The sequence below is a fragment of the Lygodium microphyllum genome, chromosome 23 (genome assembly GCF_053477565.2).
Source record: "Lygodium microphyllum isolate KBCC chromosome 23, Lygodium_microphyllum_v1.1.10, whole genome shotgun sequence".
NCBI lineage: Eukaryota > Viridiplantae > Streptophyta > Polypodiopsida > Schizaeales > Lygodiaceae > Lygodium > Lygodium microphyllum.
The window spans coordinates 83,153,773-83,225,861 of record NC_141157.1 but is presented as its reverse complement, the minus strand read 5'-3'; the positions used below and the strand labels follow the sequence as shown (position 1 = coordinate 83,225,861).

The window sequence follows — 72,089 nt, the reverse complement described above, 5'->3', positions numbered from 1 at the left end:
GAATTTGCTATCAGCTTTTGTACTTGGTAAGATTGGCTTGAGTGTGAATTTTGTCAATGACTAATGTATATTTCATGATCTCTCTTGTGGTGATATGATTATTTCATCTGGTTCATGATGTTATGGGTTATATAAGCTCAATAACTATGGGAAATGTGTGAAAGACATCGCGCCTACTATTGCAGATTCATATTCAACTTCATGTAAAACTTTGGCATGCGCATTTTGGTTATCTAAAATTTTATAGTTTATTGCATCTATACAAAACTAATATGGTGTCTTCATTGCCTACTCTTAAGGCACTTAGAAAACACATTAGTTCTGTGAGAGCTATTAGCAAACTATAACTTGTGCACAACAATTTTTATGGTCCAATATCTTTTGGAAACTACCTATATTTCATGGCATTAATTGATGACTACTCCAAGCATGCATGGGTATGTGGTTTAAAAGCTAAGTCTAAAGCATTTTTTGTTTCAAGCAAATTGTTAGCATGGTTAGAGCTTGTCTATGGAGAGCATATGTCTAAGGATTTTAATGCATATCTAGATAAACATGGGATAAAGCATCAATATACGATGCCATATAAACCACTACAAAATGGTATAGCTAAGAGGAAAAATAGATCACTCATAGAGATGACACAATGCATGATTGAGAGTCAAGCTTTGCTACATAGCTTCTAGCTTGAAGTTGTTTTGTATACAACCTATGTAATTAACATGTATCCCACCAAGGTTTTGTACTCTATCACTCCGTAGTATGAGGCTTGGCATGGTGAAAAACTATATTTAGTTCACTTGCATGTTTTTGGTTGCTGAGCTTACACTTTGGTTCCAATGCAACACACACAAGAAGTTGGGTGATAAGGTTGTAAAATATATTTTTGTTGAGTCTAGCAATGAAAGCAAAGGTTCTAAGTTATACCATCCACAAACTAAGCATATCTTGGTCAATCATGATACTGCCTTTGTAAAAGATGTTGCTCAACTTGTTAAAAGAGAGTGCTTTTTTGTAGAAGGGCGAAAAAGCAAAGTGTAAAATTTTAAAAAAGCTTCATATGGTCTAACACAAGCATCTCTAACTCGGTATGAGAAGATACATGCATACTTGATTGCTCGTGTTGTTCAAAATAGTCCCACTAAGAGCACATCATATGTTAGACATGAGAGATGCGTCTCTAATCATTGTGGTTTATGTTGATGATATCATGCTCGCTCGTTGGTCTTAATGATATGCATATTGCTAAATTTAAGGCCGATTTAAATTCAACTTTTGACATGCCAGATTTGGGCCTATTGCATCATTGTTTGAGCATTCACTTTAAGTAGTGTGATGGAGATATTGCTTTATGTCAAAGAAAATATGTTCAGATATTATTACAGAGATATGGTCTTGAAGATTGCAAGCCTATACCTACTCCTTTGAATACATGTTTAAAGTTGAGCCTCCATGATGTCAGAGATAGTTTTGATGACTTCCTCTATTAACAAGCTATTGGATGCCCAATTTATGTATACATTACGAGACCTAACATTTGTTTGTAGTCTCGTAGATGAGCATGTTAATGCATAGCCCAAGCATTAAGCATTAGCAAGCAATGAAGAAGATCTTTCACTACTTTAGTGGTACTCGATACCATGGGTTTTTTTATCCCAAGGGAGGATCATTACCATCAAATTTAGATGCTTTTTCAAATTTTGATCAAATTGATTGTTATGATACTCCTATATCCACAAGTGGTTTTTGCTTCATGCATGGTAGCTCATGCATGTTGTGGTTGAGCAAGAAGCGACCCACTATGGCTACTTCTTGTTGCAAAACTTAGATGCCTCTTGGTTGATTTGGGTGTTGGATAGTCATTTGCCACCACATCTTCACTGAAAGTTAGAGTGCATTGGTGGTTGCATGGAATCCAATGTCCCATGCATGTACTAAGCACATTGAGGTGCACTATCATTATGTCAAGGAGAGACTCTCTACAAGAGAGATCAACTTGGCCTATGTGCCAACATAGAACAACCTTGTAGATATTTTCACAAAGACTATTCCTCATGAGAAGTTCAAAGCTTTCCACAAAGCTTTGGGCTTACTCCCCTTTGTGGATTGATCTAGTCTATTAGGCATAACACTTCCCTATACATGAGTGCTAGCTCTCATTTACTAAATCACTCCCAAGGAAGATTTGTTTTTATATTTTGGTAGTGATGTATGTGAACACACTTAGGACCACCAAAGCACTTTTTCCCCTCTTTAGGATGTGTTTTCCCTTAGCCTTGTATATATGTATATTCACTTTTATGGCATGCTTAGTCTTGTAACTCTTGTCTATGGATACCTCTCAATACACTTTGAGATGTGCTCTCTCAAGCTTCTTCTTCTTCTTCTCCAAGCTATATACTTGCATTCCTATGACCCTAAATCCAATGGATCATATCCGAGTGCATTTATCAAATTTTCCTTAGTTAGAAATGAGCCAAGGCTATCCAAGAGTCTATGTGATAAATACATTACCAAGTGGATTGATATTTGGGACAAGAGAGTTAGAATTTACTCCATGTGAATGCAATTGTTAAAGCATTAAAGTTGAATGGTAGGGAAAAGAACTAATTGAATTGGGTAATTCAAAATAAAGTGATGGTTGGCCTTTTGCTTTGGACATAAGGCTGGATAGGGTAATGAAACTCGTAATCAACCATAAGGCCAAGTTGGTTATCGATGTGAAAATAAAGGTTTTTAGCAAGGATATACTACTTATTTTGTTAAACTCTGATAGGAGTAGAGAGATCTCTATTTATGCAAGTCATGGTGCACCTAGAAGGTTGGACTCAAGAATGTCTAGCAGGGTACACCTTCTACTTGATAGAATTTGCTTCTATGGAAGATGACAACCATGAAGCTTCCTACTAAGGACAAAATCTCAAAATTCAATAAAGTCTTACCATTTCTATTTGCTTTTGCCATTATCACAAAGATATGATCGTTGATCTCTTTTTGGCATTACAAAGTGGCAAAGTCTTTTTGGGTCAATGTAAAAAACTAGTTCAGAGATGCTAACTTCAATTGTTATTTAGGCATGTGCACTATCCCTTTTGGAGACAAAGGAGCTTTGGATGAACAGAGTTTGAAATGATGGAATACCACTAAAGGTATCTTACCAATGGATGGCTAGGAATACAGTTTTCATGCACAAAGCCAAACTAGATACCTTGGATTTTGCTTTTAGATGCTACACCCTTGAAGTCATTGAAAGGTGAGAAGGATCGAAGCTTGCTTGGAAGTGACCTATGGCGGAGAGCAAGAGCAAGAAGAGAGAGAGACACAAATGGGAGCTCCAACGGTCACAATGTGTGATCGGGCCTTCCTTTATTCAAATTGTCACTAAAAGAATAAAGAATAAAGTGAGGTGATGGGCGGCCGCCACCTGCAGTGTGCAGTGGCGGGTACTGTCAGTGTAGTAATACACGGGTGGCTAGGCAAAGGCACCTTTACCCCCAACAACCTCCCACTTAAAGGTGAATCTTCCCCAGTGAGGAGTGAAAAGAAAAAGAAAAGACAGTACAATGTACACATGTACAATAGGATGAGGAAAAACGTCATCTCATCCAACGCCCATCAATCTCCTGAGGAAGGCAAAGCGCTTAGTAGTGAGGCTTTTCGTGAGCAAATCTACAGGATTTTTGTCAGTGGAGATCTTGACAAGGTCAACAAACTTTTCCTCCATGACCCCACGTATGAAGTGATACCTCACCTCAATGTGTTTCGTCTTCGCATGGAAGACCGGATTCTTGGCTAGTTGAATAGTACTCATAGAATCCGAATGCATTATAGGTATAGTATCAATCCTAATGTCATGAACCAAATGGCCCAACCATATGGCCTCCTTGCAAGCCTCAGTGGCCGCAACATACTCGACCTCAGTGGTAGAGAGAGCCGTACACTTCTGAACCCTAGACATACAAGAAACAACACCTCCAACATAGGTAAAGACATAGCCCGAAGTGGACTTCCTAGTATCTGCATGTCTTGCATAGTTGGAGTCTGTGTAGCCCACAACTCCTATATCCTGGCTGCCATAGCAAATACACATAACTACTGTGCCCTTTAGGTATCTCATGATACCCTTTACGACGTCCCAATGCTTTTTGCCAGGTGTAGCCCTATAACGTGCCACAATACCAACCACAAAGGCAATATCTGGACGAATGGCTATCATGGTATACATCAAACTACCCACAACTGATATATAAGGGATCTTAACCATCTCGGCCCTCTACTCATCCATCTGCGGACAATCGGCCTGTGAAACCTTCACATAAGAAGGTAATGGTCAGCCAATAAGCTTTATGTCCTGCATGCAAAAATGCTCAAGGACTTTATGAATGTACTCCCTCTATGAGGTAGAGTAGTCCCTAATGCCTGTCGTGCTGTCGTGATGTTATGAGGACACAGTGTGAAAAAGTATGGAATGCATCATCATCCGACTTCTCTATTGATCTAGAGAGTCAATGTGATCTGAGCCATTAGTACTTGCGTGAGTTACATGGATTATCCAAAAATACTAGATTTTTGGATAATTTTACTCTATTTTTAATATTATTTATTGTAAAAATCCAAAAAAGTTAGAAAAATCTTCTAGATTAGGATGGCATGCAAAAAGCTAGTTGTTTTTTCAACCAATTAGGAGATTTATCATAAAAAACAGATTGACAAAATCACGCACGTCGCGATCATTGTAAACAGGCTAAAAACTACAGATTGAACTGAAGGAAGAAGAAGGAGTGATCTGGGAGATCCGTGATCAAGTGTCTTGGAATTTTACCCCCCTTTCGGAGCCAACGGAGCCATCAAATTCGGGTTCTGAACAGCAGAGAAAGAGCAGATTTTTCTGATCAACATTTCTGGGTCTACGAAGGAGCTCCAGGAGAACTAATGCCTGGAGATTGCTTCTGAGTAGTGCGAGGATTCTAGGTTCTTTCAATACATATTGATTCAATTCATTGTGATTTATTTTTGTTGTGTTTACCACTTGGGTATTCTCTATCTTCTCTTCCATCTCCTATCTCTACTTCCTTCTACTTCTGATCCCCGGTGGATTCGACCTTTCGACAAAAACCCCTCGGACATTGGTGAACCTGACGTGAAAGGTCGTCACATAGAAGAAGGAAAGACAAGATGGGAGAATCTTCGAATACAATCTCCAATGATGTTTTGCAATAGTTGGTGCAAAATATGAATATGCTTATGCAGGTATAACAACAACAACAGGTGTGCAAGCTTTAGTTCAAACAAAAAGTGTTGTGATGAATGCTTTGCAAGCAATTGAGTGTGAGGTGAAGTTATTCAATGGTAGGAATGTATCTGCATATGTACATACCTATGCTCAAAAGATGGAATTCTTTGGGGTGGCTCAATCTGCATGGAGTCGGTATTTTGTACGTGTTACTGTTCATGAACTGAAAGCACGGATTACTGAATTATACTTGCAGGATGCAGAGTGGGTAGCCTTCAAGAAGACACTCAGGGAAGAATTCTACATTGAGGACACCAGTTTGATTACATGCAAGACTTTTCAGGAGTGGATTATACAACCTAATAAGGGTCTTGTGGCTACGGAATTGTTAAGAGAATTTGAAAGTCGATTTGAGCAGTTGGATCTTGCAGAATAGCAAGCTCTTGCAAGTCAGAAAATTGAATTGTTTTTACAGGCAACTGATCCTGAGCTTTAAGAGAAGCTTGATGATTTGCTAGAGGACCAGACTACAGAGACAGGTTTGAAAACATAGTGGAGACATGTCAAAGCTATTACTGCACTTGTGAAGAACCATAGAAGAAGAGAAAGATTGCATGTCTCTAGCTTACCCACTGTTACGGGCAAGACAGTTGATGTATCTAGTAAGCTACCTACTTCTATGGCTAACCCTCTGGTTGTACCTACTATTGTTCCCTCTGCTAGAGAAGATGTCTTGGATGAATTGGTCAAAGGTATGCGGGATCTTCAATTGAAGGTTGCAAAATTGGATGAAAAAGGACAAGAGGAAAGGGGACGAGCAGTAGCCCCTAAACTTGGAAAAAGATGTATGTGGTGTGACAGTTTGCAGCATGAGAGAAAGGATTGTGCTACCTATCAAGAGGCCTTGACACGACAACTTATCTTTTGGAAAGATGGCAAGATCCATGCACAAGAAACGTAATTGCCTCTTGCTTTGAATTTTGGAAAGGGAGGTATGCAGAAGTTGTTGGAAGACTTGGCTGCCCGAAATGCTTATGCGGCAGTACATGCTTCTACTTTTGGTCTACAGTTGGATAGAATGCATGGCCCAAGTGATGGTTGGTCCAAAGGCTGAAATATGGACACATGCTTTGCATACAACTGAAAAGAGAAAGGTCACTGGTAGTGAAATGTCTCATGCAGGGCAAGACATTTGTGGCATAACTGGTTGGGAATCACCGATAGATGCATATTCAGTGTATGCATATTTAGCAAAGGTACAAAACACGGATGTACTTGTGGAAGAAAAATGAAAGAGAGATGAAGATATTACAGGGACATCTAAAAGAATGACAAGAAGAAGCGTGGATCAGCCTAAAGCTGCAAATCAGCCATCTCCCGAGCATGTTATGGAAGAGGTCAATCAGGAGCAAAAATAGGATAACAAACAAGAGGGCAAAAAGAAGGGCAAGCAGCCATGATATAAGTTGCAATCTGACATTAAGACAACCACGGATCTTAAGAAGGTTCTTGAAGAATGGATCTTAAATAGTCAGGTGGAATTTACATTGGGAGAGGTGCTTGGCATTGCCAAGTGAGAATTTCATGATGAGATCATTGACATAATTAAAAGGAAGCATCAGTTTCTTGGTGATACCACTAGTGCATTGCTGCAATTTGAAGAGGAAACTGGTTTGTTGGGTATTCGGGCTGAATATGAGCATGAAGTAAGTACAGGATTGCCTATGCAGGATGCTACTAATCAATGGACAGCATGTGGAAAAGAGAAGAAAGTGGCTGAAAATGCATTGTCTTGTAGCAATATGCATGGTGGAGTAAGGCAAATGCAACAATATGGAGAAGAGACTCTAGGATTTATTCCTCGAAGTCACTAAACAAGAAATCATTGTGCTAGAGCTACTATTGAAACGGTAGTGAAAATAGGGGAACGTGAAACTCCTTGTGTTGCTTTACTTGACCATGGGTCTAAGATAAATGTCATTGAGCGGGGATTGTATGAAAATGGTGCATGGCTTGTGGATATTGATCATGGTTGGCATATGAGGGCTGCAAATAATTCTTCAGGGGAGCTCTATGCTGCATGTCCTAATGTAAAAGTGACGATTGGTAATGTACAGGAAGAGCAACACTTCTTTGTGCAATATAATTCCTCATATGCAGTGATGGACAACCCTATATTACAGGTGTGCATATGGAAACAAAGGTGCTTGATGATGATTCTGCTTATGCAAGAGTCAGAAGCAAGGATGGGAGAAAAGCAGTCCAAATTCTTACTGTTTGTGTTAATCATCCTAGAAATCGTGATACGCTTTGAGAGTCTCCTTTGATTCCAAATGCAAGGGAATTCAAAGACCTAGATTTTCACTAAGCACTGTTGTAATGCGGGGCTACAATAGTGTTGTTCAGAGGGTGTACTCGCCTCTTGATGAAATGAAGCATGTATTTACTATTGGTAATTCTCAGTTTGTAGCAAACAGTTCATGTTGGTTTAAGCCTATGGAAGCTATGTGTAGGGCTAAACGCATATCTATGAAACGGGCTATTAAGAAACTAAGAGCATTGGGGCTGTTAGCTGAAAATGATGGCATTTCAGGCATCTTTTATGGGCTGAATATTAATGACACTTGGCTGAAATTTTAGCAACTATACATGCAGAAAATGAGGCTAAAAACATAGTGTTGTCAGTATGTTCTTTGGATATGTATGATGTTATAGCATTGTCTGCTCAGCAGGAAGGATTACAATGGGCTGAAGCACTTGTGGAGACAAAGTACAAAACAGTTGATAAAAAGGTGAAACCAATTGCTTTGCCACTTCCACCAGAGAGGGGTTGTATGAAAAAGTATTAAGACAGCCAAGCTTACGAGATCCTAAAGATATAGGTCATCAGTTTACATCTAAAACATTATAGGAATTGAAAGTTGGTGTAGAAGGGTTTCTTTTGCCTACTGAGAAAAACTATTTTATGCAGATGTTGGCTAGGCATGGAAAGGCATTTGCATTTTAGCCAAGTGAAATAGGTTGTGTGGATCCAAATGTTGTCTCTCCTATGGTCATATTTACTGTGCCACATGTACCATGGAACTTGAGGCCTATTCTAGTGCCTAAAGCTTACTTGCAGATTTGTTAAATGAAAAGATTTGCATGAAGATTTTGGAGCCTTCTTCAGCCCCGTACTCAAATCATTGGTTTACTGTGTCCAAAAAGAATGGGGCTTTGAGATTTATTCAAGACATGCAACCGATCAATAAAGTGACCATAAGAAACGTGGATGCAAGTCCTGTGATTGATGAATTTACAAAGGCTTTTGCAGGCAGAGCGATCTATTCTTTGGGTGACCTTTACTTGGGTTATGATCAGTTTCAGCTTGCAATTGAAAGCAGGGATATCACAACCATGAAGACTCCTTTGGGGTTAGTACGGATGTGTACTCTCCCACAGGGTGCAACAAACTCAGTGGCACACATGACAAATGCTATGAATAGGGTACTCGGGGATTTTATACCACAGTTGACTATGCCCTTCTTAGATGATGTTCCAATCAAAGGGTGTGCAGTGGATGAAAAGAATGAAGAGATGGATGCTCATGGATGCAGACAGTTTGTTGCAAACCATATTGTGGATTGTGAGAGAATTTTGACATGTCTAGAAGAGGTGCATTTAACTCTTTCTGGACAAAAGTCGCTGTCTTTGGAGTTGAAGAGGTTTTGATTGTTGGGCATATATGTGGGCCTTATGGGTGAAGGCCATCACCAGCAAAAATAGATGGGATTGATATAATGCAATATGTATGCACGAATGTATCAAAGGTGAGTAGATTCTTGGGTGCATGTGTGTTCTATTTGATATGGATTCCTCACTTTGCACATGTAGCCGATGTTCTTTGTCAGCTTCTAAGGAAAGGTCAAAAATTTCATTGGGAAAGGAAGCATCAGAAAGCAATGAAGAAATTGAAGCAACTCTTAAAATCTGCTCCTACGTTGAGAAAGGCTGACTATTCACATGGAAAGCCTATCATTATTACTGTTGATACAAGCCCAATCGGGATTGGATGGGCAATTGGGCAAGATGATGAGGAAGGACAAAGATATGCAATTTGCTTTGGTGCTAAAGTATTGACTGAACGACAAAGAAGATATTCACAGGTTAAAAGAGAATTGTAGGGAATTGTGACAGCCCTTAAATGTGATAAGGAGTATTTTATGGGTGCTCGTGTAGTCATTGAAACCAATTGTTTGTCGGTATTGGGTATGATTACTAGTTGTGCTACTCCGAATATTGCTATGCTCCGGTGGATTGCATACATAAAATCTTTGAACCCTGAATTTCAGCATATTGCAGGAAGAGATAACCCAATGGTTGGCAGACATGTTATCGTGAGCACGCTATAAGAATGAAGATGGGATGATGGATGGGAAGGAAGAAGATGACTTTCTTATGGCTGAAAATGATGTTGCAAGAGTGAATTTAGCAATGCAAGGTGTTGCTACGGCATTAACAGAAGCTTGGACAGCAAAGAGAATACACTTTAGGTGTTTTGCATCTTGTGTAGAAGTGTTTCTGGAAGACAAATATGTAGGAGAGTGGTTGAGAATTGGTCAATATCTCAGTACATTAACAAAGAGAGATGAATGGTCAGATGAGGATTTTAAGAAGATCAAGAGGAACGCCTATGGATTTTTCTTAAAAGATGGATACTTATGGAAACATGCTAAAAAGAAACAGGGTATGCCATTGCGAGTTTTGGGTGACAGAGCTTCACAAGTAAAAGTAATGCAAGAATTTCATGAAAGCTTGTGGGCTGGTCATAAAGGTGTTTGGGGTACTTTTACAAAGATCAAAGAAAGATATTGGTGGCAGGGTATGTATAAGGATGTTGCTCACTTTGTGGAAACATGTACAACATGTCAAATGTATTCAAATGGAGACATCGGGATGGATTGCAACCCACATATCCATTGTCTCTTCATTTTAAGTGGGTGGTGGATTTGGTCATAATGCCTACAGGTCTTTGGCAAATGAGGTATCTTGTGCTTGCTCCTGAAGACTTGACTAATCAAGTGGAAGTGAGAGCTCTACGTACTAAGGCGACAAATGTCATATGTACTTTTCTCTTAGAAGAGATCTTTTGTCGATATGGCTATGTGGGAAAAATTACAGTAGATAGGGGAGAGCTAGATGTAGATGAGGCTCATGATTTCTTTGCACGATTGGGGATAAAGCTTGCTTTAACATCAGCCTATAACCCTAAAGAAAATGGCAAAAGTGAAAGAGATTATCCACCTATTGTGAAGGCATTGGCAAAAGCATGTGGAAAGAAGGTAAAGGAGTGGCCATGATTGCTCTCTTATGCTTTGTGGGCTGACAGAACAACTCATAGTGCTGTCATAGGATATATACCTGCAGAATTGATGTATGGTCAAAAACGTATCATGTCGATAGAAGAGATGACTGTCACATGGAGTGTGTTACCTTGGGAGGAGGAGTTGAATCGAGAGGAGTTGTTGGCCTTACGCATTAGACAGTTAGAAAGAAAGTCAGAAGACATAGAGGTAGCAACTGCAAAGTTAAGGGCAACAAGGATATGGAATAAGAAACGGTTTGACAAAAGACATAGACTGAGACCAAGAACCATACAAGATGGGGATTGGGTATTGGTTTATGATAGTAGTTTAGATAACCAGTGCCATACGTAAAGTTTCCAAAAGATGGTTTGGACCCTATGTGGTAAAACATGTGTTTGATAATGCTACTTATGCATTAAATGAGCTGGATGGGATAGCCATCAAACTTCCGGTAGCAGGGAAAAAAATCAAATTATTCAAAAGGCGAGAATCTACTGCCTATGAGTTGCCAAAATTGGAAGAAAATAGTGGCCATGATACAAGGGCTAGCCAGGAAGATATGGAAGATGAAAAAGTAAAGGATATAGTTGCAGAGGATGAGGATGACTCAGAATTCGGTGACAACTAGGATTTTGGCACATACGGGAGGATGTGCAGGTTCAGAGGGGGTGGATGTCGTGATGTTATGAGGACACAGTGTGAAAAAGTATGGAATGCATCATCATTCAACTTCTCTATTGATCTAGAGAGTCAATGTGATCTGAGCCATTAGTACTAGTGTGAGTTGCATGGATTATCCGAAAATACTAGATTTTTGGATAATATTAGTCTATTATTTATATTATTTATTGTAAAAATTTGAAAAAGTTAGAAAAAGCTTCTAGATTAGGATGGCATGCAAAAAGCTAGTTGCTTTTTTAGCCAAATAGAAGATTTATCATAAAAAAGACAGATTGATGAAATCGCGCACGTCGCAATTGCTGTAAACAGGCTGAAAATTGCAGATTGAAGTGAAGGAAGAAGAAGGAGTAATCTGGGAGATCCGTGAGTAGATGACCTCGAGTTTTACCCCCCTTTCGGAGCCAACGGAGCCATTAGATTTGGGTTCCGGACAGCAGAGAAAGAGCATATTTTTCTGATCGACGTTTTTGGGTCTACGAAGGAGCTCTAGGAGAACTAATGCCTGGAGATTGCTTTTGATGAGTAGTGCGAAGATTCCAGGTTCTTTCAATACATATTGATTCAATTCATTGTGATTTGTTTTTGTCGTGTTTACCACTTGGGTATTCTCTATCTTCTCTTCCATCTCCTATCTCTACTTCCTTCTACTTCTGATCCTTGGAGGATTCGACCTTTTGACAAAAACCCCTCCAACATCACTTAATGCGCATACTAAGAATGTGAGAGGCCTGTCCCAAATCCTTCATCTCAAAGCTCTTCTTCAACTGAGATTTAAGAGCATCCAACTCATCATGAGCTTTCCTTGCTATCAATATATCATCCACATAAAGTACCAAAATAAGCAATGAGCCATCACGGGCTTTCTTTGTGCAAAGACACGGATCCATAGCACTTGTGTTGTAGCCATGTGAAAGCATAAAGGCATCAAACTTATGATACCACTCCCTAGGTGCTTGCTTCAAGCCAAATACTTTTCTTCAACTTGCACACTAGGTGCTCCTTGCTAGGTTCTGCAAAGCCCTTAGGCTGCTCCATGTATATCCCATCATGCAAATCCCCATGCAAGAATGCAGTCTTGACATCCATTTGGTACAAGTCCAAGTTAAGCTGCACGACTAAGGCCAAAACCAAGCGTAGGGTGGTCATCTTGACTACAAGAGAAAATACTTTATCAAAATCAACTCCATGCTCCTGTTTAAAACCCTTAGCAATAAGTCTTGCCTTATAAGCTGGCTTGGGGTTTCCAGGGGTACTTTTCAGCTTGTACACCCATTTGCATGGCAATGCCTTCTTGCCCTGAGGCAATGCAACCAAATCCCAAGTCATATTCTTGTGCAAGGAGTCTATCTCAGACTGCATAGGCCTCTCCCAAGAGTGATTGTCATCCCTGCACATAGCCTCATCATAGGTGAGAGGCTCTCCTGCATCTGTAACTGAGACATAATGCATTGAGGGCTCAAATCTATCAGGTGGATGTCTATCTCTAATAGACCATCTCACGGCAGGCTCTGCGGGGCCGGTCCAACACCCTGACCATGCATACCAACTGCTGCTGTAGGCTATCCAATTGGCTATGCAGGAGCACGTGGCTCATCTTGGAATATAACCCTGCGTATCTCTACTACCTTCTCAGGCTGCCTATGCATCTTGTCTTCATGGAAGACTACATCATGGCTGCGGATGACTTTCCATGCTTACGGATCCCAGAGGCGGTAAACCATCTCACTTGCATCTGCCATAGCTTACCTTGCAAAGTCAAGTTCTTGAGAATATCATGGAACTAGCTCAAATGAGCAGACATTGTCATATTCTCCTTCATACGCAGGTCCATAAGTTGCTTCAGCCAATACATCTAACTTGCTGGACTATTCTTATCATAGAGGTTCTTAATTTTATCCCAAAGCTATCAAACACTTGTGCTTCCTCTCAACCACATTGTAATGCACCTGTTTAGTGAGAGACAAGATGCGGATGGACTTGCATAACTCATCAAGCTTATCCCATTCATCATCAGTCATAGTTTCACGCTGCTCGCCATGCATCCTTAGTGGCTTTATTTGCGATTTATGCACCAATACCTACCAAACTTGGCTTTTCCAATAGGCATAATTCGTACCATCAAGCTCAGTGATGTTGAAGATAGCACTGTTAGTGGAAGAAGAACCCATAATGCAATCCAAAACAGTGCAGACAATTCAAAATTGCTTACTGTTTTCTGCCTGTAAATAGCCAAAAATGACCACGAACTAATAGCTAATGATGCTACCCACCAAGTACCATCAAAAGAATATAAAATCAGGATGATTCAGCATGAAAATTCCACATAAGTCCATACATAACTGCTTGTTGTAATTAATTACAGCCAGGTACAATGAGAGCAAACTATAGGTAAAATCAATGCACCAAGTCAACTACCACTGACTGTCAAAGCATAACCAGCATCAAGCGGGCATAAATCAACATATAACAGTTATACGTACATCGAGCAAACACCCAAGCATGTCAAACGAATCCGTCAGTAAGCCGACACATCCCCTGTGTAATAGGGCAAAGTGTACATAACATTGGCAAGACCTGACACAAAGAGGTGTGTGCTCAAGGAATGCAAATCCCAAATTAGCCCAAGTACATGTATGTGGACCACAACATATCAACCATGCAACATCCAAGTGAAGAAGATCCCAGTCTCAGAAGACTCAAAGCTCAATAGCATAAACCACTTGCTCAATGTCTGTCAAACATCGAATGATGCTCCCACTAGCACAAAAGCCGTATGGATCAAGCCAAGAAGCTCAAGAAGGGCATATGAGAGCACCAGTGATGAAAGATCCAAGACCAGACATCAATAAGACATCATGAGAATATAGGTTCTGTAGCCTCCAATTAGAGCATCCATAGACATCAAATGTTTCCCAAATACAACTTTGGCAAGCAAAAAAATATCCCAAGTAAGTTCTCGGAAGCCAGATGCAAGCCAAGGCAAGGCACTAGTAGCAATCGGCTCCAAACAATGTCGGAACCAAAGATAAGCTCAATGTCATACCCCGAAAGTCAATACTTCATTGCACATCCCAAAGACATAGCCCGAAACCAATAGGCATAACCAAACTGGAGGTACAATAACATGTTAACCAAGGTAGCATAAATCCCAACCAACAACGAAGTGTCCGCATCCAAATCAATGCTCAATAGCTCTCAAGTAGCATATCTGGGCATAAACCATGATGACCAAGCATCAATACATCCAATAGGACACCCGAATGTCAACAAAGAGCATTATGCATAAGCCGTCCCTGATAAAACCTTGCTACCCAAACAATGTACATCAGTAAATCCCTACATAAATCGAGCTATGGAAGCTCAAACCAAGTCCCAAAGCATCTCAAAACATTAGGCAAACATCCCCAAAGTATCTAGGCATTAAATACCAAGTCTCGAGAGCATCACATAAGCTAAGAGCATGACATTTTCTTACTGTAAATCAACTTAGATTTGCTGCAAAAAATGTTGTGATCAGAATTTGGTAGATCTGATATCACCATCGCGTCCGAAGAGTGCCAAAACCCCAAGTTAGACTCTTACCTTGCCTAAATCGGGTTCCAGATGCTCGAGATATGTGAAAAAATAGGATTTTTGAACCAGATTTTGAAACAGACGCAAAAAGAACGTGAGCTGATTGTGGGGCCTGCTAGTTATGCTGAGGATAAGGGGGGGAAAATGGGGGCATAAAAACATGCCCAATGAAGCCAAGGAACGCCTGCAAAGAGCCTATGAGGGTCGGGGAGAGGTGGGAGATGAAATCTTACCTTGGGGGGAAGAAGCCATGGTTGGCATTGAAGCTCCAAGCTTTAGGTCTTCAATCCGGGCTAAAGTAATGTCGGGCCAAGCTCCATGATCAAGCTCTAATCCAAAGCTCTGATACCAGTTGAAAGGTGAGAAGGATCGAATCTTGCTTGGAAATGAGCTATGGCAGAGAGCAAGAGCAAGAAGAGAGAGAGACACAAATGGGAACTCCAACGGTCACAATGTGTGACCGAGCCTTCCTTTATTCAAATTATCACTAAAAGAATAAAGAATCAAGTGACGGTGACAGGCGCCCACCACCTGCAGTGTGTAGTGGCGGGTAATGTCAATGTAGTAATACATAGGTGGCTAGGTAGAGGCGCCTTTACCCCCAACAGTCATTGCCTTGTTCAAAGCCCTTAGAAATTCTAGCCACAATTTTAGGATTGCCTTTGAACTTGTTACTAATGATTAAGAAGGGTTTTTGGTACACCTTGGACCATCTCAAGATGATGTAAATATCATACATAATATGTTTGTTTTTGGCATTAAAAAAGGATAAAACGTTGGAATACAAGTGGTGAGAGGGACAATTCTTGGTAGCTTTGAAGATAGTTGCTTAACATACTCTCATTTAGTTTTTGATAATGCATATGCTAAGAAATCACAAAGGTGATCGATGTTTCAATTGAAGAGGCTGTACTGTCTCACATGGATATCTTGGTCACACATCTATGCGAAAAATCAAAAAGATATTTAGTGTTTCAACTGAAGAGCTACTTTTTCATGGTACATTGTTCGAAACCACAATAAAGGAATTACAAAGCTAGACTGTAGAAGGTGATGATAAAAACCATATTCTTGACGGAGAAGATAGTCCCCATGCTAACTTGAGGAGCATTCATGCTAACTTGAGAAGATAGTCCCCATGCACATAGTGTTTGGAAATCGATGAAATTGCTTCATCCTATAGTCCTTGTGCTAACTTGAGGAGCATTCACGTGGTAGATAGGCCACACAATGTTTGGGAAATGATGGAACTGCTTCATCCTGTAGACAACAAAAGATTCTCAAAGCCTTCTTATGTGGTGTGAGAAGGAAAAATGCCTTCTAAAAAATACGAAGGTGTAGTTTTGTTGTGTTGTGGCAACATCATGAAATATATAAATTGATTTAGGCTTTCAAACTCATCCTTGATGTACGATGAGAAGGATTCATGCATGCTAGCTTGGTTTTGGAAAGTAAGACCAAGTTTGTGCTTATGTCCATAAAAAGGACCAAAAAGCCAACCCTCTGACAAGGGTGGAATATGTGTTCTTAAAATACATTTTTGAGAACCAATGTAAAAGCTTTCAACTTGAGTAATTGAAGTGTTTTTTTTTTTGGGTAGACTTATGAATGGCAATTTTACCCAAAAATACGACTACAATATACTCAATCTCATTTTTAAAATCAATAAGTGTAGGTCTTTTTCTTACAAAGTTGTGAATGACAGTTTCACCCCAAAACATGACTAAAATGGATCCAATCTAATTCTTAAAAATAAGAATCTCATTTTTGAAAACGGAGAGGTTTTTCCCAATTGTTGCAACTTAGTAATAGTTGAACTTGTGTTCATGATAAATCAAGGGTTTATGCCAACGGATTTGCAAAACATTTAACATGTCTCAAAATTTATAAACCTGAGTTTATTTCAATTAATTTGGAGAAGATTATGAAGTAAGTGAGTGAGCCATTGGAGAAGGGTCTAATAAGACCTAGCTCCTCACCTTTTTGCTCTCCACTTCTCTTAGTGTAGAAGAAAGATGGATCTTGGTGCACATATGTGGACTACTAGGCCTTTAATAAAATTACAAAAGAATTGATGATACCTTGGTGGATAGATTGGATGGATCCAAAGTATTCAGCCAGATTAATTTGAAGAGCAGCTACCATCATATAAGGATTGCTCCTCAAGATATTCATAAAACAACATTTAGGACAACTTTTGGTTTGTATGAGTTTCTTATGCTACCATTTGGTCTCACCAACGCTTCTACAAGCTTTAATAGAAATATGGATGTTGATATTGAGGACAAACCTTTGATTCCACACCAAGTTACTTTAAGATCAATTTGCTTAAAAAGAAAGAGCATACATTGGATGCTCTCATTAACGAAGACATACGTCATAACACTAAGCCACCTAAAATCTTATTCATTGTCAAATGGACGGTCTAGTGTGGCTAGGATATGCATCCGGTGCTTCAATCGGCTTGCAAAAATATATTTCGTAGACACTCGAGGAGACAATACTTAAGAGTTGCGTTGCACTTGGTGCTACGAAGGATAGCAGGGTTTGTGAAGGCTCCTGTTGATGTCATGGTTGCATGGTGCACTTGTTGTGCCTTCACTTAAGTAGGCAAAGAAGACAAAATAGGCTGTTGGCAAAATGCCACATGTATGCATTGAGATTTGTGGGGACAAATGGACCTACCATGTTGTTGCGGATGGATATGAACAAATGCTTAGTGTTAACGATGCAAGCTCTACACTAAAACCCTTCTTTTTGCAAGGGTTAACCCCATTCCCCCATCGGCGTAGGGTGCAACGTGTGTGGTAGTGGAGGCGGGGGTGGGGGAAAAATCTTAATATCATATCACCCGGTGTGACCGAGCTCTAAAGAAAGGGGGAGTGGGGATGATGGGAGGCGCATTTGATTTTGAAGGATTCCCACCGGACAGAAGGGCAGTTTCGTAGCAGCTTCCGACGGCCCAAATTTGGGGCAGCGCCAGAAGGCCCTGACTGGGAAGAAGGGCCGCTAAATTTAGGGTCTGATCTGATGTCTTGTCGGTTATTAACGACGGGGAAATTCCCATTTGCCTTTCCTCAGAAGGCAGGTCTCTAAAAAGAACTCACTCAACGAAGGAAGCGAAGAAAGACAGCAGGCGAAGAAAAGAATTCGCAGGTCCAAAACAAGCTCCCTCCCCCACGCACGACGACGAAGACGAAGAAGTACCTGTGAGAGAGAGAGGAGAGGGGCCCGACTGTTATCTTCCTTCCTCCAGGGAGAACGCCCCCCCCCCCCCCCGCGGCGGCTCCCAACAATCTCCATCATCGCTATAGCCTCCCTCAGTTCTTCCTCGCTCGTCGCACTCTCCCTCATCCAAAGGGTTTTGTCCCAAAAACCCTAGCCTTTCAGCCTTTCCGCTTTCCCCATCCTTCCTTCCCTTCCCTGTCCCTTCCAGCACACAAAGTGCCACCTCAGTCGCTTCTCCCCCCAGGCAACGCAGTTATTCCCTTCCCTCACTCATCCCTTCACCTGCGGCAAAGCTTTTTGTGGCATGGTCACCTCCTTCGAAGCCCTTCTGCATTTAATATCCATGTCGTTTGCGTTTCTCAGCTCCCTCTGACCTCGAGGCTTCCCCCCCTAGCCTGCCGTCCAAGAAGAAAGGAGACTTCTCACAGGTGGTTTACCGTTGCGTTTCTGCCATGTCTTCCAAGAACGGGGACTCCTCCCAAAAGGTGTTCCCTGCGTGGGCCAGATCTATCCATGAAAGTGAAGAGCATTTCAAAGTTCGCATCTCCAGGGGCCTCACCAGGGTGGAAGCTGAGACTCGGCGGAAGGAGTATGGATTCAATGAGCTCGAGAAGCATCCTAGCCATCCACTGTGGAAGCTTGTCCTCGAGCAGTTTGACGATATGCTTGTCAAAATCCTCCTCATCGCTGCTGTCATCTCATTTGCCCTTGCATATTTCGATGGCCACGAGAATGGAAATGCTGACATCACAGCATACGTAGAGCCCTTAGTGATCCTCACAATTCTGATTTTGAATGCCATTGTGGGTGTGTGGCAGGAGAGTAACGCTGAAAGAGCCCTGGAAGCTCTCAAAGAGATGCAATCTGAACATGCGAAGGTGTTGAGAGATGGGGTCTATGTCTCTGATTTGCCTGCTCGTGAGCTAGTGCCTGGCGATATTGTAGAGCTTAGGGTTGGGGACAAAGTTCCTGCAGATATGCGTGTGGCTACATTGAAAACATCAACTTTCAGAGTAGAACAAAGTTCCTTGACAGGTGAAAGTATGGCGGTGATCAAAACAAACCATCAGATAGAACATGAGGATGTGGAATTGCAGGCAAAGGAGTGCATGTGCTTTGCTGGAACTACAGTAGTGAATGGTTCTTGTATCTGTATAGTTACTGCCATTGGCATGGGCACTGAAATTGGAAAAATACAAGCCCAAATCCAAGAAGCCTCCTTGCAGGACGAGGACACTCCTCTCAAAAAGAAGCTAGACCAGTTTGGTGAATTGCTGACCATAGTTATCGGTATTATTTGTTTGGTTGTGTGGATCATAAACTACAAATACTTTCTTTCTTATGAAATCGTCAATCATTGGCCGCGCAACATAAAATTCTCTTTTGAGAAGTGCACATACTACTTCAAAATAGCAGTGGCTCTAGCTGTTGCAGCAATTCCTGAGGGATTACCAGCGGTAATCACCACCTGCTTGGCATTGGGAACTCGCAAAATGGCACAGAAAAATGCCATTGTGCGAAAACTTCCAAGTGTGGAGACACTAGGATGCACCACTGTTATATGTTCAGATAAGACCGGAACTCTAACAACAAACCAGATGGCTGTAATGGAAATGATTGCCATGGGCTCCAATGCAGGTCTGGTTCGTGAATACTTCGTTGAAGGCACCACATATGATCCTAGTGTTGGAAAGATATTAGGCTGGGAAAACCTTGATTCAAATCTTGAAGCTTTAGCAGAAATTGCATCGATATGTAATGAAGCAGGGATTGCTGCGGTAAGCAATGAAGCAGGTGTTGCCTTTGCCAACCATCAGTTCCGTGCCATTGGAATTCCCACAGAAGCAGCTCTGAAGGTAATTTTTGCTACCATAATTTGTCTTTAGTAGCTTGAACAGCATAAATAATAGTGTAGTTCTTTTTTTCATCTATAGCTAATGTTTGCATGAAGTGATAGTATGGTTGATTATATTCAGATTGTTTCTTTGCTTATTAAGGATTTTAGGTACTGCTTTAATGAAGTGATGGTGTGATGCACTGAATATTGTCAGCTTTGGCATTGTCTATGCTTGTCTTCACTTTACAAGTTCGCTTAGTTGGTTTACAGGTTTTAGTTGAGAAGATGGGGGTTCCAGATCCAGAGGCAATTGAGAGAATCAGAAAAGAAGACTTGATCGATCATTCTCTGGATTACCTTGTTGTGAAACTAGGTATGCGATTCTAATCGGTGATATTTGTTCCATGTCTGAATGACTCCATGCACCTGAAGTAATAATTTAACTCCATTTTGGCAGGTTGCTGTGACTGGTACAGCAACAGAGTACAGAAGCTTGCCCTGCTAGAATTTGATCGCAGTAGAAAGTCCATGGGCGTTATTGTCAGAACTCAAGCAAGAAAAAACAAGCTTTTAGTAAAGGTCCCGCCCTCTCACCTCCCCCTTTTTTGCTTTTGACTGTACAGCAGCACATATGTGTGCCACAGTTTCCATGGCGAGTATACATTATTTTTGATAAAGCAGCAGGACATTTTGGTTGATGTGATGTGGTAACAATCAAACACATTGATGCAGTCTTACAGTTGAGCTCCAAGCTCACAAGTGTACTGAAATTTTTGGTCTAGTTGGTGAAGGTGGCATTTGGAGGAAATTTGATTTTTGCCAATAACTAATAGGAAGTCTGGCTGTGATTAAAAGTGTGTTGCTGTGCAAGAACATCTTTCTCATAAGCAGTTAGATAGATTAGTTGAATTGTTGCAATGGTGTGCTGATGCGGGAATAACCAGATTTTTATATGTTGATGTGGTCAGGCAGTCGAGGTTTAAAGCTCACTAGCTTACAGATGTTCTCTCATCTAGGTGATAAGGGGGAAGTTGTAGAGATTCATCTGATTTTTTACACTTAGTTATTTGGAAGTTGAGGTGTGTGAAGAGTGAGTTGTTGCATGCAACTGAGAATTTAATTATACACATGACCAACACACCAACACAAAGTATGCATTGTGAAATATGCAGGCTCGGGGATCGGGGATGTATGCAGGGTTTGTAGCAGTGCTAATCGCTATTACTCTGTTTCGATGTACAGCATTCACTAAACTTGTTGGCTAATCCATGCTGGAACTCTCTCTTATACAGGAACTTAGGCATTTAGAAGCTGGTAACAAAGAAGCTGAAAGCAATTTCAGTGTATGCCAAATCTTTGCATTTGTTTCAGATGTTGTGCATGGTCTGCTATGAGACTTCTAGTATATAGGATTAGATTTGACCTGTTACAACACCTTATGAAATGCTCCTCTAAAATCCTGGGTGTGAAAAGAGGACCTTAGTTCAAATTGTATCCTAGTCAGTGAATCAACAGCTGGAAGTGTGGCAGACATATTTATTGGGAAAACCACTTGTAACAACTTCCTTTTGTGTTATATATACTACCTATCATGATCAAATTATATAGTTCTCAGAAAGGTGAGCAGATCCTCAGGTTCTAAATGAGCAAGGCCAATTCATCCATGATGGATCTATACCAAGCCACTAGTGAGTAACAAGTGCAAGGAGGTTTCTGATCTTGCATGCTGCTTTTACATTTCATATCTTCATAGCCTCTTGCCATATAAAGAGAGTAGTTAATATGTTCTCGACATTTGTCTCTTTTGTTGGAGAGCTCTTAACATTAATATGTCCAAATCGTGGCAAGATGAAGAGTGTCAATTTTTTGCATGATCTTGGAGTTCTCTAATAATCTTTATGTCTTCACTTAGTTGTGTGTCTCCTTTTTACAAGTACCCTGTATGAAAATATTCATTCTTGTGCCTTGAGTAGGGTGCAGTGGAGAACGTGTTGGAGAGAAGCTCACACGTACAGCTTTCCAATGGCTCTATTGTAGAGATTGACACAGTTACTCGTGAGCTTCTTTTGAGGAAGCTGAATGAAATGAGCTCAAAAGCTTTGCGCTGTTTAGCTTTTGCATATAAAGAAGATCTAGGAGATTTTGACTCTTATGATGGGGAGGAACATCCAGCTCACTGGCTGCTTTTGGATCCGACTAATTACACGGCGATTGAGAGCAACCTGATCTTTGTTGGCATGGTGGGATTAAGGGTATGTCCAACACACACACACACACACACACACACACACACACACACAGGGCAAGCTTTTCCAGCCTTTAATGGCATGCTACATTTGAGTTCTGAATGCTGTATTGAACTTTCAATGGCTTCTGCATTGTAATTTTTCTGGAACAGGATCCTCCTCGTGAAGAGGTCTTCAGGGCAATCCATGACTGCAAAGAGGCAGGTATACAAGTGATGGTTATTACAGGTGACAACAAAAATACAGCTGACGCTATATGTCGGGAGATTGGCATTTTCAATGAAAAGGAGGATATTCTCACCAGCAGCTTCACTGGAAGAGAATTTATGGATCTTTCTGAGACTGAACGCAGAAGAATCCTCTCTGGAAAGGGAGGACTGGTTTTTTCAAGGGCTGAGCCCAGACATAAACAGGAGATTGTTCGTATGCTAAAAGATGCTGGTGAAGTAGTAGCCATGACAGGAGATGGAGTCAATGATGCTCCTGCTTTGAAGCTTGCAGATATTGGTGTTGCAATGGGAATTTCTGGAACAGAGGTATGTCCTGAATTTAATTTCTACCACTGGCATGATGTTTGGAGCTCATTCGTATGTGCTACATCTGAGTGAGCGAGCTCTTTCATGCATGTTTTGCTCGGGCCTTGGAGTCCTTGATTTGCATTGAGATTTGTAGAGTAGTTATAAGTAACTTTACAGGTTGTTTTAGTGTTATCTTATCTCTTGACTCCAAGTTTCAAAATTTCTCTCAATTTATGACCATAAAAATAAATCAGATTAGTAGGATATTGAAATTGGCTGCTTTACAATGAAATAACAGTTCTGTTTCTTAGCTGTTTGTGGTTGCAAAGGTCTAATGATAACGATCATCTAACTAGTTGGTATTTGGTGCTTGTTTCTGCCATTGTCAGATATTAGTTTTGGCTTGTAAGATATTCATATTCTGCTGTCTCTTTCCAGGTTGCTAAGGAGGCAGCTGATATGGTCTTAGCTGATGATAATTTCAGTACTATTGTATCAGCTGTTGCAGAAGGCCGTGCTATTTACAACAATATGAAAGCTTTTATTCGGTTCTGTCCTTCACTTCTGTTGTTATTTTGAGCTCCTTGCTGCTGATTTATCTAAATAGCTGTTGACATATAGATAGTTAATTGAATTCTTCTCTTGGCCTTATTGTGAACTCTTTGCTGTTGCTGAAGCTATATGTTAAATCAATATGCTGCCATCCATGATGTATAAATTGTTTTTTCATAGCTCAAGGTTATCCTCAGATCAAGCCTATATGCTAGGATATATAGTCAAAGGCAAATACTGTCTAAGAGAGAGGATTCACGTGCCTAGCAAGTTGCTATTGCCAAATGGAAATGAAATGTTGAATGGATACAAGTCATAAAAACTTTTGATTTGACAAAATGGTACCTATGAGCAAGAGTGAAATGTTTTGTTGACTCATGTTTTTCAAGCAAAGATTACGTTGGAGGTTCCACATTTGGTATGATCCTTTGGGGGTAGGAGTTATCTTGGCATAATAGAATTGGAATTCCTAAAGTAACTATTGAAACAAAGTGTACAAGGTGGTGATCAACTGGTAAAACTAGATCTTTTCAAACCAGTTTTACATGTAAATGCATGCTTGGTTGATGTGAAAGTATGGGTGATTGGAGGAGTTGGGGGAATAGGTGTGTGGCATGGCATAGAAGTGTAGGTAACTAGGTGCTACATGTGGCATCGAAGTGCTTGGCATGGTGACTCTACTTGCGTGTCCCAAGTCCCAAAGGAGGTGATTGACTGATTGTGGTCCTGCTGTTGAAAAGGTGTAGGTTGGTTCACTTGGTATTGACATACTGGCAAATTGTGTGGCCATTTGGGAGATGGAGAGAGTAGGGTGGGGCTTGAGATGTATAGGTGGTATACTCTTGTGTATAGGTACCATGGATGGTTGGCTTGGGGGATAAACCCCCACCACCGGTGCATCACCACTTCGCTATGCCAAAGTAGAGGGCCTAAATGGATAGGATGTGCCTACTTTAGAAGATGCCTCTAGGGTGGTGTGTGGTTGGATAGATGGAATGATGAATGGTGATATGAATAATTGTGTGAATGTAGATGTGGAAGTAGCAGAAGAGAAGAGTGGGATTTGAAATTGTAGTGAAGATGTAGAGGGAGTGAGTGTCCTAAATTTATTTTGAGAATTTAATGATGGAAACTGAAATGTAGATAATGATGGGAATGAAGATGAGACACCAATGTCTGATTGACTATGAGAAGTAAGTCAATCGCAATTTGCAAAACACATACATTTTCAATATGCAATATAAGATCTTGCAAGTGTTATCATATATCTGCACCTATCATATTGATGTTAGATGTGAACATCTTTTACACCACTCAGCATTAAATAAGGGTCAAAGTGTAATATCCCACCTTTGTAAGAGGGACCCCCTCCCTCTCCCCCTTTCTTAATAATTAAATCATTCGAAATTTTTTTATACCCCCCCTCCCTCCCTATCGACGTCGTCAGTTGGCGGAAGGAGGGAGAGTTGAATTCACAATCGACATAGGTGAGGGAAAAGAAGACGACGTGGCGGGCAGAAGAGTTGCCGAAGATCAGGAGGGTGACGATGATTTTGTTGGGGGAGGGGCACATGTGTGCCATCTCCAACAACACCACCCCCCCCTTTTCGTTCCACATACACGCTATTCTTCTTCCCCTCCCCTTGTTGCCAACATGTGAAGGAGAGGAGAGGGAGAGGTAGTGAAGGAGAGAGAGAGAGAGAGAGAGAGAGAGAGAGAGAGAGAGAGAGAGAGAGAGAGAGAGAGAGGAAAGGGGAACCTAGAGTAAGAGAGGAAAAGAGAGAGAAAAGAGACAGGAGGGCAATGCCTTACTTGGACAAAGCCTCGAGCACCCTCTCTCCCCATCGCCACTTTCTGAGATCTCTCCATTGATTGCCTCTAGTTGACAAGGAGATCGTGAAAGTCAAGATAAGGCGTAGGGAACTCCGACACCACCGAGTCCTCCGAGAGGAGTGAAGGTCACATTCCAAGCTCTGAAATGGCCCCAAAGCATAAACTCTCTGAAGTAATTGGAAAAGCCGCGACTACGAAAGGAGGATCAGGTGAAGATGCCACCACCAACACGGACGGGTTATCAGGCGTAAACGCTAACTCGACACTTCAAAACCAGGTATTACTGTTGTGTCAAGTACTTTGAGCCAAACATTTAAGTATGGACATCATTAGGAAGAAGTTATATTTCGCATCACATAACTTGCATAACTCAAAAAAAGGCTTGATAACCATAGATTGAACATCTATGGGATGTTGGAGTATTAAGCCAAGTATTAGGTTAGAACTTTTGCAAATGCATCATGGATTGCCAATATACTTAAATATTTCGTGTAGGTCAATTGCATCATGTAGACCATTAGAGTAAAGTAACTCGCATTTACGATGAACTCATATACACTCGCACTTAAATACTTAGGTCACCCTTTATGATTTGCATAAATGCAATAGAAGGAATTTTCTTGAATGAGAATCCCGCATCGTATCATCAACCCTGGAAAGACTTGCGTCTAGATTTGCGTGGCATCATGGATAGTTTCGGTTGCACTATATAATAGGGATTCATCTTGAAAGATAGATTTAAGACGCACATGTGAAATGCTAAACTAAATTGTAAGAGGCAGTTCGGTAAATGAAATCCTATAGGATAAATAAGACTAGGGTTTAATTCGACTCAGCTAGGATTTAATCGTAAATAGGTCAAATTGTTATTACAACCATATTTTGACTTAGAGTCAAGTAAACATACTCTTTGGTCTTTATCCCGATAACCAATCGCGATGAGACCAAAACACTATTGGAGATATAATTTTCAAAATATGATACATCTCGAGGCTAACACAAGAAAACTCGAATGTCGTATCCACAATAAGAAGGACCATTCACCACGTTACTTTTGATGCTCGCAACTATTTAAGGATTGTAAATGGTCTTAGTCTACTCTTAACTTGCGAGAGGAATGAACAAAAGTTTCCTGTTATCTTGAGGGAAGGAAACCCTAGGGTAAACTTAGAATCCCGAAAAATTCTAAGGTGGGAAAATGGTTACCAACTGACCAATTGAAATCCTAGTTTGAATCATCTAAGACCAGGACCTTAAGATAAGAACCAAAGGTTAGTAACTTAGGGAAGCTACCATCCGAAACTATTGTAGGAGTGAGGTCAAAAAGAGGGTATTCTTTATCCCTCAGAAGATAATGGAAATTAATACCAAGGCAAGAAAGATCCTGTCAGAGTGCAGCGGTGCGGAAGCGTAGGATTGAGAGAGAGAGAACGCAGAGAGAAGAGAGAGAAAGAGACAGTGGAAGATGAAGATCTGCTGTACAAAGTGTGCTTTATACAAAGATATGCAGATATGTACACGGACGCAGTGCGCTGGACTGTGTGTCTCCACCTCGACGATGCAACCTGCTGTTCACCTCAAAGTCCGTTGCAGTCTGCACAGTCTCCTGTCTGAAATCTGCAAACAGAGACGGAATCTGCGCGAGCCACCAGCCTGTAATCTACGAGCAGAAGAATGTGGAAGACTGCTGGAAATCCCGGTTATAAATAGCCAAAAACTGGGCACAAAATAACTGCAGATCGGCTGCATTAAATGCAGCCGACCGTACGGCAGCAGGTCGGACTGCCATGTGGCAGTCCAACTGTACAGTCCGACTGGCTGCAGTTCGACTGGCTCTGATGGCTAACACCCCCTCTCAGAGCCTGGGCGGGACAGAAGCCTGAGGGATTTGGAATGTCTCCGAAGGAGAGCTTGGGAAAGTGCCTTCGTAAACAAATCTGCAAGATTGTCCTCCGTTTTGCAGTACTCCACGGTGATGGTCTCATCCAGAAGCTTCTCTCTGATAAAATGGTACTGGATCTCTATGTGCTTCGTCCGAGCATGGAAAACAGGATTCCGTGCCAAGGCAATGTAACTCTCATTGTGGCATTGCAGCAAAGTAGGACGAGTTTGGGGGCAGCCAAGCTCCTCCAACAATCTCCAAAGCCACACAGCCTCACATGTGGTGGAAGATGCGCCTCGATACTCCGCCTCAGTAGACGAAAGGGCTATCGTGGGTTGCTTCTTGCTACTCCATGAGATAACACCTGCACCCAAGGTAAAACAATAACCTGTAGTAGACCGCATGTGGTCCACATCACCGGCCCAATCGGAGTCGCTCCAACCTGCAAGAACAAGATCTGAACCACGTGGGCCTGTGTGATAATGAATCCCTAAATCAGACGTCCCTCTCAAATACCGAAGTATCCTTTGAGCAGCCTGCCAATGCATCATCTGAGGTTCACTCATAAACCCTGCCAAGAGCCCAACAGCAAAACAAAGATCAACAAGTGTTGAGGAGCCAAATCAACGATCCAATCAACTGACGATAGCGGGAAGCATCTGCCATGGGAGAAGCTGAATGGGAAGTGGCCTTCCAGTTCGGATCCATAGGAGTAGAAATGGTACGACAATCCTTCATCGCAAAAGAAACCAAGAGCTCCTGTACATATCTCTGCTGAGAGATGAAGATCCTCCTCTGAGATTGATAAATCTCATGGCCCAAAAAGAAATGGAGTAGACCCAAGTCCGTCATCTCGAACGTCCGATGTAAAGCTACCTTCGTCTCTTGGACCTTCTGCGCATGATCACCTGTGACAATCAAATCATCAACATACAATACAAAAAGCACACAACTAGCCTCGGAAGTGTGTATATAAAGCTGCGGATCGGCCTTAGAACGCCGATATCTCAACTGTGACTGAAGGAACGAATCAATCTTCTCCTTCCATGCACGCAGAGCTTGCTTGAGGCCATACAAGGTCGCCTTCAACCTGTAGACTTTCCCATCTGAAGATCCAAAGCCAGGAGGCTACTCTACGTAGATCTCCTCCTTCAGATCACAATTGAGGAAGGCCGACTTCACATCCAACTGGTAGACAGGCCATCTCCTATGGCCAGCCAAGGCAAGAACAGCTCGAATAGTCGCCATATGAGCAGTGGGGGCAAAAGTATCATGACAATCAATCCCTGGGCGCTGTGCAAAACCTTTAGCAACAAGGCGAGCCTTATGCTTGTCCAAAGAACCATCGCTAAGGTACTTGGTCTTGAAGACCCATTTGACGCCAATCACCTACATATTTGGGGGGCGTGGCACGAGTGACCAAGTGCTATTCCTCTCAATAGCCTCCAACTCGGCTTCCATAGCTTTCTTCCATGGTGGGGACTGTAAAGCCTCCTTCACGGAGGTGGGCTCTCAATCTTGCATAACACCGGTCATCAAACAATAGTTAGAGCAAACAAGCTCTGTAGAATGTGCCTGGTGCCTCCGTGACCGCCGTGGACCATCCTGCGGTCCCCACTCCTCAGGAACCCCCTCGATCCCTGAATCACGGAGTGTGTCACGGGCCCAACGAGGAGGAGGTCGGACCTCTCATCGTCTCTCTCCATCAGTTGAAGACTCTGGGATATCCACCGGTGGTAACTCCTCGGGGGTGACCGGTGGAACAGTAGACTCTGTGTCAGAAACAGAATCTGAATCAAAAGACGCGGGCTTCAAAGGAACTGTAGCGGGAGTCCAACTCTCCCCTGGATCTCCAAGAACGGGATGCTCCTCACCCGTTGGTATGGCCAGAACATCCACAAACTGCACATCTCGACTGGTGTACACATCCCGCTTTACGGGATCATACAAACAATAGCCTTGGGACTGGGAGCTGTAGGCAACAAATACCTGTCTTCGGGAAGCTGCTTCAAATTTATCACGATGAGCCTTGGGAATGTGAACATAGGCATCACACCCAAAGAACCTAAAATAAGAAACATCGGGCTCGTCCCAAAGTAAGCCTCAAAAGGTGTCATCCCATCAACGGCCGAAGTGGGGGATCAGTTAAGGATGTGGATTGCAGTAGCCACAGCCTCGGCCCACAGAAACTGAGGTGTCTGTCGGTGCTCCATCATGGTGCGCGCCATCTCGATCACACTGCGGTTCTTCCGTTCAAGAATGCCATTTTCTTGAGGAGTGTTGGTATTAGCAAACTCCTGGTGAATACCTTTATCTGCACAAAAACGAGCAAACTCATTAGAAACAAATTCACCACCCTTGTCGGATCGCAAGGTCTTCAATCTTCGGCCTGATCGGTTCTCCTCAAAGAGAAGCCAATCCTTGAAGTGGGAGAAAGCTTCTGACTTCAATGCCAAGAAATAGGCCCATGTCATCCTGCTGTAGTCATGAAGTACGAGCTCCCTCGCAAGGACTCGTTCCTCATAGGGCCACAAAGATCCGTAGATACAAGCTCCATCAGTGAAGTAGACCGCCGCAAAGCTTTGTGGGGAATGGCATCCCTATGCTACTTCCCACGAATGCAGGTGACACATGGCTGCTGGCTCACCACTATGTCCGGCAACCCTCGAACAAGCTATCCGCTTGACGCCCTCGGAAGATAATCATAGTTGAGGTGACCAAACCGAGCATGCCATAGCTCTGACTGTGTCTGAGAGGTAAGAAAAAGAATAGAGAGGGCAGTGGAAGACTTCAATTTGTAGATGCCTTTCTCCTCATATCCAGATGAGAGAACCTTTCTAGACCCACGATCAAGGACTCACACCGAATCGCTGTCAAACTCCACCAAAAGTCCAAGGGAGCAAATCTTATGAATTGACAGTAGATGATACCCTAAACCTGGTACATGCAAGACCTCTAAGGTATGGGTACCACCACGTCCATCTGGAATAAGCTGTATCTCACCCCGACTTGCAATAGACACTGAAGAGCTATCTCCAATGAGAATGTGCCCACGCGAAGGTCGCAACTGGGCAACACCATCTGATGAAGGAGTCATGTGCCGGGAGGCACCACTGTCAACGATCCACTCTCGAGCCTGGGGAGCCGTCATCGCAGCATCAGAAGCATTCGGTGTAGAGTCCTCAATGACAGCTAGATGAAGAAATGCAGCTGATGAGGGTGCAGCCACCGCTCCAGAATCCTTCGTGTCCTTCTTGGTGGTGTCCTTCTTGTCTTTGTCAGGGCAATCCTTCTTCCAATGGCCAGTCTTTCCACAAATATGGTATGTGGATTCTTTGTCCTTGTCCTTGTCCTTCTTTGACTTGTTATCCCCCTTCTTCTTCTTTTGGTCCTTCCCCTTCTTCTGAGAGGCTTGACCTGTCAGTGCCTCCGACTTGGAAGCATTCTGTCCCTTCAGTTGTTCCTCTTGGTCCAAGACCATAGGAACCAACTCTTCCCACCGAAGAGTGGACTCTCGCCCCGAAGCAATAAGGGCGGAGTAGAAAGCACCGAATCGTGGCGGCAACTGGGACAAGAGTGTGATCGCCATGTCTTCGGAGGAAATCGGCTTCTCCGCATTCTGAACCTGCATCTGAAGCTGTCTAAGCTTGTTGATGTGCTCCCGCAACGAAGAAGACTTGTTCACGGACAAGGTCCGCATCTGAACCTCCAAAGAAACCCGCTTCATAAGGGTCATCCGGTTATACATCTGATCAAGCTCCAGCCATATCTCCTGAGCCACCGTCAAGTGCTCGATGTGAGCTATCACGGCTGTAGTACAAGACAAAAAAAGAAAGGAACGAATCCTTGCATTCAGTTTGTCCCAGTGAGACTGTGCCTTGGCCAACTCCGCACGAGCATTGGAAGAGAGTTTGGACTCATCTTTCATCGAGGGCCGGTCGATCTCCTCCTGTACAAGCTCTGCCAAATCATAGGACTCTAGGATGGCCAACATCATTACGCACCAGATGCGGTAGTTGTCGCCATCGAGCTTCTAATCTGCGGGAAGAGCCGGTAAGACAGGCACCTTCCAGTCCATAATCGTCTGGAACTCCAAGTCAATCTCTGTAGACATCTTCACCTGTAATGCCTTCACAAATGCAAAAGCAGCCCCCTTTGACTGTGAAAACGCAGCCTGCCAGGGCTCTTCCGCATCCCGAAACTTCTTCTCCCACCGGAGGCGATGAAAAAGCAAAACCTGCACTTGAAAGCTGAAAACTCAAACTTTCTCTTTGTCAAACAGGAAAAAACAGCAGCAAATCCACCACCTGGACTCCTTTCCGGCGCACCCACGCTCGCTTCAGCCTTGTTCCGAGGCGCAGCCCTCCTGCCTGCCCTCAAATGCTGAAAACGCAGCCTTGTGTCGCGATAGAAACTCCTCTTCAGGTTGGTTCTGCACTCAATCAGCCCCTCTACACTGCTCTGATACCATGTCAGAGTGTAGCGGTGCGGAAGCGTAGGACTTAGAGAGAGAGAACGCAGAGAGAAGAGAGAGAAAGAGACAGTGGAAGATGAAGATCTGCTGTATAAAGTGTGCTGTATACAAAGATATGCAGATATGTACACGGACGCAGTGCGCTGGACTGTGTCTCCACCTCGACGATGCAACCTGCTGTTCACCTCGAAGTCCGCTGCAGTCTGCACGGTCTCCTGTCTGAAATCTGCGAACAGAGACGGAATTTGCGCGAGCCACTAGCCTGTAATCTGCGAGCAGAAGAATGTGGAAGACTGCTGGAAATCCCGGCTATAAATAGCCAAAAACTGGGCGCAAAATAACTGCAGGTCGCCGATTGTACGGCAGCAGGTCGGACTGCCACGTGGCAGTTCGACTGTACAGTCCGACTGGCTCTGATGGCTAACAGATCCAAGAAGGGCAACGCCAAGCGTTCAAAGATGGGAACTCCACCTTAGCAGATGTCCTGAGCACTTACCTTCATTGTTGTTTGTGCTTGTAAAACTAGATTCAATGTTTGTGAAAGGAATGTATGACCCAAGCTCACGAAAGAAATTTGAATAATGAATCAGGTTGAATTCATGGAATACGCGCCGAGCCACCCCCAGCTAGCTGCCAACCCTAGCCAAGAGGTTTCTAAATAACCGTGACGAGAATGTGGACCGAACTCGTCATGAGAGGTCTTTCCGTGGGTTAGTTTGAATGTAGGAGGATGCTTGGATGCCAGGGGGGTCTTTGGCTGTAATTTCCCTTCCTCTGGGTTCTACTCAAACGATCTACGTGAGTCAAGATGGATTCTCGAGGCCTTGTTACTAGTGCAAGGGCGGAAACTTAGAAAAAATAAGATACATCCTCATGGATTGCGGAAAATGACATTTTTGGATAAGTTTTGTATCTCAGTTAAAATGCTAATCTAAAGTTGCTTTCAAGGAACTTGTTTGAATTGTTTTCATGTTAGTGTAGTAAGTTATGTAAACGAACCTTGTTCCTTAAAAGGCTTAATTAAGGAAGCTGATTATAAATGTCACACATAAATGTGGTAGGATCTAATTAGACTCGACGGGTCCATCCATGGAAGGGTAGTCCCAAAAGACTGGGAGGCTTCTCACAAGGTTCTACAACTATATGAGATTTAGGTAATATTAGGTTAGAACCCGATTCATGCCGTTTTAGGGGACCGGAATGGGACTAAGCCCTACAGGCAGAGAGGTTGAGCGGCGCATCCCTCTCGTTTCCCATTCTCTTTGAACCAAGTGCAGCATGGATTTGCTTCGGCTTGGATATCTCTGCGTAAAGTAGGATATCCAAGATCTGACGCTAGATTGTTGTTAGGAGACCTTGGCTACTAGTAACCCAAATTTCAGGTCAATCCTAGTGGATTCGGCTGCGAACGTTTCATTGCGAGGCTGTCTCGGGGAAACCCTAAGCGATAAACCCGGAACATTTCATGGGAGTGCTGGCAGCGATGCTTAGATTCATTTCTCGATGGACTGGTAACGTTACAGTTGGTATCGGAGCAAACCAACGAATAAAACAATTAAGATAGGAATAAATCGGAAAGAGTGAAGTGATGTTTTCACTAGAAAATATATTTTTTACTCACTTGTGAATTGTTGCCGCTTTTAGAATTATGAGGCTTGGAGCAGGTTTCTCGTATTTCATATCATGTTCAAGACGGCTATGAACTCTTCAAGTTATCGCAGACGATCGGATATGATGGGGATCATGGATCAACTCTATAACCGGCTATGAACTCTTCAAGTTATCGCAGACGATCGGATATGATGGGGATCATGGATCAACTCTATAACTCTTCACCGCTGTATGTGGAAAGGCGTTGGACTTGGAGCGCAGGATACTACTACATAGATACCAATCGACTTGCCTATCTTCAAAACAATTTAAAGAGGCTAAAATGGTTGGAAGACTTGATGATTATCAAGTTATTCATCTTCCATGTGGCTTGTGTAAATTAGATTCTACATATCGGATGTCGGCAAGTTGAACAAAATTGCTATATCTATGAGGAGGGGGTCAAAGTCTTGCCAGCAGACATAATTAAAGTAATGGAGCGAAACAAATGTCATGACTATAAAAAACGGGGATTTCTTGAACTTTCCATGACTTACCGCTTCTTGAGAATCCATTCTCCCAATCCATATTACTATTATGTCCTTGTAGTTGAATCCAATAGGGAATTATTAACCTGACTCTGATGTATCTTTTGAAAAGAAAATCATCCCAACCAATCTCTATCTATTCTCGAATAATTGTATTTGAGGCTTACGCTTCTTTATGAATAAATAAAAATTTTATGTTTATTTAATTTGTCGCATAGTCTTGATTAAAAGCAAACTGCGCATTGAGACAAGTTGTGAAGAGATGTATAAATGTAATCTTAACGCGAAAGTTTTAACTGAAAACTAGATACAACCCGAAGCGTAGAACCAAAATCTTATTTCCGCACTAAGCCCAACGGAGGCACAAGAGAAGAAGTTTCTTCTTAAACAAATTAAACCACCTGAATTTGATGGAAAAGGGAAGACTGTTGAAGCTAATGCCGAAGAATGGATTGAATCCATGGAAGATTACTTCCGTGCAGCAGGAACATCACCTGTAAACCAAACTATGATTGCCAAGCTCAAGCTTACTGGCAAAGCTAGGCTTTGGTAGAAGCAATGGTGTAAAGACCAAGCAGTCAAACACTGAAAGCACAATAACTTGGGATAAACTAAATGAAGTAGTCCAAGGAAGGTGCATGTTACCTGCATACAGAACTTAGAAGATGAATGAGTTCTTCAAGTTGAAATAGTTGGGCCTTGCTATGGAGGCGTACTACTCGAGATTTGTCTCCTTGTTGAAATACATTCCGACAATGAGTATTTCCCAATAAGTCTCGAAGTTCTGTGATGGTTGAACCCACTAATGAACACTCGGTTGGAATCAATGCGTCCTTCGGATTTGCAAGATGCATTGACGAGCAGGATCTATTGGTTAAGAAGTCCAGCTGAATCCCAGGAATAATAGACCTTGGTCTTACAAAGATCAGAATCAAGGAATGTTGAAAGCTCAATTCAAAAGGGCACAAGGACAGAGTCAAGGCCAACGGAAGAAGTTGGGGGCAAATGCAATTAGTGACTTTGTCCCCACTCAAAGAAGTGATCAAAGCCTGCGATGTTTTCATTGTAATGAACTCGGACACCTCAAAAGGGAATGTCCCAAACTTGGCGGAGATCGTCGCCAGGGAAAATTCAGTGGCCAAGCCAAAACTACCCATGGTTGCGGTCGTGCAATGATGGGAAGGGCAAAAACTTCCAATATCTCCACTAAGGGAATCAACGAAGAAGAAGACTTGTCCATGGAAGTTGAGATTGAGAGAGCATCTGTTCATGCCACTCTCCATAAAAAGGGCCTGAACCGCCAATTCTCGGTGATCTAGACACCATCGGATTACCAAGGTAAGAAATTCAAAACCTTGATTGACTGTGCTAGCACTCATTCTTTCATTTCACCAGCTTGTGCAAGAAGGCTAGGAATAGTCATTGTAGCTACACCTACTTTACTTGTTAAACTAGCAAATGGGCTAGTTACAACTCAAGGAGAAGCGGGTAAACCAAAAATCTAGCTAGCCAAGGCAACGTGAATAGCTCAAGGGATAAGAAAAGAATTATCCATCTATTTGATCAAGCTGAATAAGCCAGAATATGTAGAGGACTCCATTGAAGAACCATCATGGCTAAAAGAGTATGCGGATGTGTTCCCAGAAGAATTGATTGAATTACCACCACCTAGGGAAGTAGATCATGAGATTAAGCTATTCTAGGAGTTGCACTAATTGTAAAAAGGCCCTACAAGATATCCATTGTCGAAGCTATTGAGTTAAAGGAACAACTCAGACAACTATTGAACCAATGGTACATATTGTCACAAGATGACGTACCAGCGAGACAATAGGGTTTGTGGGGAGGAACACGGAGTGAACTCGGTAAACATGGAGAAAAGAAGAGAAGAGAGAAGAAACTCTGATGAATGGAATGATGAAGACCTGAATCATGGAGTGAATGTGATACAAGGAAACAAGGGTGCCGTAGCACAAGGAAGATGATAAAGACAGCCAGGAACCACGAACCACAATGTGAAACACAACCGCGGGAGAGAAGCCACTAGCGCTGTACATCCGTGCTGGAAGGAATACGAAGACTTTATCACCAAGTCGCGGCTAAACCTCCGAGGTCTTGATCTAGGTGGTACCTGAAGATCTTGGGTATCAATAGAAGAGATGACTGGTCGAAGATGGCCACCCCAAGAAAGTAGAGGATGGGTGAAGAACTTCATGTGGAGTAGGTTTCCCCTCTGAGTTGAGAGGTGGAGGGACCCTCACTGAAGTCGAAGAAGTGGATGTTCCCTTTGGGGGCAAAGAAATAACATCCCCCTCTGAAGTAGATAGGGAATCCAAAAACTCATGGATCACGGACTCCGAAATGTCCGATGACGAAGGAAGTGCGGTCGGCCGTGCTAAAGAAGGTATCTGGAGTGTCGAAGAGCTCCCAAAAGTAGCCTCTCGAACTTGAGTAGTCGAGGGTGGGGAAGGGTGGGGCTCAGAATGAGCAAGAAGTGGGTAACAATTGTTGTCTCAGTGGAGCAGATTGGATAGCCAAAGAAGAGGAGCCATTGTCTCTCGAAAGGAGCAGACTGACGAGGAGATGGTATCAAACAATCATTGTTTCTCGATGGAGCGGATTGCAGATCCGTAGGTCGTGGAAGCCACCGTACTGGAAAATAAGTGGGAGAAGATTGCCGCTGGCATTGCAATGATCTCGAGGAGGTCGTAGCGCCAATTGATCCTCCATGTTGTAGGGTCCTCAGCCACCGGCTGTCCAGGCACGCTTTTAGCGGTCTATCAAGAAATGAATCTAAGCGTTGTTGCCCGGTACTCCCATGGAATGTTCCGAGTTTTGTCGCCCAGGGTTTCTCAAATCCGCCTTGCAACGGAACATTCACGGCTGAACCCACTAGGATCGACTTGAAATTTGGGCTCCTAGTGGCCAAGGTCTCCTAACAACATTCTAGCATCGGATTCTGGACATTCTACTTTACGCAGAGATACCCAAGCCAAAGCTGATCCATGCCGCACTTGGTTAAAAAAGAATGGGAAATGAGAGGGATGCACTGCTTGACCTCTTTGTCCGTAGGGCATAGTTCCATTCCGGTCCCCTAAAACGGCATGAATCGGGGTTCTATGTTAACTATTTCTAAGGTCGAAGACGGTAAACCTTGTGAGAAGCCTCCTAGTTCTCTAGGACTACCGTGTCGTAGGACGGACCCGTCGGGGGTTCCGTCCATCCGCTTCTCTCAATAGCTTTAGTTTTCTAATTAGGTCCTATCACATTTATGTGTGACACTTAAAGTCAGCTTCATTAATTAAGCCTTTTAGGAAACATGGTTCGTTCGGATAACTTATAGCATAGATACGAAAACAAAGCAAGCAATCTATTGACAAACAAGTTCAAACAAGTTCCTTAACTTATCTTCAAGTTAATCTATGTTTTTCGCCCATAGAGGAGAAATTATGTATCCCTTCTGTCCAACTGAAATATCCATTTTGTCTTGTAGAAGTAACTGGTCCAAATCACATGGCACCACAAATTCAATTCTTTATCTAGAATAGGATCTCCCAACATGCCCAGACATTGGAGGCCACGGAGGTCTTTAACTCCATTCTAGACGTGGTAAGGGGTGTCCAGAGCTCCACCTGACCCGCAAGCTGTCTAGGAGTGAAACATCATTTCCGTGGTTGGCCTTTTTATCACTCGACCTTCGGCTCATGAATCGAGCAGTGCTCTCTCGGGTTAATCCGCGGTGCAATCATGGAGGTGATCCACTTGTGCAATATATCCTTCCTTAATTAAATCCTTTAAGAATCCAGCATAACAAGGCATTCAGCTCTAATATCAGTTTCTAGGAAAACATTCATTTATCCCTATGGCAACTTGTCATTACAGACCTTTGCCATGCATTTAGTATAAATCACAAGCACTTGGAACAATCATCAAAACAAGAAACTAATAACTAGTTGAATGTAAAAGCACTTAGGATGTTGTTAGATCAACTAACAAAAACCAATTGTATTCTTGTTAAACAATGCAAGAATAGTTGCGATAACATTTCCATCGCATATATGCTCTTTTCCTTGGGATTAAAGAGCGATTCTATGTAAAATTTACTTAACTCTTATATGCACAGTTTTTAATGTCATGATTATGCCATTCATAACCCCTAATCAAAACCCCTAATCAATTCTTTCTTGTAATTGCTCTATCAACGAATAAGCAATATGCAACTAGGTGCAATTAACTTTTCTTAATACATGCACTTTGCAAGCTCGATCTTTTGAAAACATGAGATAAAATTTATCCCTTTCGATAATCTATATGCGTGCATCATAGTACGGGGCCTAACATATCTCATACGAGAATCAAAACAAGCATCTATAAATATGGAAATACATTACTTACGACCGGTACTGCAATTGGATTGATAGTGATGCCTTTGCTCGAAGCTTCGTTGTTGGTTGTGGGATTAAGAAGGTCATCGTTCGCAAGTAGACTCAAGAGATTAAGAAGGTCGCTTGGGGGTCATTGTTCGTAAGTAGACTCAAGAGATTAAGAAGGTGGAATAGATTTGAGATGGGAGAGCATAAGAAAAGATGGTTAAGTCAATGATCAAGATAGAGGGAATTGAGCTAACTCTCTCTCTTGCAGCCTCTCGGGGTGACTCTCTCTCTCTCTCTCTCTCAAGCTCTCTCACAATCTCTTGGAGGGGTTTCCTTCTCTTTATCTTTCTCTCACAGCCTCTCGGGGTCTCGTTATCCTTCCTTGTGCCTCCCCATGCCTTATATTTATAGTGAATTAGAGAAGAGGGCTTGTGGTTGAGAAGTGGAGCTCTTTGTGGAGGGGGATCTTGGAAATATTAGTGACTTGATGCTCATACTATAAATTTGATGGTTCCATGGGCTCCGAAAGGGGGGTAAACCCCCTAGACACCAAGACACTTGGTTAGAAAGCTCTTAGTTTGCTCCTTCTTCTCTCTGTTTGAAGTGTTGTTTTTTGTTTGTAGACTACGATCGCGGTACGCGCGATTTCGCAAATCCCTTTCTTTATTTTTTCTTTTGATAAAATCTCCAAAACTAACTAAAACATCACTTGTCTTTTCTTTTAAATGACATCCAGTTCTAGAAATCTCCATATCTTTTTAAGATAATATCTAAAATATCTAACATATATTAGTTTTGCTCAAAATCTAATATTTTTTGGACCATTCAAACTATACACATTAATACTAGTGATTAATATAGCTCATAAGTCTCGTTCACATTGTAACTTACGCGAAGGGTGGCTATGGTCCTTGTCAATCCAAGAAAAATATCGAATTTATGACTCGAGTTTTTTAAATAAAATATTTTTAATTAAATAAAGATTATTAATTATTAATGTTAGTTAGCTTTTACCTTAGTTGGTCTTTAGTTAGTAACCTTGCTAACTTATTAATTGACTAACTAACTTTTAATTGCATGGAAATATTACACATGTGCTCGAAAGGACTTAGTGCGCATTGGATGCATCTTAGTGCCTTGAGCATAGTACTTTGATAGCCGATGCAAAACGATCTCTGTGGCCAAAAAGGAGAGGTGGCACAAGGCGTGCCTGGTGAAAGACGCATGTACTCTGGAGGGGTGGGGAGCAAAGGTCGAAGTCGGCAAGCATCGGTGGTGTGGCCGGTGATGCCACAGTAGGAGCATCCAGTAGTCTAGTCATCTTTTGGTAAAGAAGCCATGGATACCAGTGTGCCTTGTTGAAGAAGGAATAGGCTAGCCACCATGAACCATGAATCGCAATGTCCATCTCAAGGGGTGTGAGGGTAGTGTGAAGCACGAACCGCAATGTCTTCCTCAAGGGGTGGGAGAGGTGAGGATACTACCAGATCCGTGTCAAGGAAGAGGATATTCCTAAGACAGCATTCAACACCAAATATGGTCATTTCGAATTTATAATAATGTCTTTTGGATTGATAATGCCCTTGCCATCTTTAACAGGCTAATGTAAGGCATTTTTAGACCATATCTTGATGATTTTGTGCGTGTCTTCTTTGATGATACCTTGGTTTATTTCAAGGAAGAGGAGGATCATGAATCCCAAGTTTGCATTGTTCTTGAGACCATGAGAACTCATAAGCTCTATGCTAAGAAAAAAAAGTGTGCATTCCTCAAGAGGCAGATCGAATATCTTGGATTTATTGTGTCAAATGAAGGAATCTTTGTAGACCCTACAAAGGTTAAGGACATCCAGGAGTGGCCTTCACCAACTACTGTTAAAAAAGTGCGTAGCTTTCTTGGATTAACAGGTTGGTATAGGATCTTCATTAAGAACTATGTCTTAATTGCAGCACCCCTTACAAATTTGTTGAAAAAGCAGGTTGCCATTGTGTGGACGCCCACTGAACAATCAAGTTTTGATCAACTCAAGCATAGCTTAGTGACAGCACTGATTCGGAAACTCCCTGACTTGAGCAAGGAATTTGAAGTTGTCACGGATGCTAGCTTACTTACACTAGACTGTGTACTAATGCAAGAAGATCATTCTATAGCCTATTCCTCGAGGAAGCTTAAAACCCATGAAAGGAATTATGCTACCCATGACCTGGAGTTACTAGTAGTTATTCATGCTTTTAAACTTTGGCGACACTATTTGCTTGGTAACAAATTCTCTTTAGTCACGAACCATAAGAGCCTTAAATGGATCTTCACTCAGACTGACCTCAATATGAGGCAATGTTGTTGGATTGAGGTTCTGCAGGAATATGACTTTGAGATCAACTTGGCAAAGAGAATGTAGTCGCTGATACCTTAAGTCGCAAAGCGTTCCTCAACTCTCTTATTATGGAGGAACCCTTGATGGCAGAATCATTGGCAACCATGGTGTCAATGCCTAGCAACCCTATCCTTGAATTAGCCAAGGAGGAAGCTAGCTATGACCCAGAATATCTGAAGATGATGAAGGAGATTTTGGAGAAGGATCAAAACTGCAAACTTAAGGTCAAGTATCAAGAATTCTCTGTCGATGGGGGCTTGTTTATTTTAGAACAAGGTTATGCATACCCTCAAGCAAGAAACTCATTCTATCTGCACATCTCATTCTAGTCAGGACAAACTATAAAGCTTCAAATATCGTCATATTGTTCATCAAGAGATATTCAAACTCCATGGGTTGCCTAGAAGGATTGTTAGTGACCGTGATTCCCTCTTCACATCTCATTTCTGTAGAGGGATATTCGAGGCCATTGGGACTCAACTTTGTTTCAGTACAGCATATCACCCTCAAATTGATGGCCAAACGGAGAGAGTCAACCAAGTCATTGAAGACATTCTTAGGACATATTGCTATCGCGAACCCAACAAATAGATCTAATATTTACAATTGGTAGAGTTCACTTATAATGCTTTCTACCAACAAAGCGTTCAAATGACACCTTTTCAAGCATTGTATAGGCATGATTGCCGTACTTCATTGAACTTTTCAGATCCTACCTTAAGGGTAGAAGCTTCCAAGAAAATGCTTGAGGAAATGGAGGAGCAGGTCAAGGCTATTATACAAGACTCTAAAGCCGCCAAGGATAGACAGAAAGCCTATGCCGATCTAAATAGACAAGAGTAACTTTTCAAAGAGGGAGATATGGTTTTTATTCGTGTACGACCCAAGAAGCGTTTCTTATCATTGGGTGAATTTAAGAAAGTGAGTCCAAGGTATTGCGGACCCTACATATCTTTAAGTGCCTAGGGCCCAGTGCCCAGTACCTACAAACTCCAACTCCGTGAGAACGTAAAGGTTCACAATGTATTCTATATTAGCCTACTAAAGAAATATGTATCCAATCCTAGTCATGTGCTCAAGATCAACAAGTTGTAATGCCAAGTCAAGGAGTCCTTGAGCTGTGTCCAGATAGAATCCTAAACATTCGGGAAAAGAGATTGAGAAGTAGAACTCTCAAAGAGTACCTCATCCAGTGGAAGGACTATCCAGAAGAAGATGCCGCATGGATTGACGAGAGTACTCTCAACCAACAATACCCCCAATTTCTTTCGAGATGGGGACATCTCGATTCCTTAAGGGGGCAAGGATGTAATATCCTGCCGTTGTAAGGACCCCCCACCCCCCTCCCCCCCTTATCGACGTCGTCAGCTCGCGGAGGGAGCGGGAGTTGAACTCATAGTCGACGTAGGTGAGGGAAAAGAAGACGATGTGGCGGGCATAAGAGCTGTCAAAGATCATGAGAGCGATGATGATTTTGTTGGGGGAGGGGCACACGTATGCCACTTCCAAAAAACCCCCCCTTCCCCCTCCCCCCCATTCCTTTCCTTCCCTTAACATCCGCATGGTGGCAGGAAATCTGTGGGTCTTGTGCAATTAAGGACCCACTATCATAGCATTTCTCCCCAATTATTACCCATCTTCCCCCTCCCCCCCCACTGTTGTCAACTTGTGGAGAGAGAGAGAGAGAGAGAGAGAGAGAGAGAGGAAAGGAAAGGGAAACCTAGAGTAAGAGAGGAAAAGGGAGAGAGAAAAGAGACCAAAAGACAATTCCTAACTTGGACGAAGCCTGGAGCACCCTCTCTCCCCATCGCCACTTCCCGAGATCTCTCCATCGATTGCCTCTAGTTGACAAGGAAATCGTGAAAGTCAAGACAAGGTGTAGGGAACTCTGGCACCAAGGAGTCCTTCGAGAGGAGTAAAGGTCGCATTCCAAGCTCCAAGATGGCCCCAAAGCATAAACTCTCCGAAGTATTTGGAAAGCCGCGACTACGAAAGGAAGATCATGCAAAGACGCCACCACTAACACGAACGGGTTATCAGGTGTAAATGCTAACTCGACACTCCAAAATCAGGTACCGCTGCTGGTTCAAGTACTTTGAACCGAACATTTAAGCATGGACATCATTAGGAAGAAGTTATACTCCGCATCACGTAACTTGCATAACTCGAAAGGTAGTTGAAAATGCTTAATAACCATAGATTGAATGTCTACGAGATGTTGCAGTATTAAGCCAAGTATTAGGTTCGAACTTTTACAAATGCATCATGGATTGCCAATGTACTTAAATATTCCGTGTAGGTCAATTGCATCCTATAGACCATTAGAGTAAATTAACTCGCATTTACGATGAACTCATGTATACTCGCACTTAAATACTTAGGTCACCCTTTATGATTTGCATAAATGCAATAGAAGGAATTTTCATGAATGAGAATCCCGCATCGTATCATCAACCCAGGAAAGACTTGCATCTAGATTTGCGTGGCATCATGGACAGTTTCGGTTGTACTATATAATAGGGATTCATCTTAAAAGATAGATTTAAGACGCGCATGCGAAATGCTAAACTAAATTGTAAGTGGCAGTTCGGTAAATGAAATCCTATATGGTAAAAATAAGGCTAGGGTTTAATTCGACTCAACTAGGATTTAATCATAAATAGGTCAAATTGTTATTACAACCATATTTTGACTTAGAGTCAAGTAAACATGCTCTTTGGTCTCTATCCTGATAACCAATCGCGATGAGACCAAAATACTCTTGGAGATATAATTTTCAAAATATCATACATCTTGAGGCTAACACAAGAAAACTCGAATGTCGTATCCACAAGAAGAACGACCATTCGCCACGTTACTTTCAATGCTCGCAACTATTTAAGGATTGTAAATTGTCTTAGTTTACTCTTGACTTGCGAGAGGAATGAATAAAAGTTCCCTGTTATCTTGAGGAAAGGAAACCCTAGGGTAGATTTAGAACCCCAAAAAGTTCTAAGGTGGGAAAATGGTTACCAATTGATCAATTGAAATCCTAGTTTGAATCATCTAAGACCAGGACCTTAAGATAAGAACCAAAGGTTAGTAACTTAGGGAAGCTACCATTCGAAACTATTGCATAATCGCAATAATTGCTCACTCCTATTACATAGGAGTGAGGTCGGAAAGAGGGCATTCTCTATTCCTCAGAAGATAATGGAAATTGACGCCAAGACAGGAAAGACCCAAGAAGGGTAACGCCAAGCGTTCAAAGATGGGAACTTCACCTTAGTGGATGTCCTGAGCACTGCCTTCATTGTTGTTTGTGCTTGTAAAACTAGATTCAATGTTTGTGGAAGGAATGTATGATCCAAGCTCACAAAAGAAATTTGAATAATGAATCAGGTTGAATTTATGGAGGACGTGCCAAGCCGCCCTCAGCTGGTTGCTAACCCTAGCCAAGAGGGTTCTAAATAACGATGACGGGAATGTGGATCAAACCCGTCCCGAGAGTTCTCTCCATGGGTTAGTTTGAATGTAAGAGGATGCTTGGATGCCAGGGGGGGCTCTGGCTGTAAACTCCCTGCCTTCGGGTCCTACTCAAGCGATCTACGTGACTTGAGATGGATTCTCGAGGCCTTGTTACTAGTGCAAGGGCACTTGGAAGAAATAAGATGCATCCTCATGGATTGTGGAAAACGGCCTTTTTGGACAAGATTTGTATCTTAGTTAAAATGCTATATAAAGTTGCTTTCAAGGAACATGTTTGAACTGTTTTCGTGTTAGTGTAGTAAGTTACGTAAACGAAACTTGTTCCCTAAAAGGCTTAATTAAGGAAGCTGATTTTAAATGTCACATATAAATGTGGTAGGATCTAATTAGATAACTAAAGAGCGCCTATTGATGGAAGTGGGTGGGCAGAACCCCCAAAGGGTTCGTCCTATGGAAGGGTGATCTTAGAAGACTAGGAGGCTTCTCACAAGGTTCTACAGTTATATGAGATTTAGGTAATATTAGGTTAAAACCTGATTCATGCCGTTTTAGGGGACTGGAATGGGACTATGCCCTATGGGCAGAGAGGTTGAGCGGCGCATCCCTCTTGTTTCCCATTCTCTTTGAACTAAGTGCGGCATGGATTTGCTTTGGCTTGGGTATCTTTGTGTAAAGTACCCGTTGCGAGGGGGTCTCCGGAAAACCTTAGGCGATAAACCTGGAACATTCCATGGGAGTGCCGGTAGCGATGCTTAGATTCGTTTCTTGATGGACCGTTAAAAATGTGCTTGGACAGCCATTAGGCGGCGGTCACGTTACACAAAGGGTTAGCTACATAGCTTGCCTATATATTCAAGTCCTATCACTTGTACTTCCATCTCAACTATCATTATTAACCTGTTTCTTTCAATTTGTATAGGTGTAAGAGTTCACATACACGCACAGAGTATAGGTGTAAGAGTTCTCACACACACACATCCTCCCCCCCCCCCCCCCGCTTCTTCCCTTGTGGAGTTCCATTTGCCATAGCTTGTTGGTCGTGTACAAGCTCCATATCCAATAGTGGTATCAGAGTGGGTTCCACTTGTTATCTTAGCCATCTTTGCTTGAACCTCAACCAACTTACATCCATGCTGTTGTGGCAGCTTTTCCTTGTTTGCCCATAGTGGTAGAGAAAGAAGAAGGACTCTGGTTGTTGCACCAGGTCTACCTTTAGCTGCTTAATAGCGTGCAGCCCGTCACTACCAATTGTTCACTTGCCACTCTTGTGTGGACTCTCCACATCTTGAGTATACGAAAGGTAATTTAAATATGCAATTGGGCCTTTTTGATTCCCATCAAAATCTCTTAAAATTTCACGACTAAAATTTAGAATTTTTCAAAGTGGAGCCCTTTGACATCCAATCGAGACCTCGAATGATACAATCAAGACTATCCAAGCACTTGCCTTCGACATCCATCAAAAAATGACTTGGCAAGCGTCTAGTGCTTGGCAACATTGTTATAAGTGGTCAACATTAACCGCATCATCCTCAAGATCGACATCAAGGGGGAAATTTAATCCTATTTGTTTTTAAATAAATAAATAAATAAAATATAAAGATATAGTTTGAAATAGACAATGCCCATGCTCATGCATGCACTAAGACCTTTCCATCATAGAAAATGTGGTTGGAATTAGACATTGACCATATACATGCACATGCTAAGACTTTCATTGTCTATTAAATAATTGTGTGGGGTTCTTTGCCTGGATTTCAATCCAAAACAAATTGTGTTTCTTTCTATTTTCTTTTCTCTCGATTCACAAAGGAGTTATGTTTTGGAGGGATTGTAGCCACTTCTCACACGACCTTTGAGTTGAGCTTGAAAGCTGTACCCGTGTACTTCACCTTTGGTCATATGCCCAATGCCTTTGAGCTAGGCTCGCTTTTGATGAGCTTTTGAGCCATGCACATACACCTTTGAACCATGTCTTAGTTTGGGACCTTGGTCTTTTGGGTAGACCATGTCATGACCATCCTCATGTTGCACCTCTCTCATTGATGTGTCTCCTTTTCCAAAATCATTGTATGGGATAAGACACTACCTCTTTGAGGTAGGACCTTCTGTTTCTCTTTTTTGTATGCTTTGTATCATGGGTTCAATCACCCTTGACTTGAAGAGGGGTTTGTTAGCTTTATTTATCCTTGTGTTTAAATTAACATTATTATGTGTAAAAAGTGAGTATCTAGGTGTGAATACCTTTTACACAACTTAGTGTTAAGTAAGGGTCAAAGATTTAGCTATACAGCTTTTTCTATATATTGAGACTATATCGCTTGTGCTTTCATCTTACCTATCATTATCAATCTATTTCTTCTAGTTTGTACAAGCGAAAGAGCTCTCTCTCTCTCTCTCTCTCTCTCTTTTCCATGCCTCTTTCAATGGCTCTAATTGGATCTCAATGCATGCCTTCTCTTTCATGAGCTCCTATGTGCACAGAAGGATGGGCTCTCCCATTTGCATCCAATGTTGCTGATGGCTTTTATTTTATGGTTCACTTGCATTGCTTTCTTTTAGACACATGGTAATGAATTAACAATCTCATTAGCTATGAGTTGCCTTAGTTGTAGCTTGCTTCGAAATGACATTTTTGTTTCAATGGTCTCAAAATGTCATTTTTGGGAACTATGAAATTATGTAGGACAATTGTCAAGGCAATTCTAATAAATCGGGCTCAATTGCTAGTTGTCTCTAGGGTTTGGCAAGTTGAAGTGTTCATATGTATTTTGAACACTAGAGTTGGAAGGACAACATTGAAGGTGACAAGGTCATTGTGCATTTATGGATCAGTTGTGTCGCAAGAAATCACTAAAATTACAACCATTTGCTGGTGACATCAAATCCCATGGTGTAGTTCCTAAGGAACATGAGTTGTGGTGCTACGGTGGAAAACACTTTGTTTGAAGATGGTGATGGTGCAAACACATTTCTTGCTTTCAATCCAACCCAGTTTGAGGAAACCTATTCAATGGTTATCGCAATTTCTGGTCTCAAATCTTTGGGGTCGCTTTCTCCAACAAATGTTGGTTGCATTTCTTCATGTTATTCGTGCCATTTATTGGATTATAGATGAGTGCAATTGGAGTAGTTGGTCTCGCCCTTAATTTACGCTTATACGATTTTGTCTCTCAAGAAATTCGTGCAGCAGAAGATCCCAAGTTTGAGATGTTTTACACGAAAAACATCTTGCTAAATGAAGGGATTCATGCCTGGATGGTTGCTCAGGATCAGCCTCATAAAAATTGGGAAACAAATGGAGTTGCGCGTCTGAGTTGGAAGTACTCCTGCAAGATGGCATGAAGAAACTGAAGAGCAGCTTTGCAAATATTGCTGCACTAGGAGGAATATACAGAAATTTAGTGCCTCTGCTTTTAGCACCCTGAAGTGCATTGTACGTGGATATTTGATGATGTACAATGTGGTCCTACATTTTGAGAATGCGCAAATGAACAGAAGTGTGAGAGACGCATAATCACTGATAGGAAGAAAATGAACACAAACTCAGATTGAACAGGTAATGGGATCTATAAGGTGAAGCAAGAGATGTATAGTACAATACCACCAGGGTACTGATGCGATGATGACCGACAGGAATTTAATCTTCCTCTCTCCAAGAATGAACAATCAGCTGAGAGTAGAGAGGAGCTTATTTATCTCAATAGGTTCCTAAAAGAGCCACCCAGCTGCCTCTAAAAGGTGCCCAGCTAAGTACAAAACAAGGTACCTAAAACCCCTGATTTGTACCCAACTAACACATTTATCTACGAGGATCAACGAAAGGAAAGAAAGACAAAAGACCCAATAGATTCTTTCTCCCTCTCTCTTTGAAACTTCAACCTCTCCCTCTTTATCTCATATTATCTATAACTTTCAATGCACCTATCTTGTTTTGATATGTAAGTTCTCATTTCAACTCTCTTTTGCACCTATGTTTGAAGAGTATTTATTAGAGTCTCAAGATTAAATATAGGCCTTAAATTCTGTGTATAATTCTTTTATGTCTAATGTACGCTCAAGATTTCTTAGTTCAGGGGATGCAATACAACATCAAACAAAACTAGTTGGACACCATTAAATGTGACAATTATGATGTGAAGCTAGTTGTCCAACCAAGTGATGCACCTAGCGCTAGGCTTGTGGAATTGATAATTGGGAGAATAAATGAACATTTGTACTACAGGCTTGTGGAATTGATAATTTGTATATTTGGTGGCAGAAAGTGGTATGGTTTCTGGAGTGTAGATATAAGCTGCACGGCATAAGTCTCTGAAAAATATTGTCTGTGAAATATGCAGGTACATGATCTCATCCAACATGGGTGAAGTTGCATCCATTTTTTTGACTGCTGCTCTAGGCATGCCAGAAGGACTTATTCCTGTACAACTTTTATGGGTCAACTTGGTTACAGATGGGCCTCCAGCAACTGCTCTTGGCTTCAACCCTCCTGATATAGATATAATGAAAAAACCACCTAGGAAAAGTGATGATCCTCTGATCAGTGCCTACATTTTTCTTCGCTACCTGGTATTTTTGGGTCTTGTTTTCTGATGTGATGATGCAGGGATGTATCAACTGTGAGCATATGCTGACATGCTCCCTGGTCTGTTGCAGATTATTGGTCTCTATGTTGGAGTGGCAACTGTTGGTGTTTTTGCTATTTGGTATACTTGTCCAACATTTTTAGGGATTGATCTATCAGCTGATGGACACACGATCATACCTTTCAGAAACTTGACATCATGGAATGAATGCCATACATGGCAAGGCTTTACAGTCAACGATTTCAGTGCAGGCTCAAGGCAGTTCAGTTTTGAGAACCCTTGTGATTACTTTGTGACTGGGAAAGTCAAGGCCATGACACTCTCCCTCACCGTTCTTGTCGCCATTGAGATGTTCAATTCTTTGAATGCATTGTCTGAAGATACCAGTCTTCTTGTCATGCGCCCATGGATTAATCCGTACCTACTGGTGGCAATGTCAGTGTCCTTTGGACTCCATTTTTTGATCCTCTATGTACCTTTTTTGGCTAAGATCTTCAACATTGTGCCACTCAGCTTGAACGAGTGGCTACTGGTGCTTGTAGTGTCATTTCCAGTGATATTAATTGACGAATTCTTCAAGTTCATTGGCAGAAGAATGGCGGCTGCAGAGAGAAAGTCTAGAAAGCTGAAAATAGCCTAGCATGATGCTGCTAACAGTTCAATCTGAGGTTTATTCTTCTGTGTTCATTGTGATGGGATCTTGGTGATGACTACTGCATAAACTATCTCATCACAGTCTGCTAACATTCCAACCATCTTAGACTGCATTGTAAGGCAGTTTTTAAAAGCTGCTAGCCAATTTTTTTGTCACTCTTTGGAGGGTAGCAAATATGCATTTACCCAAGCAGACATTGAAAGTCAATGTTAAAAAATTGTACGTGACTGGTTATTGTGCTTGGCTCTATTTTTTAACTCTTGTCAAAGCCCACGGGAATGTAGCTTTTGAAGAGCTTGCAAATAAGGAGGATTCAAGAGCTCAAAATGTCTGCTTTTGAATCTGAAAAACCAATTTGAGTTGCTCTGTTGCTGTATTACAGAATCTTTCTGTTGTCTCAAATGTCAAGCTTGGAGAAAGTTTGTTCTTGTTTTTTTTGGGAGAACACTTGTGTGAACTTTGAAAGATGCCTCAAGGATATGTATCCAAGGTTTGAACTCACGCACACACACCCACACTTAAAAACTACTTGGGTGACGATACCATTGGTTAACTCATTCTTAAAGTTCAGATGGGTATATGCTTTGGTTCTTCAATATGATAGCTGTGCTTCTATTGGCCTTTGCTAAACTTTGTATTTGGGGGAGAGATATTGGGCGAGTGTCGTATTACCCAATAGTCGGATGGGCGCTCGTAATGTTGGTCATTGTGATTATGAAGTGACTTAGTGTGAATGCACTTGGACATGGGGTAGGACAGCCAAGTCCTATTTGTAGGACAAGGCTCTATTGTGCACATTTCATTTGTGTGAACCCCACTCTTGGACTCTTAAGATTGTGGCTTGGTGCATCCATACACCAGGATGGCATGGGCTAGTGGTAGGAATTGCCAATCCTTGGGATGTCGTCATAACTTGTGTTGGGTGTAAAGGCCCCTTGCACTTTCTGGTCTATATATTACCTTACACATGTGAACTCACCCTAGTGGGTGTTAAGTGTACCATACCACAAGCATGCATACATTATATTCTTTGTGTGTACCACACTAGTACACACCTATCTACATTACTCTGATACACTCATTGTTCAACACCTCCATTGACGGGTGCGCTCTTTGCTTCCGCTCGTACTCATCGAACTGGTATTAGAGTTGGTCCACACAGGCAGTTGCAACATTGATAGCCATAGGTAGTAGTAGCCAGTTGTAGGCGACATCCATACTCACCAGTTGTAGGCGACAACCACAGGATTGGGTCGATGAGGTAGTGACATTCATCAGGCTCAAGTAGTTGATAGGCAGTATAGGCTATGATGACTTGCAGGTAACACGCAGGCGTTAGGTGGTGGCCAGGTGGTTGGGGCTAGCACTTGGTGTTAGACAGTGGCTAGGTGAATGGGACTTGCATGTGGCGATCACCAGCACGCGGCATGTCGGGCAACATGTCAACGGGGGCCAGTGACGAGTAGCACAATTGATGGGGGCCAAGTGGTTGACGAGCAACACGTGTCGGTTTGATAGACAAGTCAACAATCCCTTTTTTTAAAATCCAGAATTTTTAGTTTTTCTTCCTTCCTTATCAGATGTTCATACCTATAAGCACAAAACATAAATCTGTGCAAATTTGCTCTTGGAAATTTGGGGCTTTTCTTAGATTTGGTGCCGGCCACATACTTTAGTGACTCTTGACTCATAAATTGCAGACATTGAGTGCACGAGTCTTAGAAATTCTGGGGATTTTCAAGTGTAAGTGAAATTTTGCTCAGTTGAGTAAATTTCTTTGAAATTTATGCACTCTTAGATCTCGAAATCGAGGCTTTTATAGAACTCATAAAATCTTTGCAACATTTGTCCATGTTTGATGCTTGAGAACATGTATTGATGCAATTGGGGCGGTTTTACTATAAAAATTTTGGGACTTTCCACATTGGTGATGCATTTTGAGTTGATTTAAGGTTGGATAATGAAATTTGTAGCATTTTCACTGTTGCGTGGAAGAAATTTGAGATGCTTCAAATGTTGTAAAAGGGCAGCTTCTCTTGGTATATGTATTGTTGAATGCTCACTATGCAACGAAACAATGGTAAATACATCATTTGGGTTATTGTATTTGGGCATTATGGTGTAGTACAAGTGTGTGTACTTACTGTTACATTCAGCAACCTTGCTATCGGTTGAAAGCATTCAACCTTTTATTGCAGTTTTTTTATTGCTAAAGATGGTTGGTAGTGCATCTACATCTAACACAAAGAATCTCTTTGAGATTCGTAAATTTGATGGCAATGGCTTTGATATTTGAAAAGATTGCATGCAAGGTATACTCTTTCTAAAGGATTGTGATGATGCTTTGGTAGAACATAAGCTTGTTGCTTTGCCAGATGAGGATTGGGCTAAAACGAATAAAAAGGCCATTACTTACATTAAAACGACAGTCACAAATATCTTGGTTGATATAAAGGTGCTTGATACTACCTATGCAGTTTTGGAGAAACTCAAGGCTACTTATGAGAATACAAATCCTGTCAACCAGGTACATCTCATGTGAAAGTTGGTCAACTTGAAGCTTGATGAGTCTAAGCTCGTCTCAAAGCATTTGAATGCTTTCACTGGTATTTTGAATCAGTTACATGATGCAAGCTTGCTAGCTTTTGATCCTAAATTGAGGGCTATCTTCTTGCTCATGACCTTGCTCGATTCATGGGAAGCATTGGTTGTGTCATTGAGCAATAACCCCAACTTGACATATGATGGTGTGCGTGGTTCTATTCTCAATGAAGAGATTAGATGCAAGGCAAGTGGGAAAAACATTGGATCAGCTTAAATATAAGAAAAAGAGCTGAAAAAAGTTCTAATATTGTAAATAAGAACAAAAATCGTAGTAAAAGCAAGGAAGAATACCAAGATATAACTTGTTATCAATGTGGTCGCAAAGGGCATAAAAAGCCCGATTGCAGGTACTTTAAAAGGGAACAAGAATGCAAGAAGTAGGCTAATGCAAAAGGCAAAAAGAATGAAAAGGATGGCAACTCTACCCCTAAGAGATAGAAAAAGCGAATGTGGTATCCAATGTTGTTATTGAGGAGATAGAAGATGATAAAGATGCTGATTTATTGGTTGCATTTTTAGATACACATGCTATGACAGTGGACATGTATATCACTAAAATAGATGTGATAGATGCCTTATTGTTAGCTCATGATGGTTTGTCACAGTTGTGTATTGTTGACAGTGGTGCTTCATTTCATGTAACTTAATCTTTGGAGTGTTTTTTTTCTTATTCAGAAGGTAATCTTGGAAAAGTCTACCTTCGCAACAATCATGCATATGATATTGAATGAATGGGCACCATACACTTGGCTCTTGAAAATGGTTAGGAATTGATCCTTCATGATGTTAGGTATATATTTGGCATCAAGAAGAGCTTTCTTTTTGTTGGGCAGCTAGGTTTAAAGATTACTTCACTATTTTTGGTGGTGGAATGTGGAAGATACAGAAAGGGTCTATGCTAGTCACTAGAGGTAGTAAAAAGGGAACTCTATATTATCTCCACTACAAGGCACTTACTGGAAAGTTTGTTGCAGTTGCTGAAGTGCAATCACACATGGAGTTATGGCACAAGCGTCTTGGACACATAAGCCAAAAGGGTTTGCAGGCACTTTCTTCACTTGAAAGAGTTGATGTGAAAAACTCAAAGCTTGACTTTTATGATGACTGTGTTCTGGGTAAACATGTAAAGAGTCCATACTCTCATGGAGCCTCTAGGAAGGCATGTATCTTGGATTTAGTTCGTTTTGATGTATGTACCATGCCAATAAAAACTCATAGTGGTTTCCATTATTTTATGTCTTTTACTGATAACCATTCTAGAAAGATATGGGCTTACTTGCTTAAGTAGAAAAGTGAGGCATTGGATACTTTTAAAATGTTTTATGCTTTCGTTAGTACTCAAAAGGGTTTAAAATTAAAATGCATAAGAACATATAATGGGGGTGAGTATGTATGTAAAGAATTCAATAAATTTTGTGATGTCAATGGGATTAAAAGGGAGCTTATAGCTCCTTATAATCCATCATCAAACGATGTGGCTGGAGTGAATGAATCACACGTTACGTAAGAAGATACTGTGCATGCTGTCCATAGCTAATCTCTCGTAATTGTTTTGAGGAGAGGCACTTAAAACCGATGTGCATATCTACAAAATCGATCTTCACATTGTGTACTTGAAAGTGGCATTCCTGAAGAGGTTTGGTTTGGCAAACTTGCTTCATATGAGCACTTAAGAGTCTTTGGCTGTGAATGCTATGTACATGTACCTGTTGATAGCAGGACCAAACTTGATATGAAATCTCATAGAGGCATCTTCATGGGTTATGGAGATGAAGGTGAAATGGTTAGCGAGGGGATGGTGAAAATCAGCTAAGGCAACAAAATCAGCATGCTAAAAATGAATTATAGTAGCCTAAAATTGTATTACAACAACCTAAACATGTAGTTCAATAGCCAAATAATGAGGTCATTGACATTCCTTTGGATGTGGATCCATTATCTGATAACACAGATCATTGGGTAAGAAGGTCTACACATGTCAAAAGACCTATACAAAGGTTTGATCCCTCTTTGGACTACATTTTGCTCACAGATGAAGGTGAGTCTTTTATGTATAAAGAGGCTTTATCATGTGAATTGAAGAAAAAGTGGGAGCTAGCTATGTAAGAAGAAATAAAGTCATTGTATTAGAATGATACTTGGGATTTGGTTACATTATCCAAGGATAGGAAAGCCATTCCTAACAAATAGGTCTATAAAATCAAATGTGTGGATGGCAAACCCGAATACAAAGCCAGGCTTGTGGCTAAGGGCTATACAAAAAAAGGAAGGCATTGATTTTCAGGAAGTGTTTTCTCCTGTTGTCAAAATGACCACTCTTCGAGTACTATTTGCCATTGTAGCATCTATGGATCTTGAACTTGATTAGATGGATGTTAGAACTGCATTCTTGCATGGTGATTTGGAAGAAGAGCTGTACATGAAGTAGCCTGAAGGTTTTGTTATACAAGGAACGGAGCATTTGGTATGCAAGCTTAAGAGAAGCTTGTCTGATTTGAAACAGGCTCCTAGACAATTGTATAAAAAGTTTGAGGCCTTCATGCTCTCACATGGGTTTAAAAGAAGAGTGCGTATCACTGCTTATATATTAAGAAGGTTGATGATGGAAGCCTTATTATGCTTGTGCTTTATGTGGATGATATGCTTATTGCTGGTAAGCATAAAAGCCAGATTAATGCATCGAAAAGACAGTTGAATTCAGCCTTTTCCATGAGGATTTGGGTGCAGTTGAACACATTTTGGGCATGTGTGTGACAAGGGATAGAGAGCAATAGCTCTTATTTCTCTCACAAGAAAAGTACATAAGCAAACTACTAGATTGTTTTTCTATGGTAGATGCTAAGCCTCTTGGTGTTTCTTTACCACCATATCTTAAGCTTAGCAAAGCAGATTGCCCAAAAGATGATAAGGTAGCTAGCTTTATGAAGGGTGTTCCTTATGCTTTAGCTTGTGGTTCACTCATGTATGCTATGGTTGCCACTAGATCTGACATTGCTCCATGCAGTGGGAGTTGTGAGCAGGTTTATGTCAAATCTTGGCAAAGCACATTGGAAAGCGGTGAAATGCATCTTACGGTACCTTATGGGCACACAAAGAAAATGTATTTGCTATGGAAAGGGTACATTAGATCTGCAGGGGTATTGTGAGGCAGACATGGTAGGTGACTTGGATACTCGCAAGTCTACTAGCGGGTACATATTTACCTTGATTGGTGGGGCAGTTTCTTGGTGCTCTAGATTGCAAAAGATAGTAGCACTCTCTACTACTGAGGTTGAACACATTTCAACCACCATTGAAGCTTCAATAGAAGCTGTTTGGCTTGGTTGTTTGGTCAAGGATTCTGGGCTTCCCACCAAAACACCTGTACTTGGATGTGATAGTCAGAGTGCTATATGCTTGGCTAAGAATGCCATGTTTCATGCATGTGCCAAACATATTGATGTTTGGTATCATTTTATCAGACACGTTTTGGATGATGGTCTAGTCACACTGACTAAGATCAAATGACAAGATAACCCTGCAGATGTTCTGACTAAAAGTCTTGCAAAGGCTCAACATGAGCATTGCATTAGACTTGTGGGAGTTGGTCGCTTAGGACCTTTAAGTGGGAGGATGTTGGGTGTAAAGGCTCCTTACATGCTCTCTTGTGCATATATTACCTTACACATATGAACTCACCCTAGCGGGTGTAAGTGTACCATACCCTAAGTATAAATACATTCTTTTACCTTACACACGTTGTGGTGGTCTGGGCATTCGAAAGTTGGCTATTGAGAGTGAGAAGACAAAAAAGTAAATGAATTGCTATTTAAACAAGACAAAGATGTGCCGAGCATTGGAAACCTTGCAATACATCAAATTTGGCCTTAGTAATTGGTAGTATATTAAGATTATGGTTAGGTATTATATGCATGAGTGTCCATAGTGTCAGGTTAATAAAGTCGAATGGCACAGATAGACATGGATATTGTATTGTTTATAAATTATTGATATAAAATGGAGTAGTATTTCTATGGATTTTGTAGTAGGTTTACCTTGTACAAATTGAGGTCATGGCACAATTTGGATTGTGGTCGATCGATTGCTGAAAATGACTCAATTCATTCCTATAAAGAATTACATGAAAAGCCATGAGTTGACTAGCCTGTTTGTCAAACACTTTTACAGATTGTGATTTACGTGATGAAATAGTTAGTGACCAGGGCCCTAAGTTCATTGGTCATTTTTAGTAAACAAATTTTCGGAAATTTGATTATCCACATCGTCCTTGGAACACCCTAAAACCAATGGGTAGATGGAACAAATGAATCAAACCATGGAGGATATGTTGGGTGCACATATCTCCTATATGCAATTTGATTGGGTGTTATCTTCCTCAAATTGAGTTTGCTTGTAACAATCCTAAGCGTTTGGCTATTGGTTATAGCCCTGTTATACTTATGCATGGTTATAAGCCAAAACAACCAATTGTCACAGAGCTCAAGGGAGTGAAAATGTAGTCCGTAGTTGACTTTTTGTTCACAATTATATCTTGTTCTCTCCATACACAACCATTTCATAATCGTTTTTTTTCTCTACAAATTTTTTTCCTTCAAAACAATCTTTCCCAAAAATATAGTCCGTAGGCAAGATATGCAAGAGATGTTGATGATTGCTAAAGAAAGCATTAAAATAGCCCAAGATTGTGCCATGTTTTATGCTAATCAACTTCATAGTTCTACAAAGCTCCATGAAGGTATGTGGGTTTACCTTTAAGTCCCAAAGGACTTAGATTCAATGACTATCGATAAGTGTTATAAATTATCTTCTAGGTATTGTGGTCCTTTTCAGATTACCAAGAATATAAGTAGCATATCTTATGAGCTAGACTTGCCTTTGGAAATCCAAGTTAACCTTGTGGTCCATGTGAGTCATTTGAAAGAATGATTGGAATAAAGTGAGCACTGTTTCAATTGAGAAAGTCTTGTGACTTGAGAATATTGCTCATTCAGTTCCACTCAAACCCGAATTGGTTCTAGACCTTGAGACTAAACGGTCCTGTTAGACTGTTTCTCTCGAATATTTAGTCAAGTGGAAAAACCGCTTGGAGGTGGAGGCTACTTGGGAGTCAATATGTTCATTGAAGAGTAGTTCTTCCCACTTCATCTTGGAGGATATTGCGGAGGACGACAATCATTCATAAAGGGAGAAGTGTAATATCCCTAGACATCCAGATGGGTGCTAGTAGCATTGGTCATAGTGGTTACAAAGTGACCTAGTGCAAATGTACTTAGGACACTTGGGAGTTAGGACAATCAAGTCCTATTTGTAGGACTCAAGGTCCTATTGTGCACATTTCATTTGTATGATTATGAATCTTGGACTCAGACTGTTGGCTAACACATCTATACACCGAGATGGTGTGGGTTGGTGGTATGGGATGCCAACCATTGGGATGCCATCGTGACTTGGACTATTGCTAGCTCCTAGGCTTGAGGATAAGACCACTTGGCTCTATGGCTAGGAGGTGAGTTTGAAGTCCAGCCCCTTTCGTGGTGGTGAGTTTGGCTTGCATTGTGTCTCATGTGCATGTTAGATCCTAGGGGAATGTTTCAAGGAGGGTGGTACGAAACTCCTCATGAATCATATGGATAAGTAACAAGGGATAGTAGTTGGAATGAAGTTCTCACTAATCAAAAGCAAAGATATGCATGTAGTTCTTCAACAATAGTGCTTGCAAGTGTAAAAATGGAGAAAACTAGAGACTTCAAGAGAGCTCCCTTTTGTTAACATGAAAAATATATTTCTCTAGCTTAGATGCGGGTGCCCATTGTTGAAAGATAAGCATAGGAAATCTCCTTACACTAGAGAGGATAAGGGTAGCTAGGTGTAAATGGACTGGAGGACAAAGGAAACCCTAACCCTAACTCCTCTAGAGGCTATATAAACAGCCTAAAGTACGCACTCAATGTAGAGGAGAGTGTACTAGTTGTACCTTGAGCAACTGACTAAACAAGATCTTGTTCTTGTACTTGAGCTCTCTCTCTCCCTCTTGTACACACTCTCTCATGCTTCCAACTCCGATTTTCAACATGGTATCAGAGCCTCCTTTGATCCTTTCAGCTTCCTATACCCTCAGCTTCACTAAGTGCACATGATTTTCCATCATCTTCATCTTTTTCCTCTTACCTCCATAGCCAAACCTTGACCCCCTGACCTTGGAGGACCTAGGGAAGCCAAAGGAGAGCATTTCAGCTCTTGACCTCAATCGAGGACTTCTTTCCCAACATAAGGAAACTTGGTGTGGCACATCAGAGGGCAACATTATGCATTGTGAAGGGCAACATTGAAGAAAACACAGGAAAAGGTACAGTCTGGGAAGCGTGGCATCTCTGCGTGTGGTGTGGCCTGTTGTGGCGGATTCTTCTTGGCCACCATAGGGCTTTCATAGCCTCCCTAGTGGGCCATCTCCCCCTAAGAGGGTTTGGAGAAATTCCATCTATGTTGGCTGCTATAAGCCAAACTCTAATTGCGGGTCTCTGGTAGCCATAGTCAGGAAGCTTCAAGCTTTTTCAATCTTCAAAATTTTCAATGTTTGGTCACTAATAGTGATTTTAATCACCGACTCATCTCTTCCAGAGCTAGTTATTGATCTAAGAACTTCATTTCATAGGTTCTTTTACTTGGAAGGTCATCATCAAGCTCATCAAGGCTGATATCTACCATCTCTAGCAACATAAACTAGAGATGAGTGCTTGTAAGCACTAAGCCACATTGCTCAATCATTATTGCTACTGGTACTTACACAATCTGAGTTTTTTCATCAGAAAATTAAAACAACCAAGTGCTCCACTTCATTTTGTAAGGCTATGTGTACAACTATAAACACATAGACCATCCTATCCTAAACTTGTATTGCATGTGTGGTTTTTTCAAGTACCCTGGTCAATGAAATCAGAGGGATGAGTGTCATTATACTCTCCTCGGAGTCATCAACAACAAGCATTGAAATCATAGACCGTCCTTGTCCAACGAAGGTTCATCTACTAAGCCATACCACAAGGAGGAGCTCGAAGTCTAGTCTAGGTTCATATCATTGAAGCCTAAAGAGACCATTAAACCTTGGAAGAAGATTGCGCATAAGAAAGGACCACCAAAGCATGTATGATTTTCAGACTTTCTCTTCATTACAACTTTGATATCAATTGTTTGTAAGGGTGTCCTTGATTTATTTCTGCATTCAGTGGCAAGGTTGTAAGGGACTAGACACTGCCCTTGTTCTAACAGGTGATAAGATCTTCCCAATGGCCACAACATATGTTGATGTCCATCCTTAAATTCGGATGGAAAATATTTCCATCCTTGGCAAGTCTTGGTCAAATACAAAATGATGGAAAGATGATACTGGCCCTTCATAAAAGGGACCAAAGTAATTGACCCATCCAATCCCCTTGACGTAGAAGATGATGAACGAGCTTAGGCCATCATCATGCTTCATTTAGATGAATCTTTAATTCATCACATTGAACAACTCTCAATTGCAAAAGAAAAGTGGGATGAGAAAGGCTCTACGGTGCTACAGGGAAGAACTCCAAGATATTTCTCAAGATTGAGTTTTTTAGCTTGGAATACAAACATGGAGAAGATCTAAGCAAGTTTGTTTCACATATGAAGGGGCTTATGGCACAACTTGCCTCCGTTCAAGCACCCATCCATGATGAAGATGCCGTTGCCATCCTACTAAAGTTTGTGAAGAAGGTCTTTCCAACCCTTGTGACTACCCTAACTAATATCTCGAACCCAACTTTAGCAAGTACCATCTAGTCATATCTGGATGAAGAGAAGATAAATCATACTGAAGGGTCTTTAGCATTTACTTCCCGTGAGCGAGTGTTAGTCCACACAACTTCTACTAAGTGCTCCTTCTGTCACAAAAAGGGGCATATTGTGAGCAGCAACTGTTGGAAGAAATATGCCGACAAAATGAAGTGCAATAAATGCAAAAAGATCGGGCATATAAATAGTAAGTGTCCTAGTGTTCCAGAAGTACGTAAGGAATTGAAGGCCAACTTTTCCTCCCAATCCAGATATGACCGACTCTTTTGAGTCTTGTAACACTCTCTACCTATAACCTTCTCTTGTAGCCTGATTTATAAAGGCATCTCATTGTGTATTAAGGGGAGGCATCCTATCATGCTTTATCCAATGCCACCTAGCATTGAGGGGGGTGTTGAAAGATAAGCATAGGAACTCTCCTTACACTGGAGAGGATAAGGGTAGCTAGGTGTAAATGGACTAGAGGAAAGGGAAAACCCTAACCCTAACTCCTCTAGAGTCTATATAAACACCCTTAAGTACACACTCAATGTAGAGGAGAGTGTACTAGTTGTACCTTGAGCAATTGACTAAACAAGATCTTGTTCTTGTACTTGAGCTCTCTCTCTCTCCCTCTTGTGCACAGTCTCTCATGCTTCCAACTCTGATTTGCAACACCCATCACTATCACTTTATTCTTTATTCTTTCAGTGACATTTGAATAAGGAAAGACCAATCACACATTGTGATTTTTCTACATGTTTCTCTCACTCTTCTATTGCTCCTTCCACCATAGCTCTTTCTTTTTCTTGCATGCTTCCATTCAAGGCTCATTCCCTTCAATTGGTATTAGAGACATTGCATTAGCTTTGAGGAGCTCAACCCAACATTATCTTATCTTACATTCAAATACCTATAGTAGTTCATAGTCATTGGAAGCCACCAATTCAACCTTCAAGGTATGAGTTGATCTCCCATTGCTCTAATACTTACAAGGGCCTATTGAGGTTTCTTCAGGGCATCATTGGGCATGCTTGAGCCCACTTTAGTGAGAATTTAGCTCAACAGTAGTACAACTCCTATTTCTCTAAGCTTTGAGAAGGTACCCATTGTTACTCCATCTCCTAGGTTGGTGAGCAAGCCTTTCCCTAGAGGTTGTATTGGCCACTGTAAAGAGATTTGTCAAGACTTTCTAGATCTTATGCCAATCCTTTTGAGAGGTTTTATTGGCCATTTCAAAGAGCTTTATAAGCATTTCATCCTCAGCTTGGAGAGGAGTAAGTGGGGATGCAGGCAACATGTTTGCACCTGCTATTCCCTGCTCTTCTTCCTGGCCTACTCGACCTCCTTCCAGGATCTTAGAAGCTCATTTGAAGGCTCACAATCATTGTTGACAACCCTTGGCACTAATGCTTGACATTTGGAATTGTATTTGAGCCCATGCTCACTCCTATTTACTATTATTAACAATAGATATGCTATTATAGGTTTGTAATAGGGCCTCTTTCATAGATTGGAGCTCATACATGTATTCATTGATGCCCATATGCAATCACAATGATGCTATCAAGTTATAGTAATGCCTTGTAATGCTACTAACTTGGTTTAAGCTTGCATTTAGCTTAGTTTATCAGAGATTTTCATTGTTGGAATATTTTAGGGGTAGCAAGCATTTGACAGTCAAAGCTTATGCCTATTACTAGTTGATGCTACCTTGGTTATCTATTGGATACATTGATATCTATGATGGATGCTACATACTTGGTTGTGCTCATAATATGTCATTGAGCTAATTTTGAAGTTGGAATACATTGACATTGTCTGCCATTCATTGTTATGGATGCTTCATTGAGTGTTACTACTTAGAGCTTTGTAGACTACTTGGGTTAGATACTTCTGAAATGTATGCTGTATGGATCTTGGACGTATGGATGCCATCCCCATGATGTTTTGAGCTTTGCTTACTCATTTGGAATTTGATTTATGTTTCAGTGGGAGCAATTTGACTTTATGTATTGAGCCACATTTGAAACTTGGATGTACTATAGAGCATTTGGTTTATGCAGTTGAGCTTGAGCTTGTTATGGCGGTGAGACAATGGGACTCAATGTGACATGTACATGCTCTCTTTATGCTATATGTATGCAGTTGATGCCTAACAGGATGATTTGACTTTTGTTTTGGGCCAACACCTATCTTTGTCACGCTATTGTCAGTGATGTATTCATCTTACATGGCTATGTATTGAGCTTTTGTTGTCATTACTCAATTAGTTGTGCCTTGTAGGTCTCTTTCATTATTTGTGAGTCCTAGTATATGCATGATGGTTATGCTTATGGAATGTATCTCAGCTTGACACATTGACCTTTGATAATCTGCGGTGCTATGGTTACATATTCACTCATTGCTAGTTGCAATTCTTCCTTGGCAATTGCAATTTTCATTTTATCAGTGTGATTGCTTACACTTGCTTTGATTTCTTATCGATGTACTCTATTTTCAGCATGTTGTAATTGCAGTTTACCACATTGTTTATGAGAAGAGTCACCTCCTCTTGACAGTATTTTGCTTATAGTTTGTGAACAACTCATTACTTTGGTAGTATCTCTTGTCTTTCGTGTGATTGCTTACACTTGGATTTGATTTCTTACTACTATACTCTATTTTGAGCATGCTGCATTACTACATTGTTTATGAGAGGAGTCACCTCCTCTTGACAGTTTTTTGCTTATAGTTTGTGGGCAACCCATTACTTTGGTAGTATCTCTTGTCTCATGCTTGATTTGGTAGTGGTTTTGGGACTAATTTGCATACATTTACAATAGCATGTTTACTCTACATCATTGTGCCTATTTTCACTGTAGTATGGACAAGTCGAATGGCATGAATTATAGCTATTGGAAAAGGGAGATTTGGCAGGTTTTAGTGCAGAAATCACAAATCAAGCCATTGAAAACTAAGTGTGTTAAACCTCCAAATGTTGACTAAGAGACTTGGGCTGATTTGGATGAGTTATATAAGTCTATAGTCATTCTGTCACTCTCTAAGCAGGTGTATCACAATGTTGTTAGTGACACGGACAATGCATGAAAATTATGGGAGAAAATTGAGAATCTCTATGATAAGCAAATCTATGCCTCTTAGATATATTGGCTGAAGCAACTCATGGACCTTTGCATGAAGGAGGGGATCTCTATGTCCACCCACTTGAATAAGTTTCACCCAATTTTAGCCATTGACCTCGCATGGGATAGACTTTAAAGAGAATCTCCCACCATTGTTCTTATTGGTCACCTTATCTGAGTCATGGGACACATTCCGCACTGCTATGTGTGAAAATATGTCCAAATATGGGCTGAAGTTACAAGATGTAGAGGGTGCATAGTTGAATGAGAAAATCAACAAAAAGAATACTGATGCTTCTCTAGTTCACATGCTTTGGTAGTTAGTGGAAAAAATGATGGTAAGCATGATAATGGCCATGTGATAGACTCTTATAGGTCTCATTCTAAGTCCTATGGACAATCCCGTAGCAAATCTTGTGGACAAATGTTGTGGCAAGCATGTGGATGTAAGTTTGACCTAACATGCAATTATAGTATATTACTTGCTAAGTCAAGTGTTAAGATAGAAGAGATCAATGTCGTGTGGCAACCTGATTCTAACGACGATGTTGATATATATGTAGCCTCTTTCATGGATGAGTCACAATTGATTGATGCCTTGTCATGTTTCACTGAGTGTTGGTTGATGGATTCAGGGGGTTCCTTTCATGTGACCCCTCATAAAGAGTGGTTTCACTCCTATCATAGTTTGTTTGGATTTGTCCATTTGGGAATGACTTGGCTTTGGATGTAGTTGGCATTGGTGATGTTCGGTTGCAGTTTGGGTCAGAAAGTGTGCTTATGTTGCATAATGTTAGAAATGTATTGGCTCTCACAAAGAGTCTTATCTCTGCTAGCACATTGGATGATGAGGGTTATTTTGTTCCCTTTGGAGATTCTTCATGGAAGATCACCCATGGGAACCGTGTCCTAGCACAAGGTGCCAAGTCTGGCGCACTCTATCCCCTTCTTGTGTTTGGATCTATGGATCATATACTATATATGGCTTCAGTTCCACATGTATCTCTTTGGCACCCTCACATTAGGCACATGTCATTGAAGGGAATGAAAATGCTTACTGGTTTTGCAATATCTTTTGAGTCTTGACTATAAGTGTTTTGAGTCTTGTGGTCATTATTTATATGGTAGGGAGACATGTAGCACACATAAGAAGTTAGGCATTACATGCATGGGTGAGCCTTTGGCTCTAGTTCATTTTGATATTTGTGGACCTATGCTTTGTTAGTCTTTAGGTGGGAGAAATACTTTGTTACATTCGTTGATGATTATTCACAATAGGTTTGGGCACTCAAGCACACATCTCTCTTGGTTTGCATCCTTGCTTGAGAAGGAATCTGTAGGTTCTTCTTAATTGGGACTTATCGACACACTTCTCTCTGTTGAGAAACACGGATCTAGAGCTATGCTAGCTATGGGGGATGTAGATCATAGATATGGAATATGTTAGAGGTGAAAGATTGTAACTCAAGTGAATTAGGTTCCAAGATAGATTAGCTTGGAATCATAAATACAATCTTGACTGACACAAAATGAAAGTACCATTACATTGAAAAATGAGTGTCAGTACATGCTTATAGATTAGCTTGTAAGAGGTGAAAGATTATAACTCAAGTGAATTAGGTTCCAAGATAGATTAGCTTGGAATCATAAATACAATCTTGACTGACACAAAATGAAAGTACCACTACATTGAAAAATGAGTGTCAAGTACATGCTTATATAGATTTTTGGATAGTACCACTCTTCCTCACTGTGCTTATGGGATTTACCATCTCTTCCTAGAGCATACATCATTGTCTATCTCTTATACAAAGCCACTTATGGGCAAGTCTCTATCTAGCCTCTATGGTCATGCATACAAGCATCATTTGCTATTCTCAACACCCCCCTGAAATGATGAATCTCTACCCTTCCTGGCTTTTGCCCCCCCTACATGATGACATGGCCCGGGAGACTAGCTCTTTGGTAGCCTAGTCAAGTTAAGGCTTGAAACTTTACATTTTTGCTAGGGTTTTTACAACATCCACTGTGGGAAACAAGATCCCCTAAGGGAGATCCACTATGGGAAATTTGTTGGTATTAGCGGAAAGTATCTTCTTCATCTTCCTTTGGCTTCTTTTGGTGATGTCCTCGATCTTCTTGGTCTTGTGTTCCAGTCTTTGATCTTTGTTGGTCTTGGTCTTATGCTCTTCATCTTTGACTTGTTCTTCATTATCTTGTGCTCTAGTCTTCTTTGTGAGGTCCTTTTGGTCTTGAGGCTCTTTTTCTGCTCTTTATCCCTTTTGTTGATGGGTGGTATGTGCGTTTTTCTCCAGTTTTCTTGACACAATCTTCCTGATCAGACATAAATATAATTTGGTACATTTCTTTGACATGACAGATTCTTTTTGACATACGTGACTTGGTGAACCATTACATAGGTCTTGAAATATATAGGATTGGTTTTTGGCTTATCATGTGCATTGTAGTGTTTTAGGCATTCAAGATGGATATATATCTCTTTGAATAGCTATTGGGCTTCTTGGGATACACGGCTTGATAGCACATCATGGCCTTGGATACATGGAGTTTGGAGCTTTGGCCTAATGGCTATATGGCTTGACATAACATTGACATTGGATTTTCTTTCAAAACCACACATCTTCACCCTTTTGATATTTTGGGAAATTACAAGCATGAAAACACCTTTTAAGTGATTACATAAATCAGTTCGAGGCAAAAACACGTGTAGTAGTAATCACCTTAAAAGGTATTTTCATCCTTCCCAAAAACACGTGCAATAGTAATGCATTTCTTCCTTTCACTACTTGCACGAGATCTAGTAAACCTCCTCCTCAATTCATCACTGAGGTGGCCAGCAACCAATATGTTTTAGAATCCTTTGATTCTTTCAAAGAAATAGACATCAAAGATTCAATGGCAAGCTTATCCAATATTCTACCGAGAGCCTTGGAAGGGAGGCAAAAGAAAAGGAGAGATCATTTAGCTGGTAACCAAAGCTAGATTAGGCAACACCTAATTGGTACTAAGAAAACTACTCCCAATAGTAGAACTCTCTCTCTCTCCTACACTATCAAACTGATTCTACTCCTCCTAAGCTAAACCACTATCATTGCCATGAGGGCTAGAACAAGAGGTAGTAGAAGTAGAAGAGGGAGAATGGGTGTGGCTAGAAATAGCTCACCACGGCTCTGATACCATGTTGAGAAACACGAATCTAGAGCTATGATAGCTATGGAGGATGTAGATAATAGATATGGAACATGGTAGAGGTGAAAGATTGTAACTCAAGTGAATTAAGTTCCAAGATAGATTAGCTTGGACTCATAAATACAATCTTGAGTGACACAAAATGAAAGTACCATTACATTGAAATGAGTGTCAAGTACATGCTTATATAGCTTTTTGGATAGTACCACTCTTCCTCACTGTGGTTATGGGATTTACCATCTCTTCCTAGAGCATACATCATTGTTTATCTCTCATACAAAGCCACTTATGGGAAAGTCTCTATCCAACCTCTACGGGCATACATACAAGCATCATTTTGCTATTCTCAACACTCTCAAGCAGAGCTCTGTCTTGGTTTGCACCCTTTCTTGAGAATGAATCTCCATTACTCCTTGATTTTGAAGCCTTTGTTTTAGGCTTCAAGAGATGTTAGGTATGAAACTCATCCTACATAAATAATATCAAGAAACTCTATAACAAAGAGAGAATTCAATGCCATGTGTTGCCTATGAAATCTAGTCATGATTGTCTTCCATGGTCAAGCTACAAAATCCCAATATTGATTGGAGAAATCAAAATCTTAAGCCAAAGAAGACATAATTTATTAAGTGTATGCAACAATAGCTTATGTTGGGACAAAAGTATTCATAACAATTAAGAGAAATCCTAATCTTCTAATATATATATTGCCCAATCAAGCTAACGATAAAAAAAATATGCAAGTACTTATACCATAGTATTGTTATTATCAAGACATGTTTAAAAAAAGAATGCAAATATAATTTCTCAATACCAATCTTATGATTCTGCCATCAGGCTACAAGAAGGAGCTGAACCACCCTCTAGCCCAATTTATAAGCTATCTCAAGATGAATCAATAGATTTAAGAGAATATATTGATAATAATCTAGCCAATGGCTTCACACGACACTCCAAGTCACTGGAGGTAGAAGCTCGTATCATATTTTTCAAGAAGAAGGATGGTTTTTGTTGTAAGAATCTAGCCAAGGCGTTCATACAACACCAAGTCACTGGAGGTAGAAGCTTGTATAATATTTTTCAAGAAGAAGGATGGTTTTTGTTGTATGTGTGTCATGACTATAGATGACTCTATAAGATAATAATTAATAAATTTATCCACTTTCTTTGTCACATAACTCTTATAATGACTTGAAAGAGCAACTACAAATAATCATGGAGCTTATAACCTTGTCACAATAAGAAAAGCTGATGAGTGGAAGATTGCTTTTCACATAAGGTGTGGCCACTTTGAGTAGTGTTGTGCCATTTAGTCTCAAAAATGCTCCAACAATCTTCCAACATTTATTGAATGACATATTTCATGAGTGTTTAGATGACTTTGAGTATTGTTCTGCCATTTGGTCTCACAAATAGTCCAACAATCTTCCAATATTTATTGAATAACATATTTCACAAATATTTAGATGAGTTTGTGGCAATATACTTAGAGGGCATTTTACTATTTTCCAAGAATCAAGAGGAGAAGCAAGAAGGAGAAAAATACTCTCATGTTTGCACACCACAAGTGTGACATACTTGCCCTAGCTTGCTGAGCTAGGGGAGAGGACATTTGGTAGTCGCTTAGATGTCCTATCCTGAGAAGCATTGTCAAGAACCCTTAGGATTTATATACTTTGCTAGTCACACAGCTTCTAAGTCTACCTTGCAATAGAATATTCGGCCATGATCTACTAGGATCAACTTGTAGGACTTATGACCTAACATCCTCTATGAGCTTTATAGTGCCTAGCTATGAAGTTCACATTTTAATCAATCATAATTAAGAGTAGACTAGTCACCGCACTTGATTCAAAGAGAGTGAGAAACAAGGGGGAGTCGGAGTTGAACCCGTTGCCCATAAGGCATAATCTCAACTATAGTCCCCTAAAACAACCCATAGTTAGCTTCTAAAGTAGGTACCCTAGATAGTCAGTGTTTGGCTCTATTTTTATTTTACATATTTTGAAAAGCACTTGACTAATCGGGTCCACCCATCCACCATCAGACAATGTTAGCATGATGACTATCCACCCACTTTCCACACATACATGCGGCATGCTGAATTATCTAATTAAGTTCTATCACATTATTAAATATAAAAAAATCAACTTTCTTAATTATTTCTTTAAATAGTTCTCATCGAATGCCTTTAACCATATATACAAAAATATTGAAAATAGTCCTTCCAAAAAATTGTATCGTTAATTTGGTTTCTACTCATAGACCTCCTCTTAGAGTGATAACTAGCCCATAAATTTTGGGCTCTTAATGCTCTTTGCATTGTACTTGTATGGATTTCTTCTCCATCTTAGGACCAATTACTACCCTTCTCTAACTAGGGCCCTCTGGTTAGCCATAGGAGGAAACCTTTCGTACAAAAACTTTCCCACCCTATACCCATTGTTCACCTTAGGGTCTCTTCTATGTACCAACCCCACACAATGTGCTCGCCAAGGATTCTTTCCCTATCTTAGGATCGGTTCGAGTATTACTATTAGAGCCCCCTAGTTCTCTATTGTTGTAAGTGATGAATCTTTCTCGCACATTTGATCTCTCATCTAGGTAGTGGTCTACACTCTAGAGGTATATAAAATAGTTGCGTGCAAGCTATGATGGCAAGACCTTGGGAAGGGTATATGCTGGCCAAGATGCTACCTCTTGTGGAAAATCTACATCATCGGAAGTGTTGCCTCATGCAACGAATCTACACTATTGTAGTGCTACCTTTGTGGCAAATCTACACCATATCATCATGTAAGCCATAGTAGCTGCCTCTTTTGACAAATTTGCATTACATCATCACATCTTGTTTGATTAATTTTTGATATAATTCTTTTCAAGCACATCCAAAAATAGCCACATTCATCCATAACCAGAAATGGCCTTAACTAGGCTAAAACATCTTTACCAAGCAACAATTTGACCACTAGCCTTCATTGTGGCTAAGGTGCTTCCATTAATCAAACAATACTTTTTATGTGCATGTAAGAATACATTTAATATTATTGTAACATATCTACTCTCATGGCTTGCATTTGTAGGGTTAATATCCTCACTTGTGTATAGACTTTATCATCATATCAAAGCTTCTAAAATATTCTATCTTTTCTTTCTCAACCCTTGGCATTAATATTTGTTGATTCTTATTGAATTATGTGTATACTATAATAAGATTTTCCCCTATATGAAGTACTTCACTTGGTACACAAGGTTCTATTATAATATTGTTACTTTTACTTTTTGATGATCATGTCATACTCTTAACATAGCGATATTAGTGCTACACTAACCTCTTTTCATTGCAACTTAAATCTCACTTGAATGATCCTATATTTTTCTAAATACCTTTCCTTGAAAAATGAATTGTGCGAATATTAAAACTTGATGCATAGTTAGGTTCTAAGAAAATGGCCGTAGATAGTTGCATTTGGCTTTGTTCCTATTTTCCATCTTTCAAAGCACCCAACTAATCAGGTCCACCCATCCATCAGAAAATGCCAGTATTACAACCATCCACATGCTTTCTATGACACATGCAATGTGCTTAATTATCTAATTAAGATCTACCATATTGTTAAACATATAAACTCTGCTTCTTTAATTACTCCTTTATATAATGTTCACCAAATGCCTTTAACCACATCCACAAAAATAGTGAAAACAAGCCTTTCAAAACATTTGCATCATTTATTTGGTTTCTACTCATAGAATCATATACTAAAAGTTTTGATTTCTTCTTAAAGTGATAACCATCCCATAATTTTTGGGCTCCTCATGCTCTCCACATTGTACTCCAATGGATTTTTACTCCATCTTAGGACTAACTACATAACTACCCTTCTTCGACCGAGGCTCTCTGGTTATGAGTTACCATAGGAGAAAACATTCAGTATAGAACCTTTCCGACCCTATACCCTCTCTTTACCTCAAGGTCTCTCCAATGCACCAATCCCATGCACTATGGTTGTTGAGGGTTCTTTCTCTATCTTACAATTGGTTCAAGTATTACTACCAAATCCCTCTTGATTCTCAACTAGTTTAATGACAAACCTTTCTTACACGTTTGACCTCATGGGCTCACATATCTACACTTTAGCATGATGTCATGGGATTTTTGACATAGAGTATGAAAGCATGATATGCTTTGTCTAAAAAATGGTAAGTGACAGTCTTCTTAGTCAATGGAGTTTTCTAACTTTCTCATTGTTCTGATAATAGGAGTTAGTCAAGTGGGGTCTTGAGAATTAATGACCATGTGGCTTTGAGTAGCAATTAATAATTACTTAAGTGACTTGTTTTGTGGACTATGTGGTGAAGAATGAAATGTGAGATCAAGAAGACTACTCAACATAGATTTAGGGGCATCAACAGAACTAATTGGGTGGCTTCTATCCAACGTGGCCACAAAGGTGAAAGTAATGGCATGCTAATTGTGAGACAACAAAAGGGAAAGGTGGGGAGAAAGTGCCAAAAAAGGTAAGTGGATTGGAGGTTCATGCATATGGAGAAGAGAGGGAAGAGTATTGGGACTATTTTAGAACAAGAAAAAATAGGGAAAGAGAAGGCAGCAAGTTGTCCTTGAAGATCTTCATCTCTTACAAGGTCTTTGAGGTGATTTCTTACTTGATTCTTGGTCCCAAACATTAGAGGAGCCTTGCTTGATCATTAAAAGATATCTTGATGTGTTTATGCTCTTCATGTGGAATGTTTTGGTTCTGAATAATAGTCAAGAATAGGGCACCAAGCTAGAAATGGAGATTTGATGCTCAAACAAGGCTTCTCTTGAGTTCTATCACAATTCTCAACTCTACCTTTGGTAGCCATAGTATAAACAACAAAGATAATTTTTCTTAGATTTGAGGTAGCATCTATACCATATTTTTTTGCTATAATAAAACTATAATTATAAGGAAAAAGTGCTTTGAAGGCCCATAGAGTGTATAGTCCTATTCATATGCCTTTCTACAATGGTGCCACCTATCATATTCCGTCAACAGATTGATGTATGCATGATATTTTGACATGTTACCTAATGTTTTTGGATTTTGTTTAGCAGATATTATTCATGTATTAGTGTGTATGCTAAGCCACGGTCTCAGTTTGTATTGGGTTATCATCCCAAGTATGTGCATGTGTCTTAGTCTTGGGCATATATAGATGATCTATAAGATGTATTTTATATTAATTGCTCTGTATGAAATGAAATCACTTGGTTTCTCCTCTATATATATCCATTAAATATTCCATGTTCTAAATCCCCTTTCTTTTATCTTATTCCATCTCTTAATCTCCTTACACCCCTCTATCTCTTACCCCTATGGTAGACCTTCAACCCTACATGCTTCGACATTAGTGAACCCGTCATGAAGATTGAAAAAAGTAGTGTAATCATTAGGGATTCATTAGGTGCTGGTGTTGGGGGTAAAGGCACCTATGCCTAGCCGCCTATGTATTACCACACTGATAGTACTTGCACACTTGTACTTATAGATGGTGGACGCACATCACTGTCACTTCATTCTTTATTATTTTAGTGACATTTGAATAAAGGAAAGGTTGGTCATACATTTTGATTGTTGGAGTTCCCACATCTTCTCTCTCTCTCTCTCTCTCTCTCTCTCTCTCTCTCTCTCTCTCTCTTTCTCTCTCTCACTCGCTTCTTCCACCCTAGCTCTTGCTTTTGCTCACATGCTTCCACTCCAAGCTCACTCCCCTTCAACTGGTATTAGAGCCATTGCACTAGCATTGAGGACCTCAACACAACATTGCTTCATCTTCCATTCAAATACCTATAGTAAGGTTTCGCCATTCAAATACCCATAGTAAGGTTTCACCATTGGTAGCCATAGCTTCACCTCTTGAGGTTCATATTGGACTTCCATTTCTTCAGCATTCATCACGACCTTTTGAGGCTTAATCTAGGGCCTTGTTAGAGGCCTTGAGCATTGCCATAGGGCCTATTGAGGCCAATATTTGAAGCAAACCCTCCATCAGCAATCCACGTGTTTGCACTTGTTTATGCAGCTCCTCCCCTTGTCAGATTTGACACCTCTCCCACCCCTAGTGTGGCATTTGGCATTTGGGTAATCGTCTCGGGTACGCTTGGCATTGGCATTGTGCATTGGACATGAGTTTTGAGCTCATACACTTCAATTCCCTACAATATATAGTAGTAGACCTATTTCTTATAGGTGTGTGAAGGTTTACTTCATTGTTTGGAGCTTGTACATACTTTCCAGGATGCCAAGTATACACATGTATTGATGCTGGATACTTGGGGGACGATATGGCATTGATGCGAGACGCTATTGGGCTGAT

General features: G+C 40.9%; 1 protein-coding gene across 1 annotated transcript; it reads left to right on the top strand.

The window, feature by feature from the left end:
• The first annotated feature begins 17,902 nt into the window (after positions 1-17,902).
• On the top strand, positions 17,903-49,423 carry LOC148016405 (calcium-transporting ATPase, endoplasmic reticulum-type-like). The gene is made up of 8 exons (XM_087664762.1): positions 17,903-19,916; positions 20,168-20,270; positions 20,355-20,476; positions 21,871-22,149; positions 22,296-22,679; positions 23,100-23,209; positions 48,096-48,324; positions 48,412-49,423. Exons 1-8 carry the CDS (start codon positions 18,513-18,515, stop codon positions 48,979-48,981), a joined length of 3,201 nt encoding a protein of 1,066 aa, XP_087520888.1. The 5' UTR covers positions 17,903-18,512; the 3' UTR covers positions 48,982-49,423.
• Positions 49,424-72,089: the final 22,666 nt, after the last annotated feature.

Bases quoted from the DNA above. Each gene is read 5' to 3' on its own strand.
- LOC148016405 (XM_087664762.1), top strand. From the start codon at position 18,513: ATGTCTTCCAAGAACGGGGACTCCTCCCAAAAGGTGTTCCCTGCGTGG. The intron at 20,477-21,870 runs GTCCCGCCCTCT...TGCCTTGAGTAG, and splicing joins AAAACAAGCTTTTAGTAAAG to GGTGCAGTGGAGAACGTGTT. The intron at 23,210-48,095 runs GTTCTGTCCTTC...TGAAATATGCAG, and splicing joins AATATGAAAGCTTTTATTCG to GTACATGATCTCATCCAACA.